Below are 71,471 nucleotides of genomic sequence, written 5' to 3' on the forward strand. Positions count from 1 at the left end.
GCCAGATGTACTGAGACCTGAGTGGAGGGCAGACACTCATATATTAGGACCTGGAGTGCTAGGGAGCGTCTGCCTCCTCTGAGGCTACAGAGAAGGAAAGAATCCCCTAAATTAGGCCCGGAATCAAGCCTGGTCACTGCACCCATAGAGTGAGGGGTGAAGGGGGGCTGCCATCTGGGAGCCCAGCACAGGGGTGAGCTAGACAGCCATATCCTAGGGCTGTCCCAACTGCCCCAGAAAATACGGGGCCCAGCCTGACTTGGCTACTCCCAAACAAGGCTGCCTGTTTATCCCTGAGATTTGTCCTCCAAAAAACAAAGGATAGGATTAGAGGCACCATTGCTCTAGTAAGCAAGATTATCAGCAAAAGCTGGGGAAATGGACATTCATGTGCTCATGAAATAGTGAAAATTTGGAGAACAATTTGTCAATACCTAGTAAAGCTGATGATCCAGATGGAAAAAAAAAATGCAGAAAAAAATGCCCAAGATAACATTTATGTAAACCTGAAATCACAAAATGTTCTCAGATACAAGAATGTGCTTTTAACATTCATTTATGTGAAAGTATAAAAACCTAAAAGGCTCAGTTGAATAGAGTGTCCTCCCCATACACCAAGTTTGCAGGTTTGATTCCCAGTCAGGGCACATATAAGAACTTATGGCCCTAACAACCCTAACCCTAACCCCCTAACCCCCTAAAACCCTAACCCTGACACTGACCCTAACCGGTTCGGCTCAGTGGATAGAGCGTCGGCCTACGGACTGAAGGGTCCCGGGTTCGATTCCAGTCAAGGACATGTACCTTGGTTGCGGGCACATCCCCAGTGGGGGGTGTGCAGGAGGCAGCTGATCGATGTTTCTCTCTCATCGATGTTTCTAACTTTCTATCCCTCTCCCTTCCTCTCTGTAAAAACTCAATAAAATATAAACAAATCAATAAAATATATATATTAAAAATTAATAATTTTAAAAAAACTAAATGAAAGGAACATGCTCCTGAGGACACATTATTCTTTCATATTAAAATGAAAAACCTACCTTGGCAAGTAGCTCAGTTGAATAGAGTGTCCTCCCCATACACCAAGTTTGCAGGTTTGATTCCCAGTCAGGGCACATATAAGAACTAATGAATGCAACAAATTGATCTCTCTTGCTCTCTTAAAAAAAAAAATAAAAAGAAAAAATAAAGGAAAAAGCCCTACCAAACTGATTTACAACCCTGACAGTGGGGAGATAGTAATGAAAAATAAGGGGAATTTCATTTTTTAAAAAAATATATTTTATTGAATTTTTTTACAGAAAGGAAGGGAGAGGAATAGAGTTAGAAACATCGATCAGCTGCCTCTTGCACACTCCCTATTGGGTATGTGTCCGCAACCAAGGTACATGCCCTTGACCAGAATCGAACCTGGGACCCTTGAGTCCGCAGGCCAATGCTCTGTCCACTGAGCCAAACCAGTTAGGTCAGGGGTATTTCATTTTTGTTGCTTACTAAACCCGAGGCAAAAGAGATAACAGCCAACCTTCTGGTAAGTTAGGCTTGTTTTTGTTTTGTTTTTTAAGATTTTTAATTGATTTTGAGAGAGAGGGAGAGAGAGAGAGAGAAGCATCAATGTGAGAACAAAACATCTATCTGCTGCCTCTTGCATGCCCCCTACTGGGGATCCAACCTGCAACACAGGCATGTGCCCTGGCCAGGAATCAAACCAGCAAGCTTTTAGTGTATGAGACAATGCCCAACCAACTGAGCTACACTGGCCAAGGTTAGTTATGTGTATTTTTCTTAAGTCTCAATAAAACCACCAAAATTCCATGCAAAGCAACTCCAAACTGGAGGCCACAGTAAAGCACTCCTGGCCTCGGGGAAGGGTTCTGAGTACTCACCGCCCCTGGCCATTCGTGCCTTCTCAACTGGAATGGCGCTCTAAAGATAAACTTAGAGACAAGGGAGAGCCGGTGGGAGTCACCGCAAGGGTTGGAGTCATAGACCACTCTCCCATCACCCCTGCCAGGAGGTGCCAAAGCTGCCCTCTAACCGGTAAAGCTCTCAGTGCCTGATTTGCAAGGGGCCTGGGCCAGCGCCCCACCGGCGGTCCCGTAGTTGTGGTGGTGGTGGTGGTAGGGCAGCTCACCCTCCAGTCTGCTCAGGGCCCGCTTCCTTTCATACAGCTGCTGGGACAGCATTTTGTGGGTCCTTGTCTCCTGGATGCCCCAAAGAGCCTTGGTGCGTCTGGAGAGTCATTGGTTCTTCCTCAGGATCTCTGGGAAGGGCCTCTCCTGGCACACCAGAGCCATAAGGGGGGGGGGGGGGCGGGGGGGCACATGCACGCACAACCCAAGTGCTTAATTGCCAGGTGTGGCATCTGGTTAATGCTTGTGGCTCCTTGCCTAGCACAGGACAGGGCATGTAGTAAGTGCTCACATTCACCCAACAAATATTTGCACTCCTACCGTTCGTTAACTTTGGGAAAATAAAAGAGTGAAAAAGAGGTCCCTGCTTTCATGGAATTAATAATTTGGCTAGAGGGACAACAGGTAACTACCCCAAATTGATATCTAACTATAAAGCAGTTCAGTGCCAAGGAGGAGCCTGCAGAGCAAATCATCACAGGGGATCTGACCAGGCCGGGGCAGGGAGGTGGTCAGCTCCCAACCTTCACCCCAAGCCCAAGTCATCCCTCTGTGCTCTGCTCTACCCAGAGGCTGGGGATCTGCATAGGGCTTGGAGGGCTGTGAGTGACTAGGATGTGTCCTCACCCAGACTCTATGCTCCCTGTGTAAGGCAGGGTCTTGTCTCCTGTACCTCATTCTCCCCCCAGTCCCTTGTGTTTGGCAGGCAGTCAGGTTGATTTTAAGCTAAAGGATTCAGACAACTAGTACTTTCAATAATAAAGATTTTTAAAAAGATTCAGACAACTTCCAACAACTTTATTGAGAGACTCAATAAAGAACCCTGCCACCAAGCCTTTTTTTGTTTCCAAAAAAGCAGTTTTGTCCACAGAAAGCCCAAAATAGTAAGTCCCAGAACTACCCCCACCAATAGCATTTTTTGAAATGCAGACAGTTTATAAAATTTAATTTATTCAGAAAAAAATAATGTGTTAAGAACTTAATTCCAAAGGACTGAAAGAGCCCAAAGGCTAAGCAGCACCAGGTCAGGTGCTGAGAACTGCCAGCAGGATCAGGCTATAAGGAAGGCTCCATCAGTCCTACCAAGATAGGGCTGCAGGCATAGTGAACCCCTATGAGGTGATGGAGGTGGGCGCTCCCCTTCCAGGCTCCCATATCCCCTCTGTGTGTTCTTGGTCCCAGCCAGGTTAGCCACTCCCCTATGAACCCACAGCTGTTAACTAACACTGCTACCTCCTCCCCAAGCAAATCCATATACACACAATGAAAGAATCTGTTATCAGCAACAGTCTTTAGTACAGCAAACCATGACCTTGGTCTCTCAAAGTCCTTCATTACTGGTTGTGAGGTCGCTTGGCCACTGGCTCTTCCTCCTTCTCCTGTTTCAGCCATCGCTCCAGACATCCTGCACCTCCTCTCTTGTTAGGGAATGGGCTCTTCCGCAGGAACTGGCTGGACCACTGGGGCACATCTGGCTCTGCCTTTTGGGGTGTTTTGGGGTCTTCCTTTTTGGGTGACTTTGTGGCCAGCCACTGCAACATCTTCTGGCTGCTGCCACTTGCCTTGGGCTCCTAGGAAAAAGATGAAAAAACATTTAGCTCAAGCTTTTGGGAAAAGGACAACTCCAGGGGAAGAGGCATGAGGTGCTGACTCAGATTTACAAATTGTTACTAAGGGCCAGATAGGACCCACTAGTCAGGAGTGGGAAGAAAGGAGCAACTGAGTGTACTCCAAGGGTGTAGGGGGTAGGGAGTAACTCTTAGAGAAGGCCTGATGGAGGTATGTGGGGCCATTCACAGAAGAGCACTGACAGGCATTCAAACATGCAGAGAATGAAGCATTCTCAGGGAAAACAATGTAATTTACTGGGACCTGGCAGAGTTGGGAGATGAAGTTGGGGAGACAGGGCTTAAATAGCCTCTAAGATTAGGGATTCGGCCTAAGCCTGAACAGGCTGTTTCCCTCCATGTAACTTCTCTGCACAGCCTCTGCTTGCCCAGCACTGCTCTTCTGCTTCCCTTAACTGCACCCCAACCCACACTGAAGGTTCTGAATTCAACAATGCTACCTCACCAAAATGTGAATTCTTTTGGTGTGAAGACCACGGCAGAAATGGGGCAGTGCCTAGTGCAAAATGAATCGTTTTTAGAGACATCTAATTGGGGTTGCATGAGTTTGCAGATAAACGAGACAAAAGAAAAAAAGATGACACTGACTATGGATATGGAAAACTTTTTAAAAAAAGGAAAAATGGGGGTGCTCTTGCAATCGTCATCCTTAAGACCTCTCGGCATTCTCAGATGCCTGTTCTTAGAAGACTCAGAGCCATTCCTGCTTCAGATCTCTCTATGCACCTAAAAACAGTAGGGCCAGCTTTTTGCTCTGAGCTCCTTTTTCCACTGCAGGCCATTTGTTTGTTCAATTTCCCTTCAAAATACATCTACAGGATCATTACCAACTCTAAGAAGTTAATGTTTATAGCAGGAGTGTTCTCAAATAGTCCTGAAGGGGAACAAAGATTGGAACTCCTCCAACATGTGGTTGGGAAAGCAGAGATAAAGTGAAAAGATACAAAAAAAAAATCACAGTTAATTATGGACAGAGATTATGGTCAAGGGCTCTTTTTTCTTTTTCACAATCACCCTCTAGAGTAAAAGCCCTCAAACTTATTACCAAAGAGCTTCTTAATGATAGAGAAATCCAAGCTCAGTCCTGAATAGTGACTGAGTCAGTAGGTCTACATAGGGTCTAGCATTTACGTTTGAAAGAGCTCTCCTGAGGACTCTGAATTACAGCCAGCTTTGAATCACTGCTCTGCTCACCCTGGCCATGGATAAGGAATGTGAGTTTTGGGTGGTGGCCCTGATTGTAAAAGGCCATATCCTAAAAGAAAATGCTAAACTGACAGAAGACAGAAAGCTCAAAAAAGACTGTCAGAGTCACACACCCCTACCTTTTTGACCTCTAAGCCAACAGGAGCCAGACACTCAGGAGTGTTGTTTCGGGAGTTGTTCACCACGGTAGAGACTGGATGGAAGGTGATGTTTTCTGAGGTCTGGATTAACTTCAGAGCTTCCCGAGTTGAGACCTCACCAAAATCAAGCCATTTAGAGACTGCCTCCTCTCCATCTAATATGGCAGGCATCCTAGCCAGTGAGGTCAAAACATCGGTTAGAAGAGACAAAGTGAAAGTAGGGAGTGAGACTTGAGTTAGTTGAGAGCACAAATCATCCCAAGGAGAAGCTCGCCCTCCCTCTGTGCCTTACATGCTGATTGTTGCCACGTGCTCCTTGACCACAACTTGACAGAGCATGAAATTCAACACTAGGAGAGCCAGCTTATAAAGTTTTATGGCAATGACAGGGAACAGTAATGATGACTGGACCCAGTGCACTGCAGTGTACACATTAGCAAATTGGTGACTTTTCTATGATGCCCCAGGCTACAATTAAAGGAGAAACAGATCCTGAAAACCTTGTCTATCAACAATAATCTCCAGTCTTACAACCTAGGACAGATTTACAGTAAGAAAGACCCATCCAGTGGTCGGCAAACTGCGGCTCGCGAGCCACATGCAGCTCTTTGGCCCCTTGAGTGTGGCTCTAACACAAAATACCGACTTCTGTGCATGGGCCACGAAGTTTCAATCGCACTGTATGTGCTCGTCCGCACGTGGTATTTTGTGGAAGAGTCACACTCAAGGGGCCAAAGAGCCACAGTTTGCCGAGCACTGCTGTAAAAGCTAACTGTTGTTTATATCATGTACAGTGCGATTGAAATTTCATGGCCCATGTGCAGAAGTTGGTTTTCGGCCTGGCGAGTCTATTTTGAAGAAGTGGCATTAGAAGAAGTGGGGGGTGTTGGTCGGGCGGCGCAGGCAGGCTGAGGGATACGCAGCTCGGGGAGGTACATTATTTTGAGGTACGTTCGCTGAGGTCGACCCCTTCCAACTCTCCCATCCACACTCCTCTATCTGAAACAAGTATACAAGATGAGTGTGGATGGGAGAGTTGGAAGGGGTCGACCTCAGTGAACGTACCTCAATCAGATTGAGGACGTTTTTAGCAAAGGCCAGCTTAGGAGTACCCTAATTATGTTAATAACAATGTACGTACCTATATAGTTTAAGTTTTAAAAATTTGGCTCTCAAAAGAGATTTCAATTGTTGTACTGTTGATATTTGGCTCTGCTGACTAATGAGTTTGCCGACCACTGGTCTAGGCCAACGCAAAGCATGGCACACACTTCATTGGTGGGTGGTATAGTTGATTTTAGGAGATAAATGCATAAATATCCACTTCACAATATCTCGTAAGTTGCAACTCTTCCAACACACTCTCCCACAAGCAAACTATGGGTCTTTTTAAGGTAAAGTACTATATTTATTGTAGTACCTTGTATTTTGTAATCACCTAATACATAAAACTGTGGTAATTTTTAATAGACTTCTATTTTTTTAATGTGTCAGTGACAAAGTTTTTAAGTGTAGTCCTCTTAACCCCTTTCCCATAAAGTGTCATTTTCATTATACAATTTTGCATACTATGGCGATTTTTAGGAATGCATGTCATGTTATAGCCAAACTGACTGTAACTGTACTCTGTAAGTAGCTGTCCTAGTTTCCTACTGTCTCAATGTGTGCACACAGCCAGGCCGGCACCGCTCAGTGGTCGAGCATCGATCAGGCAATCACAGTTCGATTCCCAGTCAGGGCACACACCTCAGTTGTGGGCTTGATCCCCAGGGCAGGGTGTGCAGAAAGCAGCTGATCAATGATTGTCTCATCATTGATATTTCTATGTCTCTCTCCCTTCCTCTCTGAAATCAATAAAAATATATTAAAAAAAGAAAAAAATAAGGACCTGGGGGACCACAACATGTAAAAAGTAATTAAGTAAATAAATAAATGTGTGCATACAGAAACTTTAAATTTGAAAAGCTACCTACCTAAAAACAAAGAGAACACACCCTCCCTGGTATCCTTCTGGGCCCAGGGATAAGAAGTATGACTTGCCTATGGTGGATGTCATTCAAGCCTTTGCAGGAATCCACTGTGATGATGGTGTAGGAATACAGGCAATCTCCTCCCTGTGGTGGCTCCCAGCAGTCAAAGATCCCGGCCATTGTTAGTAGCCTCCAGTTGTCCCAAACTTTCTCCCAGTCCTCAGGACTACTTGCAGCACCAATGCTGCTTGACTGGAAACAAAATACATGGGCAGATTAGATACTCATCAGCCTTCTTCCACATGCAAGTTGGGTACTACTACAGATTTAAGAGCATCACAATCATTTTGGAAGTCATTTAGCACATACCTTATGAACTCAAAGGAAAGAGGATTGGTGGCAAATACTCACCAAAGCTATAAATTTATGGTTATTTCAGTGCTTTCATAATACAATTTAATACTTTCATTAGGCATCCAGGCCATCTAGTCCATCATTCCAGCTTTCACTTACAATGTTAATCTGAACCAAACCAAGCTGTTTGTAAATGAAGCTATCATATAGTTTTGTTCCCACTGTCTTGCTGAAACAACCTTCCCCTCCCCCAAATGTCCCTCTCACCCTTTCTTATCATGCCAACACCTACTTGCCATTTAAGATTCAGGTCAAGGCCTAAAATACAGAAAACTAGAAAGAGTGTCATCTTCATTCACCTTAAATAATAAGAAAAAAGGCTAGATAATAGGCCAAATCATAACTTCAATTCATTAGAAAACTGAGGTCACAGGGCAACCAATTAGCCTAAACTTCATAGAAAGACAGGAATCTCTGTGGGGAGATGAGACATAAGCACTGGCTTAACAGTGGCAACAGGAGGAAGGCAAGTCCTTCATACAGCAGATATGAATTGAGATAAAATTATTATCAAATTGCTATAAGCAGAGTGTGGGCTAGCCTGAGAGTACAGGATCCCTGAGAGCTACAGACATCAGGAAGTTTCCACAGACCTCCCTGGGTGCTCACAGGAAAGACAGGGAACAGGGCAGGAGAATGGAGAAAGCCTTTCCTGCTGGTGCATGCCTGCAGGAGGGGCGCTCTCCTGCTTCAGGAAAGGCATAAAGCTTCACCTGATCACTTTTCCTCTAAGGCAGTGGTTCTCAACCTGTGGGTCACGACCCCTTTGGGGGTCGCCTAAGACCATCGGGAAACATATATTTTTACATATTGTTTTTGTGATTAATCACTATGCTTTAATTATGTTCAATTTGTAACAATGAAATTGCGGGTCACCACAACATGAGGAATTGTATTAAAGGGTAGCGGCATTAGGAAGGTTGAAAACCACTGCTCTAAGGAATAAAACCCTTAAGGGGTCAGGGGGAAGGGTAATAAACCCGGTCACTCTTAAGATACAGACAGGTAAAGACTCATGGGGTCTGGAGAAGGGTAAAAGAAAATAAAAAAAACAACCCCAAAACCCTCTACTCCCCTGGGGAAGGACCATGATCACTGAGAAAGGCTGAGCCTGAGAGCTAGTGGTACAGTTCTGCCTAAGAGTGAGACTGAATGAAGACAACAGAGAATACTCTCCCTCCCCTTCAGAGTAGCAGCACCAAGTGACAAGCAACAGCAGTCTAATTCTGGATAAGGCACAAGAGCATGGGGAGATCCTCTCTAGGCACAGGCTCAAAGGGAAATATTACAGCTGAAGGGAGCAGAGCTACTGAGAAAAATCCTCTGGAAAATCAACTCTTACTCTAAACACAAGGTGACACCAAAGAAATTTAAAACCAGCGGTGAAGAAAGGTAATCATAACAACAAAATTCAAACCCAGTTCAGCTGACAAGATCCCCTCAATCTCACATGGTAATGGCCTAATAGAAGGATAAGTGTATCCATTTCCAGGCATAAATATTATTTATCTCAGTTTCTATGTTACATACTATGGCAATCAATCAAAAATTACAAGACACAATCCTGGCCAGGTACTCGGTTGGTTGGAGCATCGCTGTGATACACCAAGGTTGTCGGTTTGATCCCTTCATCAACCAATGAAGGCATAAGTAAGTAGAAAGCAAATTGATTTTCTCTTCCCCACCCCAATCAATCAATAAATAAAAATTAGCCCTGTGGTGTGATTTAGTTGGTCAGAGTGTTGTCCTGTGCACCCAAGGGTCACAGGTTAGATTCCCAGTCAGGGACATGCCCAGGTTTTGGGTTCAATCCCTTTTGGGGGTGCATGTGGGAGGGAACCAATTAATGTTTCTCTCTGCCCTCTCTCCTTCTCCCTTCCTCTCTCTCTAAAATCAATGAAATGCATGTCCTCAGGTGAGGATTAAAAAAAAAAAAACCACAACAAGATACATAAAAAAGCTAAAACAAAGAAACCAAACAACAACCAATCAACTGCCAAGAGATATAGAAATTAACAGAACCAGATTCAAGAGATCACATTTCCCAAATGCTGTAAATATCAGGGATTTTAAAATAAATATATTAAAGGCTCTTGTAGAAGCCCTGGCCGGCTTGGCTCACTGGATAGAGCGTTGGCCTGTGGACTGAAGGGTCCCGGGGTCGATTCCGGCCAAGGGCACATGCCTGGGTTGTGGGCTCGATCCCCAGTAGGGGTTATGCAGGAGGTGGCCGATCAATGATTCTCTCTCATCATTGATGTTTCTGTCTCTCTCGCCTTCTCCCTTTCTCTCTGAAATCAATAAAGAAATATATTTAAAAAAAAAAATAAAGGCTCTTGTAGAAAAGGTGGACTACATGCACGGACAGTTTGGTGAAATTAGAATCAGAGAAACCAAGATGGGGACATAGGTAAACACCGGAAATTGCTGCCTCCCACAACAACTTCAAAAATACAACTAAAAGACAAAATGGACATCATCCAGAACTATAGGAAGGCTGGCCGAGTGGAAATTCTACAACTAGAAGGAAAGAGAAAAGCACACTGAGGCTCAGAGGAGGTGCGGAAGTCAAGAGCAGAGGTACGGAAGCGCACGCAGCAAGGGCTGGCAACTGAGGACGCGGCTGTCTTTTTGAATCCGGAGGGAGTCACAAGCCCCTGACTGCTCTGAACTCCAGTTCCGGGAAGTCTCTGGGAACCCAGACTCATATGGGGAGAAATAGACTGTCTGGCAGCGGGCAGAACTCGGAACTCGAGGGAGGCTTTCTCTCAAAGGTGCTTGCAGCGATTACCCGGACACTGAGACGCAGGGACGCTTAGGGCAGGGCTGAGGATCAGCCATAGCTGCTTGCTCCGCCCTGTTGATTCCCTGAGACCCCGCACCACCCAAGCTGCGGCAGAGGCTTTTGCATATGAGTGGGCTGGCACTTTGCAACCTGAAAATTACCTAACAAACTGCAGCTGGGCCAGACAGACCCAGAACTTCCAAGAGAAGGCCCAAGGCCCCACAGCAGCTTGCATTGCTTCACAGCTGGGCCTCATCTGGGCACCTCCAAACCCCAAACAAGGAAGGGGAATCTGCAGATGTCTTCGTAGCTCCTGCTGGGTAGCCTCAGGCAGAGGCTAAATTAGCACCTCCTTAGATCCAAGAGCCAGTGTACCCAATGGTCAGAGTGGGACCATCCAGATTACAACTCCTCAGATCCATAAGGGACACACTCAGGGGGAAGACTCAGTGAGCACCAAAGCCCCACTGAAGCAAGTCTTGCCCCATAAGAGTGTCTTCAGCACAGAAGTTCTCCCACTGTAGACACAGCTGATTCTCACAGCCAATTGGCCTGGAGGTCAATTCCTCCCAGTGATACCTACAACAATCAAGGCATAACTACAACAAGACTGTGCACAAAGCCCACAAAGGGGTGCACCAAGAGTGTCCACCTCAGGTCATTGGGGAGGCTGAGCCACTGGGCCCTATAGGACGACACCTAGCACACAAAGCCACTCTATCAACACAAGGAAGCATAAAAAATGCGGAGACAAAGAAACAGGTCACAAATGACAGAAACGGAGGAAAGCAAACTACTGGATATAGAGTTCAAAACCACGGTTATAAGGTTTTTCAAGAAATTTCTAGAAACCACCGATAAATTTAGTGAGACCCTGGAGGATATTGAAAGAGACCAACTAGAAATTAAGCATATACTGACTTTAATAAAGAATATTATACAGACTCCCAACAGCAGACAAGAGGATCCCAAGAATCAAGTTAAAGATTTGAAATACAAAGAAGCAAAAAACACCCAACCAGAATAGCAAAAAGAGAAAAGAATCCAAAAATATGAAGATAGTGTAAGGAGCCTCTGGGACAACTTCAAGCATACCAATATCCGAATTATAGGGGTGCCAGAAGAAGAAAGAGGGCAAGATATTGAAAACCTATTTGAAGAAATAATGACAGAAAACTTCCCCTACCTGGTGAAAGAAATAGACTTACAAGTCCAGGATGCACAGAGAACCCCAAACAAAAGGAATCCAAAGAGGACCACACCAAGACACATCATAATTAAAATGTCAAGGGCAAAAGACAAAGAGAGAATCTTAAAAGCAGCAAGAGAAAAACAGTCAGTTACCTACAAGGGAGTACCCATACAACTGTCAGCTGATTTCTCAACAGAAACTATGCAGGCCAGAAGGGAGTGGCAAGAAATATTCAAAGTGATGAATAGCAAGAACCTACAACCAAGATTACTTTATCCAGCAAATCTATCATTCAGAATTGAAGGTCAGATAGAGAGCTTCACAGATAAGAAAAAACTAAAGGAGTTCATCACCACCAAACCAGTATTATATGAAATGCTGAAAGGTATTCTTTAAGAAGAGGAAGAAGAAAAAGGTAAAGATAAAAATTATGAACAGCAAATACATATCTATCAACAAGTGAATCTAAAAATCAAGTGAATAAAAAATCTGATGAACAGAGTAAACTGGTGAGTATAATAGAACCAGGGGCATAGAAAGGGAGTGGACTGACAACTCTTGGGGGGAAAGAGGTGTGGGGGTGCAGGAAGAGGCTGGACAAAAATCGTATACCTATGGATGAGGACAGTGGGAGGGGTAAGGGCAGAGGGTGGGGAGGGAACTGGGTGGAGGAGAGCTATGGGGGGAAAAAAGAGGAACAACTGTAATAATCTGAACAATAAAGATTTAATTAAAAAAAAAGAATCATAGTAGCACAGACAATAGGGTGGTGAGGGGATGGGGGTGGGGCTTGGGGTAAATGGGGGGGAAAAGGAGGAACTATGTAATACTTTTAGCAATAAAGATTAAAATAAATAAAAATAAAAAAAGAGGCACCCGCTAAGTTCCTGATGGATGAGATACCATTGCTTTCAAATGGTTCAGAAAAAAAATACAAATAAAATGAAAATATATTTTATCAATTCGTAAAAATAAATGAAGGTTCTGAAGCTGTTAAAAAGAAACATAGGTCATTAAAAATTCCAAATTCAAACACAAAGAAAAACTAACGAAGCATACAGAAAAGAACATCCAAAAACTATGGACAATATCAAATTATCTAACACATGTGTAATTAGAATCCCAGAGAGAGAAAAGAGCCCAGCCCATGTGGCTCCATGGCTGAGCATCGACCTATGAGCCAGGAGCTCACAGTGCGATTCTCGGTCAGGGCACATGCCCGGGTTGCGGGTAGAGGCTGTGCAGTAGGCAGCTGATCAATGATTCTAGCTCATCATTGATGTTTCTCTCTCTCCCTCCCCTTTCCTCTCTCTGAAATCAATAAAAACTTATTTTTAAAAATTTTCTAAAAATAGTGGTGATGGTTGCACAACTTTAAATATACAAAAAAATCAGACTTGCATAATTTTAAAAAGTGAATATCACTTTTATAATCAATAAAGCTACTAATTTTAAAAAAACTCTATGAAGGCCCTGTCCAGGTAGCTCAGTTGGTTAGGGCATCATCCTGGCACACCAAGGTTGTAGGTTCAATCCTCTGTCAGGGCATATACAGGAGTCAACTAATGAATGCATAAATAAATGAAACAACAAATTTATGTTTCTCTCTCAAAATCAATAAAACACTACGAGAGAAGAAAAAAAATGCCCTTCTTTAGATTAGTCCTCTGTATCTTTCTAAATATTTACTGTGAGTGCTGCTGCTGATACCTTTTCTGTTTTGATTTGGGGAAAGTAGATGAAGTATGGCTGCCTGTGGCTTGTGTTCTGACATCGCTGCCACTCATAGAATCCATCTGCTAGAACAACACAGCGTCTTCCCTTTCCCAGAGGCACCTGAGGGAAAATGTGAGCAAGATACGGTTTTAGTGATAGAATCACGTTTCATGGACTTGAGTTAAAATCTTATGTCTGCCCGGCGGTGTGGCTCAGTAGTTGATCATCAACCCAGGAAACAAAGAGGTCACTGGTTCCAATTCCCAGTCAGGGCACATACCCAGGTGGTAGGCTATATCCCCAGTAGGGGGTGTGCAGGAGGCAGCTGATTAATGATGTATCTCTCTCATCTCATTTATGTTTCTATCTATCCCTCTCCCTTTTCTCTCTAAAAATAAAAAATTATACATTAAAAAAAATCTTGGGTCTGATTTTTAGCCAGTTTGGCTCAGTGGATAGAACGTTGGCCTGTGAACTGAAGGGTCTGAGGTTCAATTTTGATCAAGGGCATATGCCCGGGTTGCAGGCTCGATCTGCAGTAGGGGGGATGCAGGAGGCAGCCAAGCAATGATTCTCTCTCATCATTGATGTTTCTATCTCTCTCTCCCTTTCCCTTCCTCTCTGAAATCAATAAAAATATATTTAAAAATAATAATCGCCCTAGCTGGTTTTACTCAGTAGATAGAGCATCTGCCTGTGGACTGAGGGGTCCCAGGTTCAATTCCGGCCAAGGGCACATGACTGGGTTGTGGGCTCGACCCCCAGTGGGGGACATGCAGGAGGCAGCCGATCAATGATTCTCTCTCATCATTGATGTTTCTGTCTTTCTCTCCCTCTCCCTTCCTCTCTAAAATCAATAAAAATATATTTAATAAAAAAAAAATAATCTTGGGTCTGCCAGTGTGTGATCTTAGAGTAGTTATTTCTCTGTGCCTCAGTTTTCACATGTATAAAGTCACCGTCACACAGATGTTGAAAAGATTAAATGTACACAACAGCAATAGCTCTCTAACAAATAGGCACTTGTGGTAGCTGGTCTCCAAAGTTGGTTCCCCAATGAACCATGCATTCCAGTATTCATCTCCCATGTAGTTCCCTCCCACACTGATTTTGGGCTGAGCCAATAGCGTGCCATAGAAGTGATGCTATATGACTTCCATGGCTAGGTCACAAAATCCTGCAGGTCCTGCCCTACTGTCTTGGTAAGCCAGAAGCCATGTAAAAAGCCTGACTACCCTGACAACCCCAGCGGTGCACGTGGAAAGGCTTTCACTTATTCTACCCACGCCATCTGGGATGTCAGACATATGGGTAAAGAAGCTATCTTAGCCCTAACCGGTTTGGCTCAGTGGATAGAGCGTCAGCCTGCAGACTGAAGGGTCCCAGATTCGATTCTGGTCAAGGGCATGTACCTTGGTTGAGGGCACATCCCCAGTGGGGAGTGTGCAGGAGGCAGCTGATCGATGTTTCTCTCTCATCGATGTTTCTAACTCTATTCCTCTACCTCTCCCTTCCTCTCTGTAAAAAATCAATTAAAAAAAAATATATATGAAACCATCTTAGCCCTAGCTGGTTTGGCTCAGTGGATAGAGCATTGGCCTGTGGACTGAAGGGTCCCAGGTTCGATTCCCAGTTGGGAGCACATGGCTGGGTTGCAGGCTCAATCCCAAGTGGGGGACATGCAGGAGGCAGCCCATCCATGATTCTCTCTCATCACTGATGTTTCTCTCTCTCTCTCTCTCCCTCTCCCTTCCTTTCTGAAAAAATAAAAAAAGAAACTATCTTAGACATCCAGCCCCAGCTGTCATCTGATTATAGCTACACAAGTGAAAACTGTCCACTTGAGCACAGTCAACCCACAAAATATAAGAAATAATATAGTTGATTTGTTAAACCACCAAGCTTTGGCATGGTTTATTACACAGTAATAAATAAAACAGCATTCAACACTTTAGAACCTTAAGAGCGGTTCCAAAGAGAACCTTATTTTACTTTTCAGGTACCTAAGGCTCTAATAGCTCTGTTCATAAACAATACCTTTCCCTAGATGAGCTACCTACCTTGAAGGACCGTTTCTCCATTATGGTATCACTACGGCAGTTGCTCGTGTTGAACTGCAGTTTGGAAGGATCATCTTCTTTGAACCAAGATGGGACCAAGCCCCATCGCATAGGAGCAATGATACGCTCAGATGAGTCTGCACCCTGCCAAAGGTTAATATGATCCAGTGAGGAGATCATAATAAAATTTTAAAAACTAAGTTTAACATATGCATTACATTACTATTAGTATCAAAACACAAAGAATAGAGAAAAGATTATTAAAAAGGAAAGATTCTACTTGAAAACAATTTTAGTAATTTATCATGATGTAACTTGTGTTCTTTAGCAATTATATTTATGGGAATGTAAGACATTCTGCTTGGGTAGAATAGGGGATATAAAGAGATTCTGTTCCTACAAACATTTAATTAGTGTCTATGAAGGAATGTGCTTAGTTTTTCTCCTTACAAGAAGAGAACATAAGGAAGTATGTACACAAAATTTTCCAAATTTCTACTTGTGTTTTTTCCCCTTTACTGATTCTATTGTGTATCTTTTCACTGTTATAAAGCTTAGCCACTATATGCCTTATATGTTGAGTCCCTCTAAAATTTTCCAAATGTGGGGGCAGTTTTGGCCCCCAACACATGGTTGTTATACTTTTTTTGGCATTTGGCCCTTGAGAATTTGATAAAATTTACAGATTGAAGTGCACATACACACTATTCTGCATAGCATAGTACACATGGAAGAAACCAATGGTAGAGAGTACATTTTTGGTGCTACTACAATAGTCCAGGGATCTGATAATGATACAGTAGCTCTGGTGACAGTAGTGAAAATAGAAGACATTTAAAAGATAGAAAAATGAAACTGCGGTGCAACTGGAAAAATAAAACAGGGATGATTAAGTTTTCAGTCCCTGACAACTGAAATAATGATGCCACTATTGAACAAAAATTCTGAAGGGTTTGATTTGGGGAAAGGTCACATGTTGAGTTTCTGATAATAGTGGCAAGTCTAGACATGGCAATTTAAATAAATGGTTGAAAAATCTTTCCCATTTCCCCCCCTTGAGAGCTGGAGTCTATGTTCCCTTCCCTTGAATCTGAATGGGCTGTGACTCACAGGATGTGGCACAAGTAACACTATGATTTCTAAGGTTAAGTCAGGAAGTCAGCTTCCTGCTTATCTGCTGAGACATTGCTTTTGGAACTCTGAGCTGCCCTGTTGTGAAAAAGCCCAGGCTGTGTGGAGAGAGCACATGTAGGTACTCTGGCTACCAGCACAGGTTAACAGCCAACATCAACTGCCAGATAAGTGAAGATGCCCCTAGATCAGAAGTCTGCACATTTTTTTTAAAATAAAAGGCCAGATATTAAATACTTCTCAGGCTAGAGAGTCTCTGTTGCAACTATAACTGCTGTTATAGGGACAAAGCATTAATAGACAATCTAGAATAATAAAAGCATAACATGCTAATTAGACTGGACAGCTGAACATCTGCACGAAGCTGCGGCAGCAGGGGCCTAGGCAGAGGAGTTAGGGGCGATCAGGCAGGCACGCAGAGTGGTTAGGGATGATCAGGCAGGCAGGCAGGCAGAGTGGTTAGGGGTGATCAGGCAGGCAGGCAGAGTGGTTAGGGGCGATCAGGCAGGCAGGCAGGTGAGCGGATAGCAGCCAGCGGTCCTGGATTGAGAGAGGGTGCAGTCCGGGCTGAGGACCATCCCACCCCCACCCCCCCAACACACACACACACACACATTAATTTTGTGCACCGGGCCTCTAGTAGATAAGTAAATGGATATTGCTGTATTCCATATAATTTTATTACAAAAATGATCAGAGGGCTTTAGTTTTCTAACTCCTGCTCTAGATGATTCTAGCCCCAGATGACAAGTCTTTTTAACTGAGACCCCAGACTTCAAGGAAGTAACAAACAATATCTGCAATGTTTTGTCTTAATTTCTCACTAGTGAACATAATAAAGGTTATTTTGGCCCTGGCCAGGTAGCTTAGTTAGAGTGTTATCCTGATATGCCAAGGTTCAATCCCCAAGTCAGGGCACACACAAGAAGCAACCAATAAATGCATAAGTGGAACAACAAATAGATGTTTCTCTCTCTCTCAAATCAATTTTTAAAAATAGTTAAGGATTATTTTAATTCACTAGAATAAGATCCAAATAGAGCTGTTTACTATGTCCAAAAAGCATGTAGAATTAAACTTAGGAGAGAGGCAGCATGATAGAGAAAATGGGTCACCAAACTTTTTCTGTAATGGGCTAGATAGTAAATAATTTTGGCTTTGTGAGTTCATATAGTCTGTTGCAATGACTCAAGCAACTACACTCTGCCACCATTGGTAGTGAGAAAACAGCCAAAGAACAAATGAATGAGCTTGGATCCGTTCTAATAAAACGTTATTTGCAAAAACAGGTAGTGAGCCAGATATGGTCTGAGGACCATAGTTTGCCAACCTCTGGTACAGAGGAAAAAATAAGGCCTTTGTAAGACTTGGATAAAAAAATTCCTGCTATTTACGAAGTTGGACTAGTTTCAATTTCCTGGACCCTCAACTTTCCTTTTCTGTCAAAATAGAGTGAACAATACCTGCCTTGGAGAATCATTAAAATGTGTGGCATGGAATACACATACAAATTGCAATTGAGTATTTTTTTAGGTTAGAATTATAAAGGTGACTTAAAGCCATTAGGATGAAGTTTCTAAGGGAGTAAATCAAGCACGGATTTAACCTAGAGGTACAAAAAGAGAAATGAGGGGAAAGTAGAGTCCAAGAAAAAGTACCTAGAGAGAAAAAAGTTAGAATGAGAAAAGTCAAGAAAGGAATCATCATCAGTAGTGGTGTCTCAAGAAGAGCTTCCCTTTTAATTAAAGCTAATCCTTCCACTGTGCTCTTGGTAAGATCCTGTCCTGTTTCTTTCAAAATCCTGTCTGAATAGTCAATCCCGTCTATACACATACTCCAGTCTCATTATTCACGACAGGTTCTACAACATTGCTGCAAACGCTGAATTAGCAAATACTGATCTGCTGCTCTTAGGGGAAATGCAGGGCTTGTTTCCCATGAGCCAATGGTGACAACATTTTCATCAACTGATTATTATATCACCTTGTTTAATGTGTATTTCTGTTTAAAGACACTATTTCATATATTGCTGATCTATTAATGTTGAATTCATGACTAACAGCACAGTAAATTATGCTGGAATGAAGCTTATCTAACACATGTATTTTCTCTGAAAGGCATATTACAACCTTCCTACACTTGGGAATACTAGCCAGCAAGCACTCCAGGACTATGCTTGGGAACAGTTTTAAACAGTGAAATCACAAATGCATAAAACATAACACTAAATGGACTGCAAAAAGGACACTTGTTTACAGTATAAGAGCTGAAACAAGAAGGTAGAGCCACGCGCGCGCGCGCGCACACACACACACACACACACACACACACACACACACACACACACGAAGGTAGAGCTTCATTTTTTGTTTCTTTTTTAAGAGCTTTGTCTTATTCAATTAGGTGACTCAAATTTTCAACACCTGTATTGTCCATGAATGACAAATATACCCGTGTTTAAAGGTAACATAGTATATTTGGAGGTTTACAAATACATTTTAGGCCAAAACCGGTTTGGCTCAGTGGATAGAGCGTCGGCCTGCAGACTGAAAGGTCCCAGGTTCGATTCTGGTCAAGGGCATGTACCTGGGTTGCGGGCACATCCCCAGTAGGAGATGTGCAGGGGGCAGCTGATGGATGTTTCTCTCTCATCTATGTTTCTAACTCTCTATCTCTCTCCCTTCCTCTCTGTAAAAAAGTCAATAAAATATATTTTTAAAAAAATACATTTTAGCAAGTAGGCAAATTTGCAAACACAGAATTTATAAATGAGAATCAATTGTGTGTGTGTGTGTGTGTGTGTGTGTGTTCCTCCCTTAAAGACAGAGGCAGCCTAGGTAAACTGTGTGGATCCTGAGAAAGAAGATATCTACTAAGAAAGGCTCCCAGTGGCTGAGTTCAAATTTAAAAAACAGAGCCTAGTAGCCATTTCTATACAGGGGCCTTTCACACAAACTTCACTTGAGGGAGAAGCCCACACTAAGCTGCTTGCCTACGCTGTGTTTCGCCATCTGAGCCAATCCTCGTGAAGGAGTACCTGGAGCCTCGGCCTTCGGACTGAAGGGTCCCAGGTTCAATTCCAGTCAAGGGCACATGCCCAGATTGCAGGCTTGATCCCCAATAAGGGGCGTGCAAGAGAAAGCCAATTAACGATTCTCTCTCATCATTGATGTTTCTATCTCTCTCTCTCCCCCACTCCCTTCCTCTATGAATTCAATAAAAAATATATATATATATATTTTTAAATATATTTTATTGATTTTTTACAGAGAGGAAGGGAGAGAGATAGAGAGCCAGAAACATCGATGAGAGAGAAACATCGATCAGCTGCCTCCTGCACACCCCCCACTGGTGATGTGCCTGCAACCAAGGTACATGCCCTCAACCGGAATCGAACCTGGGACCCCTCAGTCCGCAGGCCAACGCTCTATCCACTGAGCCAAACCGGTTTCAGCAAAAAATATATTTTTTTTAAAAAAGGAGTACTGCCCTAGCCCGTTTGGCTCAATGGATAGAGCATCAGCCTGTGGACTGAAGGGTCCCAGGTTCGATTCCGGCCAAGGGCATGTACCTTGGTTGTGGGCACATCACCAGTAGGGGCTGTGCAGGAGGCAGCTGATCGATGTTTCTCTCTCATCGATGTTTCTAACTCTCTATCCCTCTCCCTTCCTCTCTGTAAAAAATCAATAAAATATATATTTTTTAAAAAGGAGTACCTGGAATCCTATTTTCAACCAATTAGACTGAGGATTTCCCCGTCCAATCAAGGCTGTGTAACTATATCCAGCTTCTTTATCTACCAATCAAAACAGTTCCATTCTAACCAATCAGGACTGTCTCTTTTGGACCAACTGAACTGTGAAGATTTGGCATCCTCATTTGCATGAGGGCAGATCAATCAGGGACCAGTAGTGGGACTTCTTGTCTACTTAACCCATTGTATGCCATAAGCGCCTGCAGACTCAAGCAGTGGCCCTTCCCCACAAGCCATGTGCATCTATTTAAAAAAAAATGTTGCCGAAACCGGTTTGGCTCAGTGGATAGAGCGTTGGCCTGCGGACTGAAAGGTCCCAGGTTCGATTCCGGCCAAGGGCATGTACCTGGGTTGCGGGCACATCCCCGGTGGGGGATGTGCAGGAGGCGGCTGGTCGATGTTTCTCTCTCATCGATGTTTCTAACTCTCTATCTCTCTCCCTTCCTCTCTGTAAAAAATCAATAAAATATATTAAAAAAAAATGTTTTCCCTAAGTGGTAGCCCTGACCAACTTTAAAATCATTTTTGTGATAATTTTCAGTTGAAAATATTCAAGAACACCTGAATTGTGAGTAATACATTTATTTTTATAATGTTCATTGCAAATTGATTTTTTAAGTTAAATTCAAAATATCCTGGCGTGTGGGGATGGTTTTTGTTTTGGGCGTATGGCAGTTAACTGGTTAAGTTAGCTCCTCTCTGGCTCTAAAAGCACACTTTCTCTTTCCACCAAAGACTGACAATTGCCTTTCCCTGCCTGGAGTTGAAACACCAAAGATGAAACAATGAAGATGTCTTGCTGGAGCAGACCAGCTAAGAACAGAGCAGAGCTGTCCACCTGGAGAGGAGCCTGGCCCCAGGACCACCACACAGCCATGCCTTTTCACAGACGTGCTGTGTCATAGTTGAGCTGTTTGCACTGAATAAGATTTCTTTTTTCACCACACCCCAAACTGGGGATTCTAGTTTGTGTTGAATTAACACCAGTGACCTCTGGTTGACAATTGTATGCCAAAAGAAAAACAAAACAATAAGTGTTCAGTATAATTAAAAAAAAAAGAAAACCCTGGAAGAAATGGTAGGATAGAGGATGTAAACCCAAGCATTACTCTCATCAGGGATAGGAAGAAGAAAAAATGTGTGAAAACAGAGCCTTTGTAAACCTAACCCTAACCTCTCTTCCAGAATCCAATGTGCCTTCCAAGCAGAAGGGACCCCTGCTCAAAGCAGAATGAGAATAAAATAAATAACATTATATATGGCCAAATAAATGATGTCTCATCAGAAATTTGCAAAACAACACTCTTAAATCTGAGGTTCTCAACATGGGGCAATTTTGACACCCACCCACCCACCCACCCCCACCATCACCACCAAAACCTGATACAGGTGGGGAGAGGGATGCGCAACATCTAGTGAGTATATTTGACATTATCAGGAGTTGTGTTTGGTTGCTATGATCTGGGTGATGCAACTGGCATCTAGTGGGTAGGGGCCAGTGATATTGCTAAACATGTTACAATGCACAGGACAGCTTCCCACAACAAAGAATTATCCCACATAAAACGTCAATAGTGCCAAGGTTGAAAAACCTTTACTCTTACAAATTCCAGTGATCACCTTTAACTTGAGTGTGTTCACTGGATAATTGTAAATGAAACCCAAACGTGAGGCCACCCTCTACTGGGAACAATGAATAAAAAGTGGCTGCAGCCAGGCCAGTACGACTCAGTTGATTGAGCACTGTCCCATGCACCAGGAGGTCGATGGTTTGATTCCTGGTCAGGGCGCATGCCTGGGTTGTGGGCTCCATTCCTGATAGGGGTCATGCTGGAGGCAGAAGATCAACAGATGTTTCTTTCTCATTGATGTTTCTATCTCTCTCTCCCCTCCCTTCCTTTCTCTGAAATCAATAAAAACATAAAAAAAAAGAAAAAAAGTAGCTGCAAAGCCAAAATACTGAAAATATTGCTCAGTATTACTCATCTTTCCTCTACATTTTTGGACTTGTGACCAGAACAGCTTGTAATCCTGAGGTGGATAAATGAAAGAGGAAGTAATTTGCAAACCACTGGTTTCAAATGTAAATGTTGCAATCTATACATATGTACTGGCCGTTGATGATATGGATTAAATGAACTGATGAAATGGTTCTAATTTTGCTTTACAATTTACAGGTTTGAGAAAAAGAAAACCAACTATTTATCAAAATTAGGAAAGCCTAGCAATCTTAATAAAATTTATTAGAGATATGGAGTCAAAACACTACATCAATAAGCAAATTCATACCACTGACAGAAAAGGAGGTCTAAACTTGCTAGGGCCTGCCTCCACCTTCCCCACTCCCAGTTCTGGGAAGCATTTACTCAAGTGGGGTCAGCGGTCTGAACCTTAGTCCCAGCTGTATCCATCACTAACTGGGTAACCTTAGACAAGTCACAATCTTTCTACACTTCTGCCTTTACATCTGTTTAACAAAATTATTCTTCTAGCTAACATTCATTCTATAATTCTAAAGAGGTAGTACAAAAAAAAAAAAAAAGCTGAAAAAGAGTAAGTCTCATACACTTAATTCTTCTCTCTTTTCATTTCAAATTACTGTATACCTTCTTTGAAAACATGTTTTATCTCCCAGTCAAGGTTCATTTTATTTTGATTATCCTCTCATTAAAAAAAGCTTCCTTAAATGGTTTCATAGAGGAAGGGAGAGGGGGAGAGAGCCAGAAACATCAATGATGAGAGAATCATTGATCGGCTGCCTCCTACACTCCCCACACCGGGGATTGAGCCTGTAACCCCAGCATATACCCTGACTGGGAATCAAACCATGACCTCCTGATTCATAGGTTGATGCTCAACCACTGAACCACACCAGCTGGGCAAGAATAAACTATTTCATGTAAATGGCTTCATTCAATCAAAAAGATAAATGCTATTAGGTTATTTTAAAATAATGTGATCCCTACAATGTAGAGATGAGTCTTTCTTTTTTTTTTTTAATATATTTTATTGATTTTTTACAGAGAGGAAGGGAGAGAGATAGAGAGTTAGAAACATCGATGAGAGAGAAACATCGATCAGCTGCCTCCTGCACATCTCCTACTGGGGATGTGCCTGCAACCCAGGTACATGCCCTTGGCCGGAATCGAACCTGGGACCTTTCAGTCCGCAGGCCGACGCTCTATCCACTGAGCCAAACCGGTTTCGGCAGATGAGTCTTTCTTGACTACCATATTATCACAAGAGTTCTGAAGAGTATGTAGCACTGGTATAATCAGCTTGATAAAGCCATTTAAGCATTATGGATCACACAGAAAAATCCAGCATGGAAATAATCATGTTTTTTAAAACATATCAAGGATATTTAATATTTAAATTAAACAACAAAAGACACAGAGAAACTATTAACTTCTGGAATGAAGCATTTTTATCACATGCATGCTTATAATAAAAATAAAGCAAAGAACAAAAACACGATTATAAATTATTGGTCACTCCAACACTACAATAGGTGAATACACAATGAATGCAATTCAGATAACCAAACCAAATACATCTAGCTTCAATAAAAGATAAGCATAAAAAGACTGAAAACAAGCAGAGAGAACAGAAACTTCTGTTCTGCAACCTTCAAGAAACATCAGAGGTGTTTTAAGTTAGCTAGTTTTAATCCTGCCTTAGGCCTAGAGATTCTGATTCAACATGACTGGTAAGGGGCATGGAAATATTATTTAAAAAGGAAAAACATTAAATATTTTTTTTTGAGAGGAAGGGAAAGGAAGAGAGATAGAAGCATCGATAAGAGAGAATTATTTTTTTTTAAATATATTTTATTGATTTTTTACAGAGAGGAAGGGAGAGAGATAGAGAGTTAGAAACATCAGTGAGAGAGAAACATTGATCAGCTGCCTCCTGCACATCTCCTACTGGGGATGTGCCCGCAACCCAGGTACATGCCCTTGACCGGAATCGAACCTGGGACCCTTCAGTCCGCAGGCCGACGCTCTATCCACTGAGCCAAACCGGTTTCGGCAAGAGAGAATTATTGATCAGCTGCCTCCTGAGCCACACCAGCCGAGCAAAGAAAAAAAAAATTTTTTAATTCTCATCTGAGGATATGTTTATTGATTTGAGAGAGAGAGAAAGGGAGAGAGAGAGAAAGAGAGAAACATCCATTGGTTGCCTCCCATACGTGCCCCTACTGAACCAGCAACCTAGGTATGTGCCCTGACTAGGAATCAAATCTGCAACCTTTTTGATATATGGGATGATGCTCCAACCAACTGAGCCACCCAGCCGAGGCCTTTTTTTTTTTTTTAAAGATACTCAAATGACCCTGATGATCAGTGTGGTTGGAAAGATGCTGCCTTTAAAAAATGTATTCAAATACAAGGCTCATGTAAATTGGACATGCACAAGATGCTGCCTTTAAAAAATGTATTCAAATACAAGGCTCATGTAAATTGGACATGCACTAAGAGTGGTATGCCTTGTATAAAGAAGGCACTTAAATTGAGCCTGAAGAATATGAATCATCTTGCAAGATTGAAAGATACCAATAAAACTCCTTCCAGCGAGGCCCAGAGTGGTTCTCAACGGGGGTCCAATAAAGGCTGGTTTTAAAGATCATCTCAGGGACGGAGCATACACCAAACCAAACGCAGTTAACCCAGAACAACACAGGTTTTACCTGCATGGGCCCATTTATATGCAGATTTGTTCCAATAAACATTGTAAATGTACTTTCCTTAATAACATTTTATTTTCTCTGGTTTACTGTATTTTAAGAATACGGTTTTAATAGACGTAACATGCAACAATATGTTAATCTACTGTTTCTGTTACCAGCGAGGCTCCCAGTCAAGTGTAGGCGATTAAAGTTTTTGGAGAGTCAGAAATTACACGCAGGTTTTCAGACTTTTGCAGGGGTGGAGGTGGGGTAATTGGCGGCCCTCCCGGCCCCCACCCCCGCCCCGCCCCGCCGGAAGCCAATACGACGCGGATAGAGCGGTTACCTTCTCGAAGTGCAGCCGCGACAGCAGCACGGGGCTGTCGGACTGCGGGCTCTTGTTGTAGGAGGGCCGATACCGGTCCGGGTCTCTCCACTCGGGGAGCCGGGGCTGGCCCTGCCGATCCCGGTAGGCGCACGCCCGGGTGAGCGCGTCCCTGGGCAGGTGGCAGGACGTGCGCCCGCACATTCTTCAGCGCAGCCCCAGCCTGCGGAGCAGAACACGGAGCAGCCTGAGCCCCAGCTCCTCCCGGAGGGACTCCCGCCCCACCCTGTCCTCCCTCCCGTCCGGGGCACTGGGCCGCCGGCAGCGAGCCGCTGCTGACCTCCACCGTGGCAGCAGGCCGCGGGGTCCGGCCCGCAGAGCCAAATTCAGCCTCTCCCCGGCGGCGGGGACCCCAGGCCACACCAGCCCCGGCGCCGCCTCCCCCCGCCTCCCCCCGCCCCTCAGCCCGCGTTGGCGCACTCACCGTCTCCCCCGCACCAGCCGCCCGCACCGCCTCAGCCCGCGCCGTCTCCCCTCGGCCGCCCCACCCGGCGCAGCGCCGCTCTCCGCGGGTCCCGCTAGCTCCGCGCCCGCCTCGCGGCCCCGCCCGCTGACGCACTAGCCCCGCCCCCAGCCGAGGAGGCCCCGGGGGGCCCCCCCAAGGCCCTGCCGTCCAGCTCCGTGCGCTCCCGCTCCGGGCGAGGCGGCCCCGGAAGGTGAACCTTCTGAAAGCGCCCCGGAGGCGAGTGCTGCCGCCGGGACTCCTGGAGACCTGCTTTCCTCCACGTTGGATCCTCAGGTCACGGCTCCCCCAGCACCGTCCCAGGGAGCCTGCAGGGCCCTTTGTGTAACTCTAGGGGGGAAATCAGGAAATAGTTTCTTTACTTCACAGTCCTAATAACGGCCTCGAAGTTTGGGGCGAAAGTGGACCATCAGGAAAACTTTCAGGAATCACACACGTCACTCACTTCAGTGGGCACCGGCATGCACCTTCCCAAGTCCCTCACCTTCACCCCGTCGGAGTCTCTAAGGGCGGGGGGGGGGGGCTGGATTCCTTTTAAAAAATATTCTGATTTCAGAAAGGGAGGGACAGGGAGGGAGAACATCGGAGTCACTGATTGGCCGCCTCCTGCACGCCCCACGCGGGGGTCCAGCCAGCAGCCCAGTCGGAATCTGGGGATATCCAACGGTGACCTCCTGGTTCATAGGTCAGCGCTCAATCACGGAGCCCGGTGGGCCGGGCCGGGCTGAAGATTTTTAAATAGATTATTTACAGAAGGGAGAGGGAGAAACCCTGATAAGGTGAGAGCAAAAAACATGGGTGGCTGCCTCCTGCACGCCCCCAACCAGGGATCCAGCAGCAACCTGGGCGTGTGCCCTGACCAGGAGTCAAAGCAACAATCTGGTGCAAGGGATGATGCCCAACCGGGGCCACACCAACCTGGGCTGTCCTGGATTTTCAAAAATGGGCTTTGCAAATGTATTTCAGTCACAAAGTTGCTAAACCACCTGGCAAATGCAACGAAGGTGGCCTCTGAGCCTGCTCCCTTGGGACATAGACCAGGGATTTCTGCCTCTGGAGCCAATAGAGTGCTCGCTACAGGCTGTTTTTCCTTTCTGTGCATGCCCTGAATTGGACTGAAGTGGGAGCAGGCAAACCCCAGCACACACTTCAGATGTTAGGATACCCAGGTCATCCATCCAAAACCCTCAGGGGCCTCCATCCATTATGTAGAAAGAGAAGGTGGTTGTGAAAATGCAAAAATAAGTGCTTGAACTCAAAGCCTGTCAGCTGCTGTCATCCCCTCAGCAAACCTGCACTGCTCCTGCTCCCGAGTGTGGGGCTTGGACAGAGATGAGTAGGAGAGGATCCCGCCTCATGGTAAGAACAGCAGCCAAAGGTCTGTGGATGCAAAGAGGGCAGAATAGGTGTTCTTGGTGGTGGGGAGGCCTAGAAGGGAAAGGTGGAGCCCCTAAGCATGGGTCGACAAGAAGTAGCAGTCATTCAATAAATACATACTGATTTATTTATAGGGATAAGCTGGTTTCTTTGGGGATAAATTCAAGAGATGCAAGCATTTTATTAATTTGTGATATCCTTCCCTGGCAGGCAGGGCAGCAAGTTCTAGGATAAACTACTAAAATGATCCTTAAAAAAAAAACTAAATAACACATTACCCCTAACAGTCCTGGGGCAAAAGTAAAATAAAAAAACCCACCCCAATGATTCCTAACTGTTTTTGAATACAGAAGCTTAGGATGGAGTTTCCACTGGATACATGAGGAAGGTGCAACTTCTGTGTAGTGTTGGGGGCAAAGCGGGAGTAGGACCTCAGCCAACAGATGCCAAGATGATGTCTACTGGCAGCTCCTCTGAACTTCTGGCTGTCACCTGCATTGTAACTGTGTCCAAAAGCAGCAGCCGGGAGCGCACAAGGATGTCATGACCACCCCGGAAGACACCTAGAAGGTGAGAGAGAAACACAGGTGTGTAAGGCAGAGGGGGCTGCAGAGGCTATGCTGAGGTGGCATTTGTAGCAACTGATCAAGGCCGCCCTCGGGTAGTGAAGTGGGAGTAGGCTTGGGACCAGGAAAACTGGACTGAAATGCCTGAGTGACACCTTGCACACATCACTTTAACCTCTCTGAGCTATAGTATCCTCAACCAGAAAGTGGAGGAAATAATAATAAGCATATTTTAAGTTTCTATCAAGACCAAATGAATTAGTGGACGTATAAGGGTGTACCTGGTATCACAGAGGCTCTCACATATGTTGGCTGAATCTAAGAGCACAGAGGAAGGGACAGCCCCGCCATGACAAAACCGCAGAGCAGGTGTCTGCAAGACCCAGGGGACTGGGTTGCTTCACTGTGGCCGGAAACATGGGCTTGGGGCTGTCAACTGTGACAGGGCACTGAAGCAGAGCTACTGTTTATAAACACTCAGAAAAAAAAAAAAATCTCCAATTTCCTTTTACTCATTGTTTTAGGTGTGATAATTGTATTATCCACCGCGCCCCCCCCCCCCTTATAAAAAGGATCATTAGAGGAACAGTGATACGGGAAGATTTACATACATGATATATTTGTAATCTGCTTTACAATACTCGGGGGGAAACAATGGTAGGGATATAGATGCTATAGTTGTTGAAGCTAGAAGATGAGCACATAGATATTCATTACACTATTCTATTTTTTTAAAAATATTTCCATGAAGAATGCTTAAAATCCCATTCCTATTAGAAAATTAGACAAATAATATGAAAATGATTCACAAAACAGGAAATAAATAAATAAATGGTACTTCACAGTTGAGAAGAAGCTTAATGTCATTCAATGTACAAGAAATGTAAAATTAAACTACACCAACATACCATTTCCATCCAGACTGGCAAAGGTCATAAGGTTTGATAACACACTGCATCAGAGTGTGGAATGAAAGGCATGCAATTTCTAGGAAAGGTAACTGGAAATATTTATCAAAATGAGAAATGCACTTTGATGTCAGTGCACACAAGCCAAATAAAGTATGTGGGTATACACATATGCATGTGTGTTATTCACTTTAGCAGTGTAATAGCAAAAGACTGGAACATTCTTGTTTTTTTTTCTTTTCTTTTTTTTAAATATATTTTATTGATTTCCTACAGAGAGGAAGGGAGTGAGATAGAGAGCTAGAAACATTGACGAGAGAGAAACATCGATTAGCTGCCTCCTGCACACTCCCCACTGGGGATGTGCCCACAACCAAGGCACATGCCCTTGACCGGAATTGAACCTGGGACCCTTCAGTCCGCAGGCTGACGTCCATCCACCGAGCCAAACCAGTTAGGGCGGAACATTCTAAATATTCATCAATATAGGCTGGTTCTATAAAATATGGTATGTCGCCGAAACCGGTTTGGCTCAGTGGATAGAGCGTGGGCCTGCGGACTGAAAGGTCCCAGGTTCGATTCTGGTCAAGGGCATGTACCTGGGTTGCGGGCACATCCCCAGTGGGAGATGTGCAGGAGGCAGCTGATCGATGTTTCTCTCTCATCGATGTTTCTAACTCTCTATCTCTCTCCCTTCCTCTCTGTAAAAAAATCAATAAAATATATTTAAAAAAATATATATATGGTATGTCCACACAATGGAATTCGAGGCAGCTACAAAAAAGAATGAGGATTCAGTTTGGAAAGATAAAAAAGTTCTGAAGATGGATGGTGATAACTGCACAATAATATGAATGCACTTAATGCCACTGGACTGTACACCTAAAAATGGATAAAATGGTAAATTTTATTTTGTGTATATTTTACCATAATCTGAAAAAGAAAATGAGAAAACGGTAATGATAGGGAAGATTTCCAAGATGCACCGTTAAGTAAAAAGTAAAACCATTTGGCCCTAGCTGGTTTGGCTCAGTGGATAGAATGTCAGCCTGCAGACTGAAGGGTCCTGGGTTTGATTCCAGTCAAGGGCACATGCCCGGGTTGCAGGCTTGATCCCCAGTAGGGGGCATACAGGAGGCAGCCAATCAATGACTATCTCTTATTATTGATGTTTCTCTCCTTTCCTCTCTGAAATCAATAATATATACATATATATATATATATATATATATATATATATATATATAAAGTAAAACCATTTGCACATAAACATTTGAATTAAAAAGAGAGATATGTACAAATTAGCTTTTATATCCATAAAATCACTGGAAGGATATACTGGTATTGTTTGTAATAGTAACAGTGGTTGCCTGTTGGAAGGGAACTGGAAGACTGGCAGCAAAGGTTGGGATGCAGACTTTTCACTGCAGGTCTTTTTATTACTTTGTGGATTTTCAACACCATGAATTTTTCGTCCCTGTGATTGCAGTGGGAGCCCACAGCCCAGGCTACATGCAGTGGCATCCAAGCTACAAGATACCCTGGCCCTTCCCGACTGGAAATGCTGCTTACCGGCCAGGAGTAATGTGTGGGTGTTCTTGTTATCCGGCACTTTGTCTGACCTCTCACAAGGGTGCATCCCCAGGAATTTCACAATATTTCCCACAGCCTCTGTAGGGAGAAATGCTAGTATCATTAAGCCACATATCTTTTTTATTTTTTAATTTCATTTTCAATTAGTTTCCATTCAATACTATTTTGTATTAGTTAAGCCACGTAACTGGCCTCCCCCTTGTGCCACCACAGCTTCCCCATCCCCTACCCCTACTCTGAAGGGCTTTTAATAAAGTGGCATCTGAAATATGTGCTGCAGAGATGGCTCTGACCCCTGGGGGCAGAGGAGCAGGGAGCGAATGTGAGGAGTACTTCAACAGTAGCAAGGACTTTACCTTCCAGTGTCTTGGTGGTAGACAAGGTGAAGGTTTCCTCCTTCTCAAACTCATCCCCCACCTCCTCCCAGGCTGCTTCGAAGTTCAGCTTCATGACCTTTTGGATGTGGTCAGCTACAGTGACTTCCAGGTCTTCCAGCTGGGGAGATGGGAGTTAAAAGTTAGGTCCACACCTCCCGTGGAGAGTCCTTGCTCCGCACTGGGCCTCTGCTCTGAACTCACTGATCACTCTTCCTGCAACACATTGAGCAGTTACTTCCTAGGTGCTGAACACTGTGCTAGGCTCAGGGGATACACAGCAACTTGACCAGGTACCTGTCCTCAAAGTACCTGTCACAGCCAAGTATTCCCTGACCCAAGTGCTCACCTGAGGGTGTTAGCTACAAGATCAAATCCCTTTTGAAGCTTGCCTAGAATCAGTGCCTCAAAGATCCAGGGACTGTATAGGAGAGCACACAGAGGTCTGAGTGTCGCTCTTAACACTCAAGAGGTACTCCCCTTTACTTCAGCTGTGTCCTCTGAGCCTGATCCATGCGTCCATCTTAGCTGTGTCCCTGAACAGGACACATAATTATCCCCCGCACCTTAGACTAAGTGTACAAAGAGACTTCCCATTCATCCATCCAACAGATCTTCACTAAGCCCTATTCTTGCAGATGTTTAAGGTGTGCTTAAGTAGGACTCAGCTCCTACAGCAAAAGCAATGTCAGACCCAGCTCTCCTAGGAAGCTCACTTGGTCTCGGGCAGTTCCTGCCCACTGGGTCATTGCTGGCTCAGGAAAGGCCCTTCCTCAACAATGACTCTAAGATGATACAACACAACAGTGATGTCAATTGTATTCCACAGTGACAGGCCCTCTAGTTATAAGGAATTTCAACAATCTCCATTCCCAAACTGAGCATCATGGTCTATAATCAGGTGGTACTGAGCCACTGCTCCATGGTCAAAGCCCAGAAAGATTCCATTCTAGCTCAGAAAGGTAGAATTGGAAGGGCCGTTTCAGTGGATAAAAGGACTAGCTAGCAGATACAAACTCATACAATTTCTCTAGAAAGCAATTTATAATATAAATGGAAAAGTCTTAAAATCATGCTTACCCTTTGACCCAATTATTCTACTGCCCAGAATCTATCCTACAGAAATAATCTGAAAATTTGTATCCAAAGGGATATTTAATGCAGCATTTATAAATAGTAAAAATGTGGAATCCCAAATTAAAGGAATCAAGTGAGTTATGACATAGCTATATAAGAATATGTTAAAGTCTATGGGTAATGTTTGTTTGGACTTTGTTTTTATATTTTCCAAGTTTTTTTTACACATGAGCATGCATTTTTTTCACGTTAAAAACAGTTTCTTTCAAAGAGAGCTGTAAAGCTCAAAACAGCAAGAAAATGCTTCAAGTCGGTTGTCAGCTTCTGGGGGGAGTCATTCCCAGCTCAGGCACAAACAGCCTCTTGACTCTAGCTTCTTACCACGTATTCATCTTCATAGCCTTCATCGTCAGTCTCCCCAGTGGTGGGATCACAATCCTTCACAGTGAACTTCATCATGCAGCTGAATGTGCAGGCCACTGTGAGAAAGAAAGGCTGTGGTAAGGATGTCCCTAGTCACTACAGGGATGAGCTTCTCCATAGGGGAGGTGGCCACAGCCAGCTCTCGAGGCCTTTGCCACGTTAGCAGTAGTGGCAACATGCTATCCAACCCCACAAATCTGGACAGAAGGCACCACCTTGTTGAAGGGCAGGAGAGTTAAGTCATGAGTTTGAGGAGTCCCTTTGTGGGGAAGGGAGAAGGGGAAAGCAGGCCTGGAAAAAGAAGCTGATGGCTTCCTTGGGAATGTTTCAGTGTTTGTGCCTGTCTCTACTCTTTCATGGTATAATGTAAGGATACTGGTTTGAGGACCAGAAAGACATGGTTTTGGCCTCTTATCAGCTATTTGAACTTAGATAAGCCACTTAACCCCAGTCTGTTTCCTTCATCTATGAATGGGCCTCTATGAGGAGGAAATTTAAAGCACCCAGACTTAGCCATTCTTCTTCTCAGGACTGAAATCAAGGAGTTGAAGCTGTAATAAGAAATAAATGGTCAGCACACTAGCTGCCCATCCCATTCTGACCCTGAGGCCAGGTTGGTATCTGGAGGGGGGCTCACCAGCTGTGGGGTCTTCCTTGGGTAGTGCCACCAGCGTGTAGCAGGTTCCAGGCTGATTGTAGGGTAGGGTCCAGGCAGGCACATAACAGAGCACCTCATAGCCCTCAGTGGGCTCCATCTGCACTGTGACATTCTCCAAGGTCTGGTCATTGAGTGTGTTTGTGCAGTCAAACTGGATTAGGAAGGAAGAAGGGGTTACTTAGACACTGCTCTAGGTCTAAGCCCTGAGGCAGTAGAAAAGCCAGGAGATTCTACCTCTCACTCAGGGGCCAAGCTGACTCCCATCCCAGTCACCCTGCTTAGGTTCCTTGTCTCTATGCTGACATTCAGGAGCCAGAAAGGTTCTGAGTCAAGGGTGCAAGAGACACACCAGTTGGTGACAGACCCAGTCATCAAGTTGGGCCCCACCCAACTCAGTATGGGGAAGCCATTACCCTACAGGACCCATCAAATCTGGCACTGCTGCATGGTCTCACGAGGCTTTAGCAGAACCTCAGCCCTCTCTGCTCACCTGGAACACCATGTGGTGGGTGAAGGTGTGTTTGGTGCAGTGGATGACATACTCTGTCTCTGACTCAGTGAGGGCCACAGGCTCAGGCGAGGACTTGAAGAGGGGCCCCAGCCCCTGGAATTCTGGCACTGCTGCCAACTGCTCTGAAAAACACAGGCCACACACACGTTTACTCAGCTTCTCAATTCCCAGAATAACTTACTTGTGATGGTTTCTAATAAATGCTCATGCCCAATTCTTAAGGTCTTTCATCCTACTGAGATGGGTGGAGACGTACACACAACTATTTCCTATTTCCTAAATATACTGACATATTTTCTCATCTTCCTAGCTTTGCTCAGTTGTACCACCCACCATGAATACTCCCCTCCCCTTGGTCCCACAAAAGATCTCAGAAGCAACGAACTGACTAGGAGACCTCAATGTTCTAGGCAAAATCCATTTGGAGACCCGCCCGCCCCCCCAACCCCTTTAACTTTAGAAGCTCACCAAAGATTCTTAAAAGAAGATGAAAGTAGGAGAGTACTAAGAGTATTAGATGAATGCTGTTATAGCTACGGAATCTGATCCTATACATTTGTCAGTTAAGACAAATGGCCAATAAAAAATGTTTCATTGTACACCTGAAACTAGTCTAATATTGTAGGTTAACTATAATTGAAAAATGCATTAAAAAAAAAAGATGTTTCAGATTCTGCCCTAGCTGGTTTGGCTCAGTGGATGGAGCCTCCGCCTGAGGACTAAAGGGTCCCAGGTTTGATTCCGACCAGGGCACATGCTTGGGTTGCAGGTGGATCCCTCCAGTAGGGGGCATGCAGAAGCCAGCCAGTCAATGATGCTCTCTCATCACTGATGTTTCTCTCTCTCTCTGAAATCAATCCTTCCTCTCTGAAATCAATTAAAAAAAAAAAAAAAAGATGTTTCAGATTCAGTGTTGCAGAAAACCCAATCAGGGTGGTCTATGGGCATATGGTAAACCCAGCCCATGGACCCCACCCTGGCCTGTCCAGGTGAATGCGGCATCTGCACAGGATGCCTGCCTATGATGGCTCAAGCTGCTGCTCTCTTCCCCATTCTACATCAGAGGCAGGACTCTTCAAACTATGGTCATGGATCACCCATGTCAGAATTACCCAGGAGCTTGTTAAAAACTCTGATTGCTGCCCTGGCTGGTTTGGCTCAGTGGATGGAGCATCGGCCTGCGGACTGAAGGGTCCCAGGTTCGATTCCGGTCAGGGGCATGTGCCTTGGTTGCGGGCACATCCCCAGTGGAGGGTGTGCAGGAGGCAGCTGATTGACGTTTCTCTCTCATCGATGTTTCTAGCTCTCTAGCTCTCTCCCTTCTTCTCTGTAAAAAAATCAATAAAATATATTTTAAAAAAACACACAACTCTGATTCCTGGCCCAAACGGCATGGCTCAAGGCTGAGCATTGACCTATGAACCAGAAGGTCATGGTTCGATTCCTGGTTGGGGTACATGCCTGGGTTGCGGACTCGATCCCCAATATGGGGGGTGCAGGAGGCAGCCGATCAATGATTCTCTCTCATCATTGATGTTTCTATCTCTCTCTTCCTCTCCCTTCCTCTCTGAAATCAATAAAAATATATTTTAAAAAAACAACAAAAAACAAAACTCCAATTCCTGGATCCATCCCAAAAATTCTTTATCAGAATCTCTGGGTTTGGGACCCAGGACCTGAATTTCTAGCAAGTTCCTCAGATTAATTATATCTAATTATATTTGAAGACCACCACTCTAAGACTTCAACTTGTCTTTCCAATTTAATTGAACTCCTTAAGGACAGGAATTGTACCCTGTGGCCAGGGATCTGATATTTTTTCCTGTACTTAGTAGGAACTCAATTCTATTTCAGGGATAGAGACAGAAAGTAGGCATTATTGTTATTATTTTGCTTCCTCCTCACCACAAAGAGTCTACGTGATTGCTTCAGTCCCCTGCAGCCTAAAAGACATTATCTAACAAATGTGCAGGCAATAGGATCCAGTCCACTGCTGGAACTTGGCAGTGGGGTTTAGGGATAGGCCTTACTAGATACCCAGAAACAGTCAGCTTACATATTAGGAGGAACTTTTAGGCTATCATGATCATCAGCCACCAGAATGTGTTTCTATGGGAATTCATTTCCCTGGGCCTCAAGGTTCTAGAACTGGTACTTACTACCTGGGGATTTTGCTTCTAGCTATCAGTCAATGTTTCTGAATTTCAGTGTCTTTATCAATAAAATAGATACAATAATCTTTCTCACAGGGTTATTGTGATGATAAATGAGACAATAAGTGTCAAGATATAGCAAAGTTTCTGTAACTTAACATGTGACTAATAAATGTTACATTTGGAAGATTATTCAAAATGGAATTGATAACTTCTAAGAGGCTTAGAAGGAATCTTCCTTAGAAGGTGTGACAGAATGATCGCCCCCAGCCCCAAGATACTCACATGCTAATTCCAGAACCTATGAATATGTTTTGTCACATGGTAAAAGGGACTTTGCAGATAAAATTAAGGTGGATCTTGAGATGGGGAGATTATCTTGGATTACCTGTGGGCTCAAATGTAATCACAAGGGTCCTTATGAGAGGGAGGCAATTGGTGGCCTGAGTCAGACCGCTTTGAAGAGGCTATGCTGCTGACTTTGAAGATGGAGGAAGGAGTGACTACGAAAGGAATACAGGAGGACTCCAGAAAGTAAAAACATCTAAGAAACCATTTTCCCCTGGGGCATCCAGAGGGAGCTCAGTACTGCCAACACAAACCTCATTTTGGACTTCTGACCCTAGAACTGTATGATAATATATTTGTGTTATATTAAACCACTAAGAGTGTGGTGATTTGTGACAGCAGCATGAGGGAACTAATACAGAAGGAAATGTTTTGAGTTAGGAGTGATCCCAGCCCTGGCAGGGTACTCAGTTGGTTGGAGTGTCGTTCCATACATCAAAAGGTGGCGAGTTCGATTCCTGATCAAGGCACTTAGGGGAGGCAACTGAGCAATGTTTCCCTTTCATATTGAGGTCTCTCTCTCTCTCTCTCTCTCTCTCTCTCTCAAGTCAATAAAAACATATCCTTGGGTGAGGATTAAAAAAAAAAAAGTGATCCCAGTTAGAGCAGGATCCTAGCTTTCCTGAATCTGAAAGGTAACATGTTGACAGGAGACAGGATTCTGAAATGGACTGGGAAAGAGGGGATTTAATGCAGTTCAACAACAACGATCTACTCTGAGGAAGGAAGGCACTGTGCTAAGTGCTGTGTATACAACCACACAGAACTATTTAAAACAGAAGAGGCAGAACAGAAGTGACCAGACAGAAGAGCTTAGGAGATCAGTGAGGGCTACACAAAGGAAGAGGGATATGTGCTAGTCCCTGAAGGTAGGAATTCAATGGATAAAATGGTCTGGCAATTAGATACATAGCCTTGTCACTTAATGCAAGACCAGAGAAATAGATAAATACTTAAAATGTTACAATACAACTTAGACTGAACACATCTGGAACCTAAGAAAAAGTACCCGTCTTAAAATCCCAACTGTTCTGAATCAAACATCCTGAACTGGCCTGGGTTCCAGCCGTTTGAGGCTTCAGAACCAAGGCTGAGAGGCAGCTCTAAGCCAGTTTTATTTGGACCTTAATGTCAGCTCCTTCACCTGCTTGCTGTGCAACCTTGGGGAATTACTCTCTCCGAACTTCCAATTCCTCAGATTCCAAGTGGACCTAATATCCTCCACATGAGGATCAAATGTACTGTCAAAATACTCTCAGGGCTCAGCATCAGGACAGACCCAATAAACGAGTTCTTACTCTGAATTCCCGGAGGAGGACAACTACTCCAAAGCCGAGGAGACTGAGCCCTGCTCCTAAGAGCCCCACCGAGTACTGTTACTCACCCTGGAAGATCTCCTGCCGGGTCGCTGCCACTTTCTCAGGCTGCTTAACTGCTGTGATGGGGGTGCTTTCTGCAGGAGCAAATACAATGGTGATCAACAACTGCACTAATGGGGCACTGTGGTGTTAGGCACAGTGCTGTTATTTAGGGATTACAATTTTCTGAGAGTGTAGTATTAAACATGTGAGAAAGAGAGCAAGTGTGTGTGTATGTGTGTGCGTGTGTGTCCATTTCCTGGAGCCAGACACAAAAAGGATTATTCCCTCCTCCCAGCACAACCCCATCCATCCTGGTTAGGTTTAGTGGCTTCATGGCCAATGCAGACCCTCCAATGAAGGCCTGAACCTGAGGACCTCTGAAAGGAGTATAGGTGTTACTCACCTGTTCTTTGCTCTGCCATGGGTGCGGTGGCCAGGGGCACAGACTTGAGGTCAAAAGGTTTTTCTGATGGTTCTAGAGTATACTGCTGTAGAGCCCTCTCCAAACCAGGGATGGACACGGTCAAACCTAGAGGCCAGTGAGAGAGAGGTCACTCTGCTTGGAAGGAATGAAAGAATGAGCACCAGGAATCCCCCATGGAAAACAGGCCCTGGGATCGGGGTTGTATGACCCACTTAACTCTTTGAGCCTCTACTTCATCCAAACCCTCCTTGATAGGATTGGTGTAGGGAATAAATATACATACAGCAGGGACTGGTAAACAATAAAGCACTATACAAACTGTTTTTTTAAATTAATGACTAGTGTTTCAATTCACTGGGTTGTTTCCATCCACATTGGGTAAACCACATGACCCAAGGTCTACTGGGCTCAGAGACATGCCATGAAGTTGCCGTGGAAGTTTAGGAAATTCGTGCCTCCGATTATCCCTGCCCAGCTCAGAGTAATGAAAGGGGTCACAGCTCTGGGAGGGGATCAAAGACAGAGCAGGAAAGGCTCACCATTTAGGATGTAGCTCGCATTGAGGGCCTTCTGCTTCTGTTCCAGGACATTGAGATAGAAGGTGGCTCGGTCCCTGACTTCATTGTCATCATCCATCACACACCTGCAGCCAGAACACAAGGCACTTCTGAATAAGGGGTGACAGGATGGGTACTGAAAGCTTCATCACAGAGTGGTGAGAGGAAGCCGGTCTCTTCAAGCTCTGAGAGCACAGTCCCAGATGTGGTATCTAGCCATCAAAGCCATGAAGGTTTCCCACAAAACTCTAACTAATTATCAGGGGGTGACTATATTCATAGTCCCTGGATTCTCCCAAAAGCCAACCCAGGAGGGAGGCAATGAATCTCCTGTATTCAAGAGCATATGTCAAAAAAAAAAAAATTAGTATGACCCTGTAATTTCACTCCTGGTTATATCCTCAATAGAACTGAAAACATATGTCCACACAAAAATTTGCATAGGAATGTTCATGGGAGCATTATTCACAGGAGACAAAAAGTAGAAACCACTCAGATGTCCACGAACTGATCAATGGATAAATAAAATGTGATATAGCCAAAACAATGAAATATTAGTCAATAAAAAGGAATGGAGTACTGGTCTACCCTGCAACATGGATGAACCTTGAAAACACTTTGAAGAGCCCAGACACATAAAAGACCATAAATTGTATGATAGCATTTATATGAAATATCCAGAATAGGCACATCCATAGATATAGACAGATTAGTGGTTGTCTAGGGCTGATGGTGGTGGGGGTGTTAGAGAAAGTGGAGAATGATAACTAATGGATACAGGATTTATTTGGGGGGGATAATCTTTTTAAACTTAAATTGTGGTGATGGTTATACAACTCTGAATAAAAACCAACATATTACACATTTTTAATGGGTAAATTATAAGGTTCACAAACTGTATCTCAGTAAAGTTCTTCTTTTTTTAATAACTCAAATGAACAATGCTCACATCTGGGTGAAGGCATTTTTGTAAATTGTTTTTCATGCTCTTCTATGCCATCTATTTTCCCCTACAATCCATAGTTGTATAATTTATCACCCCTCCCCTTTACAGTTAAAGAGACAAAGGAAAGTTGCCTGAGCCTGAGGGAACTCTGTCATCCATCAGGGCCCTCAGGCACAGACTCACCTCTTCAGCAACACCAAGATACTGGGTAACATCTCTTCATTCTGAGCTCCAAACTTGGCCAGAGCACTCACAGCACCTGTGTTTATGAAGCACATAAAGTATACCTGATACACCAGAGCCAACACAACAAGTGGCTCTGGGGGAATCTTGGCACCACCCAGCCTCAATTTCCTCATCTATTTCATTGAGAAGCCAGTCCCAATCTAGGGTTCCAGGAGCCATTTTCAGCATTAACTATGATGAGGCCCCAGGAGCTGGCCAATGTCAGGCTTCTCAGCTTATGTATCCAAATGGCCTAATTCAGTTAAGCACTAGATCAACATCAATGAGAAAATGAACAATTACTTCATGATTACCAATTGCTAAAACAGAAAAATCTATCCAGTGGGCATGAGGAGAAAAAAGCAGTAAATTAAAATGAATAATATACAGTGGGGCCTTGACTTACGAGTGTCCCGACTAACGAGTTTTTTGAGATATCAGCTGTCTCTCGGCTGAGTTTTTGCATTGAGTTGATAGAGTAATTTGAGTTAACGAGCTCGGTCTCGGAACAAATTAAACTCAAAGTCAAGGCCTCACTGTAATGATTGCACAATAAATTACATTTATTTAAAAGAGGAATTTTATGGTATGTGAATTATATCTCAAAGCTATTGTTAGAAAAAAGAAATAAAGTTAAACACGAAGTGAAAAAAAATCAATAAAACAAATAGATTAAGAACCATTCAACTAGATGACCTCTAAACATCTAAGGTTCTTCTACAATATTATAAAAAACTGAGTTTGTGAGCCCAAACAGCAAGTGCCCTGTCCCCACTGGGGGCTCAGGTCCCTTTGTAAGAGCAGTCTACTTAAGACAAGCTAAGAGTCAAAGTTCACCCTATCTCAGACCTACCTGCCCGGACCTCCTCATGCTCCAAGACCACTCGGTTATAGATAAAGCGAATGTACTTGGAGGGGTTGTTGGTCTTGGGCCCCTCCTGGCCCAGGAGATGTAGGATGCGGGTGGCCAACACAGTGAATTCGCAGTCCTCGATGAATTCACACAGGTGTGACAGTCCTGTCTCCTTGCTCTCTGAGTTCTCCTCAATGATGCTGATGATGCAGTCCACAATGGCCCGCTTGTACTCAAAGCCACCCTGCAGTGGGAAGGGTCAAGATGATCAAGGAGGCTGCTGGCTCCAGAATGAGCTGTGAGGCTCGGAGCCTAACCAGGATCAAAAACAATCTTTTTGTGTAAAACAAAAGACCTGGACTGAATGTTTGCTGGGGCCTTTCCAGTTCTAACCGTATTTGGTTTCATTGAAACATGTTGAGTCTTACTTTCTTCCTAACTTTGACATAAAAGGAAAAATGGGTGGTACAGATGCTATGGCAAACAGTGTGGTGGTTCCTCAAAAAAATTAAAGAAAACAGACTTGCCATATTATCTCAGTTCCACTTCTGGGCATATACCCAAAATAACTGAAAGCAGGGTCTTGAAGAAATGTTTGTATACCCATGTTCATAGCAGCATTAATTACAATAGCCAAGAGGCAGAAGCAATCCAGGCGTCCATTGACAGATGAATGAATAAAAAAATGTGGTCTATATATACAATGGAATATTATTCAGCCTTAAAAAGTAAGAAAATTCTAGCTCTGGCCAGGGAGCTCAGTTGGTTAGAGCATCATCCCAATATGCCAAGGTTGAGGGTTGGATCCCCAGTCAGGACACATACAAGATCAACCAATGAATGCATAAATGAGTGGAACAACAAATTGATGTTTCTCTCTCTCCCTCTCTCTAATCAATAAATTTTTAAAAAAAAAAACATATGTCAAAAAAAAAAAACATATGTCTTTAAAAAAAAAAAAACAATTCTGACACATTATGCTCAATGAAATAAGCCAGTCACAAAATGACAAATATTACTTGATTCCACTTATATGAAGTCAAATTCATAGAGAAAGTGGAATGGTGGTTGCCAGACGCTGAGGGGCAGAAAATGAGGCGTTGCTATTTAATGGGTATAGAGTTTCAGTTTTACAAGATGAAAAAGAGATGTTGCACAACAATTTGAATATATTAAATACTGATCTGTACACTTAAAAACAGTTAAGATAGTAAATTTTGTCATGCATAGTTTAACCACAATTTTTTAAAAAAAGGCAAAATGGGGCAGTAGAGAATCAGAATATCCTTGATCAAATCTATGTTCTGCTACTTACAGACTTTAATGACAAAGATGGCAAATAAGATGCCTACAGATGCCAGGAATGCAACCTGGCAACATGAAGCAGACTAAATGGGAACGGAGGGGCAAAAGACAGTGCCTGTCCCATCTAAAAAAGGAAATCACCACTCAGCCTCGCATTACTGCCAGATCTGACAAGTTTTTTGGGCAAAACTGGAAATCTGTTATGGTGGTGGTGGCAGTGTTTTCCTGATTTTTTAATAACGGCTACTAATCTGAAATGTTTAAAGCTTTTATAATCTAAGTAAAACTTATCTGTGATCAAATCAGGCCCCTGTTCTCAGATTAGTTTGTTTTATGGCTGTGAGCCGCTTACCTTTCCTGAGCCTCACACTCCTTCATAATAAGGACCATTAGTGTGTTCACCTCACAGTTATTTTGAAGAATAAATAAATGCATTTGTACAGTTCAATAAGGTTGTCATATGAGTAGGTACTCTGTAATCCTTCAAGCACCATTTTCGTTATCACCTCTATAGGCTAGTCCGTCAGCCTGGTGGGCAGCAAGCTAAGAGTAGGTGCATCCAGGCTGTGCTGGCAGCTGCTCTAACTAGAGAATGACAAGCCTCTCTGCAGAAAGCTGGAAACAGACTCATTTCTAGAAGACAAGGTCTCCCTGTCTAAGTGCGGCAACCTGGTAAGTGAAGGTCTTACACTCAACTTTATATGGACCCATGAATTTTTCTAGGAAAAAGGAGATCCGGGAGAAAATCATGGGCTTTTTAGTTAGACAGATAGGGGCTTAGACATGTATTGGTCAAGTGACCACAGGCAGGTTACTTCACTTCTCTGAGTCAAATCTCTGATTTTTATTTTTTAAAAATATATTTTATTGATTTTTTACAGAGAGAAAGGGAGAGGGATAGAGAGTTAGAAACATTGATGAGAGAGAAACATCAATTTAGCTGCCTCCTGCACACTCCCTACTGGGGATGTGCCCACAACCAAGGTATATGCCCTTGACTGGAATCAAACCTGGGACTCTTCAGTCCGCAGTCCGACGCTCTATCCACTGAGCCAAACCAGTTAGGGCAAATCCCTGATTTTTAAAGGGAGAAAATAATGTCCATGGACAAGGCCTGTTATGAGGATCACAAGATTGTGCACACTGTGTAGTGTCTCCAAAGTGCTGGGTCCATTAGCTAACGGCTCCCTAAGCATTAGTGTTCTCCTCCCTTCCAATACCTTTGAGAACCCCAAAGACACCCAAGGCAACGGCTCCTCTACTCCTCGGTCCAAGGGCCACTCTGGGGCTGGGGCCAAGGAGCACCAAATATCTGGGGATCAAATCTACTCCACAAACACTTTGCTTCTGCTCCTCTGAATTAACTGCTTTGTTCAGACATCCAAGAAAGGTGGGGTAAGTATATCACTAATTCATGTCAGAACGAAGAGAACAAATGTCACAATATTAGCATCAGTTTCACAAGAAACCACCCCATGGAGTTCCTGGAATGGTCCAGAATGCTTCTACACTAGCTACCAGTAGAAAACACATTTTCCCATTATCTGCACAAGCACTGCCTCAGGGCATCTACTGTTTAAAGTCAGGGTACTGAGTCTTTATAGTTATTACTGTAATTACTAGTAATTGCTACACGTTTATCTGTTGGTTCACGAGGAGTTTAAAGGGCCACAGGAACCAGGAAATCTACCCAGTTAACAGTTTGATCTGGGTTCACCCAAATGACATGGAGGCAGCAGCCAAGTTGCTCCCAACACCAGGAGCCCTAGCATGCCCTGCATGCGTCCTACTCTTACCTCTTCCCGCAGCATGGAAAACAGGAAGTTCATGAGGACAGCATGTTTGCGAGGATACTTCTGACACAGGGCACTGATGGCCTGGACGACTACCACCTGAGTCAAACAGACATGCATAAGCAGAAGCCTCCTGCCACCAGGGTGGAGTTACTTAGTTCACTAATTGCTAATGAAGTCCTTCCTTAAGCAAGGCCAGACCTGGGATGTGACACAGGGCAGGGAAACAAGGAACTCCATCCCCCACCCACCCTCAGGGAACATGCAATCCCTGAACCCATCCAGGACAGGATAGCAGGCAGAACAGTCCCAACAGTCCCAGACCCATACACAGGACCCCAAACTCTGCTTTGCTACTCAGACCTCATGGTAAGTCTATGAGACCCCTCTCCATCTCACTTGTCCTGCTTCTCTTCCTATTGCCTCCTCACCCCCATTCCTTTGATATTCCCCCAATCAGCTTTTCTGATTCCTCTTTGGGTATTCTGTCTCCTCTCCTCTTCTCTCTCTCATAATCCCTTCAGCAATCTTATCTCCTCCCATAGTTTTAACTACATCTTCTATGCCACTGACGCTCAGATCTTTGTCTCTTGTCCGAGCTCAGTGTTTCTAAATGTCTACCAGATAACTCCACCTGGTGCCCACAAACACAAGTCTGCAGTAACCATCACTACCTTCTCCTTCCTTCACCCAAGACATAACTTTCTCCCTCCTTCCCCAAACCAATCAATGGCCCCAGCATCAACCCAAACTGGAAAAGAGCATCATCCTTGACAGCATTTACTCCCTCGGTCCTCACACAATGTCCTGTCAACTGGCTACACAAAGAAACAGTGTAGACAAACATCAGAGGCAGGACTGTGCGCATCTCCCAAGGCCAAACCCCGTGAAGGGTTATGTACCAGCCTTCTCCACTGAATCCTCAAGCCTGAACATTCCCTCAGGTCAATCCTGGCCCAGTGGCTAGGGAACATGGAGTGGGAACACAGAGCATCTTCCTGATTCTGGGGACTGTGGGTGTTCCCTAGGTGCCCTGGGTACCTTGAATTCATCTGAGATCTCTGACATGAAAGAGGAGATCTGCTTCATGAGGCGGTCGATGCTGCTCTCGCTGCCAGTCTTGAGCAGAGTGGTGATGGCTAGCGTGGCAATGCTGCGATTCGAATCTGTGACAAGGTTCTCTAGGTCTAGATTACAGGCTGTCACTGCTGACGGATGCTTCATGGCAACCTATTTTGGGAGGAAAGATAAAGAGGTCAAGGACAAGGGATAAAAAAAAATAGGAATTGTCATCCCACTGGATGGGTTTGGTCTGGTCAGAGCTCATTTGGATGAACTCATGTCACCATCTGGTAGGAAGTGACTGTGACCAGGGCTACATACATCCAGGTAAGGTCAGGGACATGGAAATACCTCCAGCTGGATCAGGTTACCTCCCGTGACCCTCTCAGAAAGTCAGGTCCCCCCTTCTGCCTGTCTTGGACCCTTACCTTATTGAGGGTACGGACAGCGGCATAGCGGAGAGCGGCCTTGGGTGAGCTGCAGAAAAGCTGGAGCACTGTGGGGAGACAGATGCCATGTGTCAGGCTGCTCTCACTGCTGGGCAGCTGGAAAAATCCAGGTAGGCCTCCAGGAGAGGGCAGGAATAGGGCATCGAGGGCATGCAAGGGCTCTGAGGCTGTTCAAACCCAAACCCTCTGCTTCAGCTCATTTCCCTGCTGGCACCCCCACCTCAACCAAGGAAGCGAGTTCTCTCCCTGGGTACTTGAGCCATGAGCACAGAGGCCTTACTATGAACTTGAGAGCCCAATGGATCCCGTGAATGATGAGAGTGGCTGTTTACTGAGCACCTGCTGTGTGCCAGGCACTGTGCTGGGGAGCTGCCATGCCTTGTCTTATTGATTCCCCACAACCTTATAAAGCAGCTATGGTTATCCCCATTTAACAGTAAGGAGGCTGAGGCACAAAGGGATAAAGCAACTAAAGTAACTCTAGGTTAGCAGTAAGTAAATGGCAGAACAAGGACTGAAATCGAGGACTGCCTGCACCTGAATGAAGTCTGAGCTGTGGACCCCTGTGAAATAGAACTCCATTCCTTTCTCCTGAAGCACATACAGAACTTCCTCACTCCTGGCTTAAATAATGGCCTTGGTTCCTTGACTAGCAGGTGCATGTCAGGCAGCATATCCCTTCCTGTGCCTTAGGTGTCAGGAAGTTCAGGGCTCAATTCTGCACTCGAGGTAGTAGTAAATATGACTGCTGTTTTCTGAGGTACCATGTTCTTTTCTATTACTTGGCTTTATTTTGAAGGCTCTATCCTATTTATGTGTTTCATTATTCTGGAAATATGGGGAATACAATAAGAATGAATGAATGAATACTTAAATCAGTGAATAACTTCCTTTGGTTCTTCTATTTTCATCTCCAAGAAGAAAGAGACTTCTCTCTCCAAACATGAACCCCATCTCTCTGCCTGGCCAGGTTATAACATTATTATGGTGATCAGAAAAACAGGTCCATTCATTCCAAAAAGGCTGCACTCAAACTCTCCTGCCATAACATCTTGATTTTCATTGGGTTCGTCCTTCTAGAACACTCTCCCCCTCTCTGAATCTGTGTTTAGCAATCCTAGCAACATCTCCTTTTCTAAACTCTTAATATACCAAGTTTCCAGAACCAACTACTTAGCACATCACATGTGCATTCTTATATACAGTGAGATCGCAACACCTAACACCGGGACCTGTAAAAATAAAGCAATGAACAATTCAAGGCAGGTGGATTCTCCTTAATAACAGCAAAGAACACTTTCCCTGTGGTCACCATGGTGCGAAGCACTTTTCCAAGCCATTTGGATAGATCACACAAATTTACTGCCTACTGTAATCTTATGTAACAGGCACAATTACTATCCACATTCCAGAGAAGATGAAGCATGGAGAAGACGGATGACTTGCCCAGGCTCACTCAGTTGCTAAGGGGCAGAGCCACTTAGTAGCTATCAGGCCCTGCCCTCTGAATTGCTTTCTCCTTTACCTGAGACAGCTCAGCACTTAGGAAGTATGCACTGGTTTCATAATTCCTGGTTTCCTCCACCAGGCCCTCTTGCATGGCTGGCCAGCCCGACAGGTGCAGAGCAGATTTGAACCTCACCTATGGCACTTACCAGAGCCCCAGTCTCTTTAGTGGTTACGATGGAACTAAATGCACACCATCCCCCAAAGATAACACATGTGAGAGGCCCCAGTAGAGTACCCAGCACCGAGCAGGTGCTTACTGGGTACTAATTCCTTTTCTTAACATTAGACTGTGGCCTATTCAAGGGCATTTTCTTTCTTCCCCTGACCCCCCGCCCAGGGCCTAGTTCCCAGCAGGTACAAATGTGTGAAGCGGAGTGAAGGAATGCCTGGTAACCTGACACCGCTGGGGCCAGCTCTTTGGCACTGCAGCCTGGCAGATTGACAATGGCCGAGGCAGCCTCGTAGACCACCATCTCATGCTTGTTGCGTAAGCAGCTCTCGATGAAGTCAAACAGTGGGCTGTCACGGCTACAAAAGAACACAGGCAGTACGGAGTTGGAAATGGCCCAGCACGGTAGGTTTAATGAGGCATCATCTAGTGAGGGGAGACAAGAGCCATTACCTGCTGTCCTCCTCCTCCAGCTGCTTGCTGGCCACCCGGATCATCATGCAGTAGGCAAAGGGAGACTTGAGGCCGTGCCGTGTGAACTTGCTAATCATTTTACTGACAGCCAGGCGGTCATTCTTACGTACATGGTATAGGAGCCCCAGTGCGTGGTACTAGAGGACAGAAGATAGCAGCTGAGTACAAACGTGTGAAGCCTAGGTCTACGAGTGTGTGGCCTGGGGCAGGCCACTGCATCTCTCTGGGCTTCAGCCTTCTCATTTTTAAAATGGGCATCATAATGGCTGTGACAAGTCCTCCACATGGTCTGTATAGACACTCCTGACACAGTGTATATGAGTATATCTGTAGTTACTGTTCCTGGCCCCGGTTCTGGCCAGGGCTCTGACAGGCATCGAGTACAGATGTGAAGGGGACAACAGACGCCACAGAGGTGAAAGAATGGGAAGAAACCCAGTGTCTTTAGACAGAGGAGGGAGCTGGGCCCTGAGCATGCACATAGGTAGATAAGTAGGAAGATATTCTTAGACCAATGACTTGCCCAAGGACTAATGGTTGGTACTGGCAAAGATCTAGAGACCTGAAATCCAGGGATTCCATCTTAGAGATGTATGGTGTACAAAGTTATTTCCTATCCCTTCTGCTCTTTTCTGTTTCCTTATCAGAGTGGCGTTCAAGCGCTAAGAAGCTTCTCTGACCCTGGGAAGTGTTTATAGATGACCCTGGGAGATGAGAATCAGTGCAAAGGGTGAAGAGAAAGAGAAGAGAAAAATACACAGAGACTGTACAGGTATGCACCAGGTGCGTCAGGTATTTATAGATGTTGTCTCATTTTATCCTAACAGCTTAGTGAGGCAGAAACTTTCATTTCCATTTTATAGACAAGCAAACTGAGACCCACAGAGATAAAAGGACTCCCTGGCCTACATCACTAAAGAAGAGTTACGTAGACAACAGTCCCACGAAGATATTTCTATGCACCACTGACAAACCCAGGTCGCGAAGGCCCTCTGCCTGCCTGGGCCAGGTTGGCTACAGTTCATACCCCAAAACTTTATCAAAATACTTTAATATTTTGGCACCAGGTGGTAAGTAATCTCTAACCCAAGCCCCCCTCTACAAAACCCCTCAAATCTCCCCATAATCCAGTGACAAAAGGATTAACTCCTGCTCTGGCTAGGGGCCACCAGGATGTCTGTGGTGAGAGTCCATTCTGACTCGCCAGTGCCATGCCATCGGCCTAAATAATTTAAAGCCACTGCTCCGCTCACACCTCACCTGGACCATGATGTTATCACTTGATGCCGCCTCCTGGGCCTCATTCACCCAGCGCTTGACCACGTCAAAGCTGCACTTCAACAGGTGCTGTGGGCAAAGGGGCACATTAAGGGGCAGGAAGTCAAGAGGCTCTCCCGTCACATCTGCTGGGCCTGGCTTACAGTTCAGCTGGGCCCTGGTTCTTCCCTCAGACAAAGCCCAAGACGTCTCCATTGTCTTGGTCTTCTGAGATGGTGCACAGCATAGGACAGCTCCCACCCTCACTCTCCTAGGCTTTAACTCCTATAATAGGTCACCCCAAAGGATGGACCAGGCTCTTCAACTGGCCCCTCCTCAATCAACCCAGAATTCCCTGGCACTTTTCACTAAGAAGGTAAGTGGGACTCTCAGATGGGGGGATACAGAAGCACTTTTTATTATCTACTGGAAAGCAATTCTAATATTTTCTTTAGAATATATCCTGCCCTCCCCCAACCCTAACCCAACCCCTGGCCCTGCAGGGTCCCGGATGCAGTTACACACCAGAGAAGACACCAGGGCAGAGCTGGAGACACTGGGCACCTTGTCCACGATAGCCTGTTTCATGTAGCGCTCGATAGCCTGCAGCATGGTGCTCTATGGGGACAAGGAGTGGGGCAGGAGGGGACCCAATCAATCCTTAGTCACCTTCAGGAGTGCAGGTGACAGGGGGTGGAGAAATGAGGCGAGGAGGAAGCAAACATGTTTCCTATGCACTCCAACCCTCATCATCTGGCTCAGTGCTTTGCCCAAGAGGCAGGGACAACCTAAAGCATGCAAAGGATGAAACTGAACCTTGACTGAAAAGCAGGGAAAGGACAGGTGGCTGGATAGTGGCAGCAGACTCACATCCGTGATCTGGCAGAGGGCTCGCACGGCTGGGCCTCGGTAGTTGTCTTCTTTCCCAGTCATGTCCTTTGTCAGGCTGCAGGGGGAGAAGGCAGAAAACTCAAAACTGACCAGATCACTCCCCTGCTTTTACTAAAACATTTCTGAGGCTTCTGACTGCCATTACCATCAAGCATAAACTCTAAACAAAAAAGTCCCCAAATAGGCCATGTGATCTCTCCGCTCCAGGCATTTGTGTATGCTGTTTCCTTAGCCTGGAAAACTCCTCACCCCATCACCTCCACCTCTGCTATCTCTTATTCCTCCTTCAGGACTCTGTTCAGTTCTTCTAGGAGGCCTTTCCTGACCCAAATTCAAAGCGGGTGCCGTTTTGGTCTGCTCTCACAGCCTATCATTGTCCCATATTATATCCTATCTGAACAACCTGAGTGCCTGGATATTTCTCTGTGAATTCTCTGAGTGCAGAGGCCATGTCTGTCTTGTTTGCTGCTCCAGTCCCAGAGCTAATCACAGGGACTGATGAACCCTCAAATAAATATATGACATCCCCTTCTATACCCTCCCAAAAAAACTGTGACAAGAATAAATAAGAGAACTGAGCCCTAGATCTTAAGGGCAGGGATATACCTTAGTCACAACTATCCCCTGTATCACTCAGCCTAATGTAGAAAACCAGTACTTAAAAAGGAAGCCTATTTGTATACCTCTTGTATTCTCTATGTCCATTTTTCTTGTGTTCTCTCTTGGTACTCACTACAGTCATTGTGAGAGTTCCAGGCTGGCTAGGTGACTAAGAGAAATCTAAGGGAAGGAAGAGTTTGTGCCTGAGCTAAGGCCAGAGAATTAAAAGGGAAACAGCATACTCTGGAGGCTGCCATGGGGTGGGCAGCAGTAAATGAAGGATAAAGGAATCAGAAGATGAAAGGGCGCCTACAAGTATGTCAATCAAAAATTTCATCGTCGTGCCAAAACCGGTTTGGCTCAGTGGATAGAGCGTCGGACTGAGGGGTCCAGGGTTCGATTCCGGTCAAGGGCGTGTGCCTGGGTTGCGGGCACATCCCCAGTGGGAGATGTGCAGGAGGCGGCTGATCGATGTTTCTCTCCCATCGATGTTTCTAGCTCTCTATCTCTCTCCCTTCCTCTCTGTAAAAAATCAATAAAATATATTTAAAAAAAAATTTTTCATCGTCTAGCCCTAGCTGGTTTGTCTCAGTGGTTAGAGCGTCTGCCTATGGACTGAAAGGTCCTGGGTTCGATTTCAGTCAAGGGCACATGCCTGAGGTTTCGGGCTCAAACCCCAGTAGGGGCTGTGCAGGTGGCAGCCAATCAATGATTCTCTCTCATCATTGATGTCTCTCACTCTCTATCTCTCTCCTTTCCTCTCTGAAATCAATAAAAAAAATAAATTTTTTTTTAAAGTTTCATTGTCTAGTATATATGAGAAAAAATGGTCTCTGTATCAATAGAACCCATCAGAAGAACCATCCACAGACCCAAGACTTACCTACTGGTGACAATGATGACATCCTCTGCAATGCTAGACATCTCCTTGATGGTCAAGTAGCACATTCGACGAAGAGTGGGCTGGGAAAGAGATGGAAAGAGCCCTATGACTCCTAGCCCAGCATGAGGGCCAGCGTTAGAAAAAGAAAAGTCCAGACTACACGAAATGTATCACTCCTCGGCCTTTTGGCTAAGATCAAGTGCAGACTACACGAAACTCCAGGCTTTCCCCCCCTCAAGGAAAGCTGGGGGTGTGGCACTTACATCGTTGGACTGAAAGAGCTTGGTCATGGCGAAAAAGGCCTCAGTTGCTTCAGTGGTCCCCAGGTGCTCCCCCTGTTTTAATCAAAAAAGAAGTATCAGCTTGGGATGGAGGAGCCAGAAGGCTCTTGCAGCTGGATCAGCCCAAGCCAAGTCCTCAGAGCCCTCAGAGGCTCCATCAAAGGCAACACATCAGAATTGGATGCTGAGGGGATCCAGAGCTGGGCCACTGGCTACAACCACTCATGGGTTGTTGAAGAGCCTAAGGACTACTGGACTTAAGTACCCCAACATCTCCCAACACTGTTTTCTCCACCTCTAAGCCTCCCCGTTACCTGATTTATGAGGTAAAGGATCTTGGTGAGAATGTGGGCACATTTCCGAGGGTTGATGGGAGTTTCATTAAATACACGGGCCTAAAAAGAAGTGACCAAGGATATTACTTTCTAGTCCAGTATATTTCCTTCCATTTCCCATCAAGCACATTCAAAGGCTGAGAAGTCCCAGAGTCAATAAACACAGTTGCTTAGATAAGCTCATTTTCAATAGGAAAGAGTTTTGGCTTTTATTTCTTTAATTCATCTAGTAACAACTCCTGAAATCTTCCTTAATTTCAACATTAGTTAGGAATATACTCACTTATTGACTAACAGGTAATAGTAAATGCTTGTTAAATAGAAAGAGAAATGCAGAACAACAAAAATGTAAGCATACTGAACTCTCTCCAGGAAGAAGTTTTCCTGTCTTTCCAGGAACAAGTTTCTTTCTCCCCTATTGGTTCTTTAAACCAGCACTTTGAATGTGCTCGCATATCAATCAAATCCATCTGAACACGATGCTCAAAGAGTGGAACAAATGACACTTGCCTCCTGGAGCACCGCACTCTTCTCAAGGTGCTGGAATGGGTTGGAACCTCCACCTAGATCAGAGAACAGAGAAGACTGAGCACAAGCTGTGACCCTGAATTTCAAAACTCTCCCATAGAGAAGGGAAATAGGACCCTACTGTCTACCTAGTCAGGTCCAAACTCCTACGAATGGCAATCAAAGCTCTACAACCTGCACGTAAATCATACCACCCTCCTGCAAGGGTTGCCCTGTACCACTTAGTCACTCAGCTGCCCTGGCACAGTTGTCCTGTGTCTCTCAGTGTCTCGTCTCGCATTCATTAATGCAAAAGGTACTTAACTGACCCCTACTGTGTGTGAGGACCACCACCTCCCAGTGACTAGGGTGTCTGCACAGGAGATGTCACGTTTGTAATTAACTACATGTTTTATTATTGTTTGGTTTATGTCTCTCGCCTCCGTGATGCCTATGACCGTTCTAACATCCCCAGCAGAGGCAGCAAGTGTCTCGCTTCCACTGCAGTGTCAGGACACAGTTAAGTGCCTGGCCTGCAGTTAGTGCTCAAGATGTTCGCTGAACAAATGAATGAGTCCGGGTTCTTCGCCGCAGGACACCGACCCCACAGATAACGCCCCCGTTTGCCAGCACCAACTCTGTGCTGGCGAATCCCAAGAGATCGGACGGGAAAAGGGACAAAAGAGCATCTGCTACTCCCCTGACAGATGCGGAAACTGAGGCCCAGAGAGGCGCGTGACCCGCCCAAGGTCACCCAGCGAACAGCGGTCCGATCTAACGAATGCGGGGCAATGGAGCATGCGCTGGCTCTCCGAGGCTCGCCATTGACCAGTTGTGGACCTCTGCACGAACCCCTGCCCCTCATGGGGCCTCGGCCTCGGGTCAGACAGAAGCCCCGAAGGAGGGCTCCCAGGGAGGATGCTGAGAGCCTACGCGATGGTCCAGCTTTCCTCAGGCCTAGCTTTAAGCCTGGGCCCCCTCACCCGATTCCTCGTCTTTCTTGTCGAATTTCTTCAGCATGGTGGCGCCGGAGGGGGCGCAAAGCAGTAACCTGGTGCTGGACCGGCGCGGCGACCAGCGGTGCTCCGATGGCGTTTTCACACAGCACTTCCGCCGGCCACGTAGCCCTGCGCGCAGCCCTGCGTTCTGCGCAGGCGCACTCCGCGCTCTACGCATGCGCAGGTGCCGACCGCCCCGCCTAGTCGGGCTTTAACCCTGGTCCTGTCCGGAAGGGGCTTGCGCTGCGGGGCAGGCGTCGGGGGTTTGGGGCGAGGGGTGACGCGGCCGAGGCCTTAGACTCGGAGCTGACGGGCACCCCAGGTCTGCACTTTACTCCCACCTTATCTGTACAATAGGAGGAGGAGGGGTCCCTGCGCCATTGCGTCGTGGCGTGAGTTTAAACGGGCTTTGGGAAGTGAGGCGCCTAGCACACTGGCCCGCCGTGGACCCCCAATTAATGTTACGTGTTATCCCCTTAGGGAGGTCTCTCTAGCCACTGCTCACTTTCAGCCCTCTGCCCTGGCCTGGTTTCTCTCCCTACCTAGAATAACCATCTCACACACTATTTTTAATTTCTTGCTTTTGTTGTCTTTTATTCACTGCTGCGGCATATAGCAGGTGCTCAGTAAACTTTTGTTAAATGAATTAATGCATGAACTTGCTTTTATAATTTACCTCTGCCCACCTCCTATCACGTCTGTTTCTGGTGCAAATTGTTTTGTAAATTCAGGGATCTAACTAAAGTAAAAGATCAGCATAGAAACTTAAATGTGCTTTTTAAATACTTGGGGTATTTATCCAGAGCCTGTTAGATACGCCCCCTAGCGCTGGGGACGAGAAGAAATGGGAAATGGGGAGAATGAAACATAACCCAGGGTTTATCTCCCTTGTTATTATATATCTCCCAATATATAATAACAATATTATTATATATTGTTATATAAAAATATAACAGTATATTAGTTTCAGGTGTACCTCGATGCCAAGGTAAGGACCGAAAGTGCCCTCGTGCCAAATTGCATGGACTACCACAAAGCCGAGTCAGGATGACTGAGCGCTGCCACGCCTGGCACCGGCCTGACTGGGGAGGAGAAAGAGCCCGGGTGAGCGGAGAGGAGTGGCCAGATGTTGGGGCACAGGCCTGCAGGTGAAGGTGGTGATGGTAGGAGAGCAGGGGGAGGGGTGTTGGGAGAGGGGCCAGCCTTCAGGGTTGCAGAGTAGGGCTGCAGGCTATTGGGAAGTAGGGGATGGGGACAGCGGTCTTGCGCCAAGGTGCAACTGTCAAGAGCCAGAAAGATTTTCAAAATCTTTAACCAGTAACCCCACCCCTTATCCGGAGGAAATCATCTAAAAAAAGAAAATAAAATTGCTCACTTCAGCAGTGTGCAGCCAGAAAATTTGAAACACCCTAAATGTCCAGCAATAAAGGGATGCCTGTGGGAATTGTGGAACAGCTCTAGGATGAAATATTCCGCACGCACCATTTATAAAGGAATATTTCTTTTCTGTTTGTTTGGTTGTTTTTAATTTATTTTTAAAATTATAGTTGACATACAATATTATATTAGTTTCAGGTGTACAACACAATGATTAGACAAAGGGATATTTCTGATGACTTGGGAGGCAATATGCAAACTTGAGACATTAAAAAAAGAAAAGCAGGGTATAAAAGTGTTCATAATTAAGGTGAAATAAATTTGCCTCATGGTTAAAAACCAAGAAAGAACCCCAGAGATTTGGATTGTGGTGTTAAGACAGTGAAATATGAATGAACTGTATTGAATTAAAGTAGTTTTTTATATTATGATATTCTAGGAAACTATGTATCAAGAGCAATTTTTTGAACCTTATCTTTACAGTGAGGATTGTGAGTTGTGACCCCAGCTTTAAGTATGGGTTTATAAATGTACAGTTTTTATTTTTATTTTTTAAAATACATTTTTATTGATTTCAGAGAGGAAGGGAGAGGGAGAGAGAGATAGACACATCAGTGATGAGAGAGGATCATTGATTGACTACCTCCTGCACACTGAGGATGGAGAATCAAACCATGACCTCCTGGTTCATAGGTCGACGCTCAAACCCTGAGCCACACCCCCTGGTCCTCTGTATCATAGGTGTTGATATCAGTATCTAGTAGGGCAGCTCCTTCCATCTTATTCTCCTGGCGGCATGTCTTGCCCCTTGTTGGCCTTTACTCCTTCACATCAGTCTTCCAAATAAAGCTCGTTCCATAAACACACTTACTGGGTTTTAATTGGAATTGATAATATCTATAGATCAATTTAAGCAATCTTTAGTATTAGTGTATTCAGTCAAACCTCGTTTCTCAAATGTCTCCCATCTCGAACAATTTGGTTCTCTACCAAGTTGTTCACCGAAAAAAATGTCTTGAACCAAACTTTGGTTTTCAGACTGACAACCCTTTCAAGCTGATACCTCAGCGTTACAAAAGGTGTCTTAGAGGCAACATGGAAGAGAATGCTATTGTTGCTGAGGAAATCAACAGTTAGCACAATTTTAGAACATAAAGAGGCCATCAAGAGTGCTAATGTTGCCAAGAGTGTGAAAGAAACAATGACCACAGGGAATTAAAGACTTAGAAAAGCAGTTAGGTTGCATTCCTAGTTAGGGCACATGGGGGGGGGGGGGGGAGGCGGGGGAGGGGGCGGGAGTTTAGGCTCAATCCCCACCAGGAGATGTGCAGGAGGGAGCCAATCAATGGTTCTCTCTCATCATTGATGTTTCTATCTCTCTTCCCTTCCTCTCTCTGAAATCAATTGAAAAAATAAAAAGAGGCACTTCTATTTAAAAAGAAAAAAAAAAAAAGAAAAGCAGCCAGTGATAGCATTTGGGAGGCAATGATATGTGAACAAGCAAAGATGCTACATACTGACCTGAAAGACATCCCTGGAGTGCTGAAAGTGATGCCTTTAAGGCTAGCAGGGAGTGGTTCGATAAACTTAAGAAGTGTTTCTAGATTAAACCATGATTAGACATGTCCTGTGTATAAGAAAGGTTAGAATGGAATCATTTGGGGATATGGAACGAATTAATTCAATTTACATTATTTCTAATGGGAAAAAATGATTCAGTTTTCAAACAAATCACTTCAACAGCCTTCCAGAATAAATTAAGTTAGAGAAACGAGGTTTCACTCTATTTAATTTGTTTTTTTAATTTTCTTTTATTGATTAAGATATTACAAATGTGTGATTATCCCCCCATATAATTTGTTTTTTAAAAGTTAATCTCACTTTACTTGCATTTTCCTTTGATGGCTCCCAAGCACTGTGTTATATGTTGCACAAGCCCTCTCATTTAACCCCAAGAGTGGTCGGGATACTGTTGTTATCTCCGTTTTCCAAATTATCTGAGGCTTACAGGATGGCATGGCTTGCCCAAAGTCACCCAGGGGATGCAGTTGAAGAGCCAAAGGTTAAGCCCAAGTCTATTTAATATTTAACTTCAAAACTCTCACTTTTAGTAAAGGTTTGCTTAAATCATCCCCTATCAGAAATGTAATTGTTTTCAGTTTTTCCATGTGTAAATAACATTATGATGAACATCTTGGTTATACATTTTGTTTCTGTTTTCCATTGTTTCCCTCGGCTACAATTCTAGTAGGACATTCCTTTGTCAAAGAGTGTGCTGTATACTGCCTTCTAGAAATTCATGTCAGTGCTACTTCCCCCTCTTGTTTTAGTGTCAGCATTTACCAATCATTGCCCCTAGTGAACAACCGGGAAGAGAAACTGACATTTTTACAGCTGTTGTAGACAGCCGGAATGGCACCAGCTGTCTGACCAGTGGGGTCAGACTAAACGTGGGTTCAGCAACCTTGGAACAAAGGTTCTGGCTAGGAAAGAATTCAGAGCAAGACCCAAACTGTAAGAGAACATTTGGTAAATTACAGAGGTCGAAAAGGTAATTCCCAGAAGAAATGGGCTTATCAAACAAGCTCTAGGGAGAGTAAAGGAAGGGCCCTTGTAGCGTGGTAGTGAGGAAGCTAACGGTAGTGTGCCTGGGGAGGGGGAAGGGAAAGGCACACTGGGCCCTCCACCCTAAGGGTTTTAAGGGCAGAGATTTTAGAGGAGGTCCCAAGAGAAGATCTCAGTAGAATATTCAGTAGCTTTCCAGGTGTGTCCGTTCAGGGTTGTGGTCTCCACTGATTGATTGGCCAGCACCAGGTCATTATTCAATGGAGCTGTAGTTGTGGTTGGTTTTATTGCTTATCTGGGCCTGGGGCTGAAATACAACTGAGGCCTAGATTTATCTCTAGGGAGGAAAGGTCAGGAGGTCCAAACCTCAGGACCAGCAGATATGCTAGGGGAGGGAAAGTCACCTTGGGGGTGAGGTCCCACCCTACAATTGATTGTCTGTTGCTAGGCACCTGGGGCTTTCCACCCTGATGACCTTCTGTATCTGGCCCATCGTCCTTGCTCTGCTCATGTCTAACTGCTTTCAGCACAGCCACTGCTTTTGACCAAACACAATACTAACTCATCCTCTTATATTGTCTCATTTGATTCTCAAAACAAATACCAGGAAACTAAAATTCAGGGAAGCATATATGCATTTACCCAAGTTCACATAGCAAACTAGGGACAAAAAGCAGCCAGAGTATGTTACATGGCTGTTGCTCTCCCAATCTGGCTCAGCTGAGTGGCCACCTTCTCAGAGAGGCATTCCTGACCTCTGTAGTTAAAGTACCACCCCCTCTGTTTACCATGATCTTGTTTTATTTTTTCATGGAAATTTATCACTGTCTGAATGATCATTAGTTTGCTTGTTATATTAGTCAGGGTTCTGCAGAGAAATAGAAACAATAAAATGTGTGTGTGTGTGTGTGTGTGTGTGTGTGTGTGTGTGTGAAAGAGAGAGAGAGAGAGAGAGAGAGAGAGAGAGAGAGAGAGAGAGAGATTATAAGGAATTGGCTCATGCAGTTATGGGAGCTGGCAAATCACAAGGTCAGCAGTCAGCAATCTGGAGCCTTAAGAGAGCCAGTGATTTAGTTCCAGTCAAAGTCCAATGGTCTGAGAACCAAGAGAGCTCATGTCTGAAGACAAGCAAGCTCAAGACTCGGGAAGAGCTGATGTTTCAAATCAAGTCCAAAGTCAGGGAAAAAGCCGATGTCTCAGAAGGCAGACAAGCAGGTGTAGGTCCTTCTTATTCAGCCTTTTTGTTTCATTCGGGCCTTCAACTGATTGGATGAGACCCACCCACATTGGGGAGGATTCTCTGCTTTATTCAGCCTACTAATTTAAAAGTTAATTTCATGCAGAAACACCCAGAATAAAATGTTTGACCAGATATCTGGGTGCACCATGACCCAGTTAAGCTGACACAACATTAACCATCACACTTGTCTATTGTTCTCTCTCTCCCTTTAGCTGCTAAGGCAGTTCCTTGACACCTGGCACATAGTAGGTGCTCAGTAAATAGCAGTTGAATAAACAAATGTCAGCGCTCAGATTCCAGCCCTGGTCTTAGTAACTCCATGTTTATTCTTTTTATGCAATAAGAAATCCCTTCATGTTGATCCCTGATTTACTAAAAAAAACCCCACACATTACATCTAAAGTCAAACCTGTGTTTATGTGCAGTTGTGTGATATTCTTTTTGTGTTATGTTAGCACCCTGAACTGGGAGTCTGAGGGTAAATCAGCTTCTTGTGGATCCTCAGTTCCCAAGAAACAAACATACATCTTGCCCTTCTCTGTGTGTGTGACTGTAAGTCTAACGGGCCTGCCCCAGGGCTGCAAAGTTACTGAGAGTTTTCCTGCCACCACAAAGAAGGAGGAGAAGCAATCATCTGCAGGCTCTCTCCACCCTCCAGGAAAGGTGGCGTGGCTGAAACGTTATTAAATGACTCACCTGAAACTTGTGACAGTGAATGGAAAGGGTTTAGAACATCTCCACCCACCAGCAGACTAAAGAATAATGATGGTCTAATAAACCAAAAGGGAGTGTCTGTAATGAGCTCTGAGGCCTGCTCTCATCCCTTGGTAAGCTTCTTTATATAATCCGTAACACCTGGACACAGTAAACATTAGGTTAAGCCTGGACCTGGGGATTTTGTAGTCAGGAGGCCCCCAGAACAATTTTGTCTTTACGTAAACAACTAAAACACACACACACGATCTATGGTGGAGTGAGCACAAATCATACTTGTATAAATATAGAAGGAATATATTTCATATAATAAACCTCAGTACCTGAGTTCTGGCTAGGAAAGGATTCAGAGCCAAGACTCAAACCAAAAGAGAACATTTATTTGGAAAATCACAGAGGTAGAAGAAATAATTTGTAGAAGAAATGGGCTTAGGAAACAAGTTACAGAGGCAAAGGAAGGGCGGCCCCGGGAGTTTGGGAGTGAGGAAGGTAAAGGTAAGGAGCCTGGAGGGAGGGAGAAGAGAAAGTGGGCCTGCTCCAGGAGGGAGAACATGCTGGGTTCTCTGTGCTAAGGGGTTTAAGGGCAGAGACTTTGGGGGAGGTCTGAATAGAATATCCAGCAGCTTTCCAGGTGTGTCCTTTCAGGATCTAGCTCTTCACTGATTGGTTGGTCTGCACCAGGACCGGGGGTCATTATCCAATGCAGCTGGTCCTGAGGTCAACCATAGGGTCACTCTGGTTTTGTTGCTTTTATGGGCCTGGAGTAAGGCCTAAATGTTATCTCTAGGGAGGAAAGATCAGGGGGTCCGAACTGCACGACTAGTGATATGGTAGTGGAGGAAAGGTCACCCTGGGGAGAGGTCCCACCTTACAGTTATCCTTTGCTAGGCATCCATGACTTTCCACCTGGTGACCTTCTGTACCTGGCCCATCGTCCTTGCTCTGCTCATGTCTGTCTAACTGCCTACCACAGATCCATTTCAGATATATTTTGGAAGTGGAATTGACACAATTTGCTGTGGGTGGGTGTAGCAAGGGAAAGGAAAGAATCAAAGAGGATGCCAATGTTTTTAGCTTTAATTAGCCAATTTTATTTATTGAACCGGGAAACCTAGAACACTACCTAGTATAGGGAGGGATAGAAACAAGATTCCCAGTGGATATGCCCAGAAGCCCATTTTCTGCATTGTTGCTTGTCCCTCCCCACTGCACCCCCCAGTCCAGGCTGTTAGCCTGTCTCCCTGGCTTCTGCAATAGCCTCCATCCTGTTTCATTCCTCTCCAATCCTCCATCATGCTACAGCTGGAGTGGCCTTACCCACACAAACCTTCAGTCACTCCCTGACAAGCAAATAATTGCTTAGTCTAAGACTTCAACAGGTGCTATTGACTTACAGATTTATAAGCTGTTGGAGCCAGAAGGGTCCTTAACAGCCATTTACTTCAAATTCTCAGTCAAGTGGTCTTTATGCTTCCACATTCCTCAACCCCCTGGTCAGTCATTACAAGAGGCGGTGCAACATGGTGACAGGAGCCAGGTTTTTAGAGTCAAATAGAACCTGCATTCAGTTAAGGTAAGTTACTTATGTTCTGGGGGCCCTAGTCATTTTGTCTGTGAGGGAAAAAACTTTCCTTTTTAATTGGTGTGTTGGAGGTCAACAGGACACATTCAGGTTCAGTGACTAGCCAGAGGATTCATACAACTCAGAAAAGCAATTATACTCATGGTTACAGTTTATTACAACAAAAGAATAAAGATTAAGATCAGCAAAGGAAAAGTGCATAGGGCAGAGTCTAAGAGAGATAAGTGTGAGCTTCCAGGTGTCCTTAAGAGTGCTACAGACAGTGCTTAATTCTCCCAGCACTGAATGTGTGACAACATGCACAAAATGCTGCCAACCAGGGAAACTCACCTGAGCCTTCGTGCTTAGGGTTTTTGTTGAGGGTCAGTCACAATGGCATGGAGCACCGACATGACTGACCACAGGTATTCAGTCTCCATTACCTCCACCCCCAAGTCAAACTGAAACAGCATGGTCCTTGGCCTCGGGAAATAAAAACAGGTGTTCACCATAAATCACATGGTTAGCATAAGCTCTCTGGCATAGCCCAAGGCCCTGGGTGGAACAGTCTAAGGCAGCGGTTCTCAGCCTGTGGGTCGCGACCCCCTTGGCGGTCAAACGACCCTTTCACAGGGGTGGCCGAAGACCATCCTGCATATCAGATATTTACATTACGATTCATAACAGTAGCAACATTACAGTTATGAGGTAGCAATGAAAATAATTTTATGGTTGGGTCACAACATGAGGAACTGTATTTAAAGGGCCAGAAGGTTAGAACCACTGTTCTAAGGGTTTCTGTTGTGTCCCAGAAGCCAGTCAAGTCCTTCTTGGAATGTGCAGAGTTTAGCACCTCAAGCCTGCTGAGTTATCCTTTCACTGCATACCTGTTTTGAACAATTGCCATGGGTATCAGCCAGAGTCCAGTCAGGAAAATTGAACCCACTATAGTATTTTAAATAGGGGGAATTTAATAGGGGTTGGTCATATGGGTGATAGAATAGCTGGGAAGCTAAGCAGGAGACACTGAGGAAACCCAGGAGTTGGGCGCAGAAATAGGAAATTCCTACTGCTCCTAAGACTAGAGGTGGTATTACTAGAGCCCAGAAGCTGAGTCATTGTGGGAACTGGTATGTGGGGGCTACCTGGTGGGTAATGGGCCCACAGAGGGAGGGGATGTCCAGTAGGGAGTGAGAACTACAGAGGAACATCAGGTCCCATTTCACCCCCAAGGAGAGGGAGAACGGGCTAAATACCCTGGCCTCTCACTTCCTCCTATCGGTCAGTCTCCCACTTGAATGTTCTATTAGCTGAACCCAGCTATGAACCAACTGGTAAGGGAGCCTGGGAAGTGTAGTTTCCATAAGCCGGTGAGGGGTGGGAGGGGGACTTCCTAGGAAATGAGTCAGACACCATTACTTAGGGCCTGGTCTTTAAAAAAAATTTTTTTAGTTAATTTATTGGAGTGACATTAGTTAATAAAATTACATAGGTTTTAAGTGTACAGTTCTATACTGCATCATCTGCATATTGTATTGTGTGTTCATCATTCAAAGCCAAGTCTCCTTTCACCACCATTTATCCACCTTTATTCTCTTCTACCTGCCCCCATCCCCCTTTCCCTCTGGTAATCACCATGCTGCTGTCTGTGTCTCTGAGTTTTGTTTTGTTTTCTTAATCGCTTCACCTTTTTCACCCAGTTCCCAACCTCCCTTCTGACAGCTGTAGACTGTTCTCTGCATCTATGACTCTGTTTCTATGTTGTTTATTTTGTTCATCAGAGTCCACAGATAAGTGAAATCATATGGCATTTGTCCTCCTCTGACTGTTTTTTTCACTTAGCATAATGCTCTTCAGCTCCACCCATGCTGTCCCAAAAGGAAAGAGTTCCCTCTTTTGTATGGCCCAGTAGTATTCCATAGTGTACATAGTGTAAATGTACCACAGCTTTTTGTTGTTATTGTTAATCCTCACCCAAGGATATTTTTTTCCTTGATTTTTTTTAGAGAGAGTGGAAGGGAGGGGGGGGAGAGAAAGAGAGAGAGAGAGAGAGAGAGAGAGAGAGAGAGAGAGAAAGAAACTTCGATGTGAAAGAAACATTGATTGGGTGTCTTCCACATGGGGCCCTGACAGGGGGCTGAGGAATGACTCTGCAACCCAGGTACATGCCCTTGACCAGGAATAAACCAGAGACCCTTCAGTCGCAGGCCAACAGTGTAACCAATGAGCCACACCAGCCAGGGCAGCCACAGCTTTTTTATTTACTCATCTACTGATGGGCACTTGTGCTTTTTCCAGATCTTAGCTATTGTAAATAGCACTGCAAAAAACAGAGGAGTGCGTATATTCTTTCATTTAGTGTTTCAGGTTTCTTCGGATATATGCCCATATAAGGTCATAAGGCAGATCCGTTTTTAATTTTTTGAGGAAACTCAATACTGTTTTCTTTTCTTTTTAAAATATATTTTTATTGATTTCAGAGAGGAAGGGAGAGAGAGATAGAAACATCAATGATGAGAGAGAATCATTGCCTCCTGCATGCCCCTTACTGGGGATTGAGCCCACAATCGAGGGGGGCATGTGTCATGACTGGAAATCAAACCATGACCTCCTGGTTCATAGGTTGACACTTAACCACTAAGCCATGCTGGCCAGGCGATAACTATTTCTTAAGGTTGTTTTCAGATTTAAAAAGGTTGTGTAGCATTTAAACAAGTGTACTATAGCTCTTGATAAATATTGTTTTTGAATAGCTCTTCCTTTCCACCTATAGACATAAACTATAGACTCCAGAGTCTAGACTGAATCTTTTTATATTTTTATCCTTAGTGTTTAGCACAGTACTGGCACTTAGAAGATGCTCAAGGACTTACTGAAGGAATTGGAGGTGAGAGATAACGTAGAGAGAAGGGCCACGGATGACTCCACAGCTTCTAATCTGGACAAACAGAGGGGTTGTAACTGACAGTGACTTCAAGGTGGGAAGCAGATTTCATTTTGCTTATTTATATGAGTAAAGTATATTCTAGTTTATACAAATTGCATTTGAGCCATCTGTGGAATACCCAGGTTAATTTATCCAAATTTTAATGGAAAAAAATACAGGTCTCAAGCTCAAGAAAGAAGTGTGGGGCAGGGCTAGAAAATGTGTCACAGGTTGCTAAACAGTGGTCTGTGGGCTAAGTCCATACTATTAATGGGTTTCATTTGGCCAGAGCAATTTTTTAAAATAGAGATTATTTTTTACAGAACTTTTAGGTTCCCAGCAAAATTGAGCAGAAGGTACAGAGAATTCCTTCATACCTCTTTACCCCCAACACACACACCGCTTCCTCAACCATCAATACCCCGGTCAGAGGGGCACATTTGTTACAGTCAGTGAATCTACATTGACATCATACTCAACCAAAGTCCATAGTTTACCTTAGGGTTCACTCTTAGTGTTGTATATCCTACAGATTTAGGAAAATTTATAATTATATGTATCTGCCATTATAGTATCATATGGAGTGTTTTTCAATCTTCCCTAACAATGTTCTGTGCAATTTTTAAAAATATATTTTTATTGATTTCAGAGAAGAAGGGAGAGGGAGAGAGAGATAGAAACATCAATGATGAGAGAGAATCATTGATTGGCTGCCTCCTGCACACCCCCTACTGGGGATCGAGCCCACAACCCAGGCATGTGCCCTTGACCGGAATCGAACCCAGGACCCTTCAGTCCGCAGGCTGAAGCTCTATCCACTGAGCCAAACCAGTTAGGGCATCTGTGCAGTTTTTAAGATAAATTGCCAACAGTTTAAAGTTGGGAGATTAGTTATAAAAACCAAGAACTTTAACTTCTGTTGAAAAATAAGACATCTGGAGACCCTAATCCCCTGTTCTCCAAAGGCAACAACTCGCTGGAGCTTTTAGGCAGGCAGGTTCCCATGCTTAGGTTTGTTTCAATCATTTTCATTCTACCCGCATGTTACCTTAGTTGGCTCCTTTGTCTTAGATGGTAGTTGAAACAGGGAGATGAGGGAATGAGGACAGAAAGCAGCCAAGAGTGGGTCCTACTAAAAATTAAGAGGTAAAAGAAAGCAGGCACAGTGGTAGGTCCTGTGTTCATTGGTCCTTCTACCTCTGGGCCTTTTTCTGGGTTTCCCTAATACTTTACTTGGCTTCTTGTTGCTTCCTCAAGAATCTAATCATTGTTGATCTTGGAGAAGTTGGGAGTTGATCAAGAATCTAATCACTGCCCTGACCGGTTTGGCTCAGTGGATAGAGCGTCGGCCTGTGGACTCAAGGGTCCCAAGTTCGACTCTGGTTAAGGGCATGTACCTTGGATGCGGGCACATCCCCAGTAGGGAGTGTGCAGGAGGCAGCTGATCGATGTTTCTAACTCTCTATCCCTCTCCCTTCCTCTCTGTAAAACATCAATTAAAAATATATATATATTTTTAATATATTTTATTGATTTTTTACAGAGAGGTAGGGAGAGAGACAGAGAGCTAGAAACATCGATGAGAGAGAAACATCGATCAGCTGCCTCCTGCACATCCCCCACCGGGGATGCGCCCGCAACCCAGGTACATGCCCCTGACCGGAATCAAACCTGGGACCCCTCAGTCCGCAGGCCGACGCTCCATCCACTGAGCCAAACCGGCTTCGGCAAAAAATATATTTTAAAAAAGACTATTTATATATAAAAAAAGAATCTAATCACTGTTGATCTTGTACTTGGAATTCCTTTCCATACTTCTTTTTTTCTCTTTTCTCTTTCCTAGCAAAAGGTTAGTGAAAGCTAGAAATTAAAAATAGCTCTGTTCTTCCCATTCATTTTAATAAAACTCTTGGATTACATACTAAGAGTGAATGAGATAGCAATTCTTGAGGTATTTTGTCAAAATGATTAACTGACCAAAAATATTGGAGAATACTGCTTTGTCACATAGAATAAAAATGACCTGGAATAATTACTCTTTGCAAGGGCCTATGGGTTGTTTTCTGATATTCTAATCATGACTAACATGTGGATAGCAATTTACAGTGTAAAAAGTACTTCTTACATACATTATTCTAAACTCACAACTCTCTAGTGAGATAAGTATCACCCTCCCCTTTGTGTGGTATTTCTATTTGTACTAACATTGATTCTGCTTTACTATATCATTGCAAAGGCCAGCATAAAACACATGCCAACTGATGTCACTAGCAGATCAAGGTTGGAAGGTATTTAAAGAAAACAGGAAAAGCCTATGGAAAATGCCTTGTCTTAGCAACTTTAGAGAGAGGTATAATAAATGCTGGCTCTATTTGGGCAATCTCAGGCATGATGCCAAGAGGAAAAATGAAGTCCTCATTTACTCAATAAAAATTAGTCAGACCTTGCCAACCTTTGACCTTGGAGGGTCTATAGTTTAAAATCATATAATTAAATTAAAACCTGTTTTCAAAGACTTCCTATGATTTTACTTTTCAGTGTTATCTGTTTTCTCTGTTGTGAATCTTAAACTACAGTTTCATCATTTATTTCCCTAAACAATAACCCAATATTACTGGGTTTTATATTATCCTTTATATAGGAATATATGAAGATATTAAAAGTGGGTAGGGGAAAAAAAAGGTAAGGGTCTGTGGCTATGATGTGAAGACCTTTGCGGAGACTGTACTGTTTTAGCCTATCTGTGAAATCTACCACAAAGAATGGAATGAGGTCTTCAAGAAGCACCTGGAAACCATGAAAAGCTAAAGTCCTTAGTTAATGTCTCCTAACCTCCCAAAAGGAAGTTATTTATTGGCTCTTATTCAGCTGGGACCATTACCTAAGAAGAGTAGAAAGATAATAGTAAGGGGAAAGGGAATTTTGAAAAAGAAGAGGGGCAGAAATCAAAGACAAGTTTCACCCTCCAATTGTGTCTTAGGTCTTCTTGAGGCTCCGTTACCACCCTTGGTATGATTCATCGCCATGAGGCTTTACCTCCTATTATTCTTCCAATCTTCCAATAATCAGGGGCGTGCAAAGTGCTGCATGCAGGTGTGCGCACACACAGAGACAGACGTTGCTCTGAACTTGGGATTATGCCTGTGGTTAAAGAGACTTTTCACCTACCACCTACACTGAATTTTGAAGACATACACATCATTTGGAAATTGAAACTCTCCCATATCGCTTCTATTAGCCCTTTACTCCCCTCCTCACCCCAATAAACAGCCTCATAGACAGTTTCCTCAGAATAGCAAACAAACACGAAAAACTGGTTGAACAGACGGTCTGCAAAACCCTGTACTCCAGATTCTTCTGCTCGAAGACTGCACAGAAAAGGAATCAGAAATAGACACTTGGTTCAGTTCTCCCCAAATTTAAAAACATTGTTCCTCCTCAAGAATAGCGGCCAAAATGTTATTATTACTCAACAGCTTCATCTTCAAGGGAGAAGACAACCTTGTGTTTTACTTTTAGTGGTGATAGCCTATTTTTTGAAGGTCTTTTCTTTTACCATAATTATCACATACATTACACAGGTGATCCCTAAGGCTTGTCAGAGTCTGAAGGCAGATGCCCAAATTGTATTAGGTTGAGAGGCTGTGAAAATGCTACTCACATACGTACTTCGTTTCTTCTCTTCCACCATTAAATATTTCGTTAGATGTCACTGGGTTTTCCACACTTGTTCCACTTGCATACCATCCACTCCATTTTTGCCAAATTTACCCATCATTGTGTACTATCTTTGTGATTGTTTCCATTTTGTTGTACTTCTGCTCTTAATTCACATTTATTTTTAAATTAACTCACACTTTTCTTATTTTAAGAGAAAAGTTGGGAAGCAATCTGTGTCTATTGATAGATGAATGGATAGAGAAAAAGTGTGCAAATATACAATGGACTAGAATTCAGCCATAAAAAAGGATGAAATCTTGCTATTTAAAACAACATGGACAGACGCTGAGGGCGTTATGCTAAGTGAAATAAGTCAGACAGAGAAAGACAAATACCCTACAATCTCCTTTATATGTGGAACCTGAAAAAAACAAAAACAAAAAAAATGAACTAATAGGCCATTTTACTGTAAGTGTGCTCTCAGTGCAAATGGGAAAGACCGCTCACTGAGCTCAGGACACTACTGCCCGGGCCAGTGTGTATAATCCACAGCTTTGGGGCCAGGATTGCAGAAGTGTGGCTTCTACTTCTATTAAGGGAGAAAGAATAAGCAGATGAGAGAGAAAAGAAAAAAACTCACTATTACCTGAAATCATATTGACTTTAGCTTGTTCAAAAACGACTTCCCCTTTCAAAGTCACTTTGTGAGCACTGACCATACCAGAATAATGAGCATTCTCTGCGGCCGGCTAAAGGGTGAGTCAGGATTCTAAATTCTGGCTGCAGTGCCGGGGAAATGGAAACACCAGTGAAGGAGTACATCATGATGTCAGCAGTTTCTGAGGGCTGGTCAAAATGCTAAAAAAAAAAACACCCCATGGTTTTGTGATGCAGTGAATACATCTAAATGCCTCCCCATCACCCCCCTGCAAAATGAAGCAAAGGGTTTGCTAAAAGCAAATCTAAAGGCTCACAAAAAAGATTTAAAAAATAATCTAAAGGCTCATGGCATCTGTCCTGAAGCAGGAAGAGGTTTTGCTATGTTTTGCCTAGCATTCAACATGGCACCATTTAAGCATATTGTGGCATTTAGTAGATGCAAAGTGATGGTACAAAGTGTGGGAGTGCAGCAGTCTTCTCAGACTCAATGTGGACAGCTCTGAATGGTATTCCCTGAATAAAATTCCTCTGTCCCTTCATTAACAATCCAAATCCAAGTTTCAGAAATTCTTTATCCCTAAACTTCACATCACTTTGAAAAACAACTATCACCAAAATGTCAACACATACAATCTCGTATAACTGACAAAGGATTGGTATCCAGAACATATAAAGAACTCTTTCAATTCAGTAAGAAAAAGGCAATAATCCAATGGAAGAAAAAATGAGCAAAATTGGCCCATCTCAAAAGAAGAAACTTGAATGGCCTAAAATATATTACTTCACTGGTAATCTGGGAAATGCTAATGGAAAAAATGAGATAATGAATGAAAATTCATGTTCACACCCCAAAACTGTACATGAATGTTCATAGTTGTATTTGTAATAGCCCCAAACTGGAAACAATATGAATCTTTCCATGGATTATAGTTAAACAAACTGGCCCCTCCATACCATGGAACACTATTCAATAATAATGGACTGTTTTTTGTTTTTAAATAAATCTTTATTGTTTTACATATGTCCTCTTCCCCCCCCCCCCATTCACTCCCTCTAGCCCACCCCTGCCCCAGGTCTTCAGCACCCTATTGTCTGTGTCAGGAATGGATTGTTGATACACACAACGCAATGACTCCAGGAAAGCATGCTGAGTGACCAAACTCAATCAAAAAAGGTCACATACTGCATGATTCCATTATGTAACATTTTTGAAAGGACAACATTTTGGAAATGGAGAACAGGGATTAGGAACGAAGGAGAGGGTGGGAGGAAAGTAGGGTGGCTGTAAAAGGGCAATTAGGAGTGAATCATGTGGTGGTATAACTGTTCTGCACCTTGAGTAGAGACCTACATGCACATGAGATATAATTGTATAGAACTGAATAAAATACACACAAGTAAAATTGGGAAAATCTGAACAAAATTGGTGGGCTGTATCGATTTTAATATCCTGGTTGTGATATTATACTATACTTTTGCAAGATGTTAGCATTGGGGGAAATTGGGTAAAGGATATGTGGATCTCTTGGTATTACTTCTTTCAACTATGTGTGAATCTACTATTATCTCAATAAAAACAAACAAAAAAGAGACAGCTTATTTCATCCATTAGATTGGCAAAAAATTAATCTCACAATATAAAGTGTTGGCAAAAATTTCAAAAACATGATGCCCGTAATCCACTGCTGAGAGTATAATTTGGTATGGTCACTTTTGAGAGTAATATGGCAGACAACCAGAGATATTTAAAATACACAACTTTCATTGCCCCAGCCATTTTCCTTCTGGGTTTGTATACTCTGGGGGGGTTTGTATACTCTGGGAGACTCTTCCACATGTCCTGAGCAGGCCTGTAATCAAGGGTGCTTATTACAACATCATCCATATAGCAAAACATGAATGTCCTCCAACAGGTGAATGGCTAAATACAATATAATATATTTATAATACACAGCAGAAAAAATGATGAACTACATAAGATATATATATATACTAGAAGCCCATTGCACGAAGATTTGCGCAATAGGTCTTCGTTCCCCTGGCTGCTGGCACTGGTTTTCCTCTGGCACCCGGGACTCAGGCCTTTGGTCTGGCCGCAGCAGAGAAGCCAAGCCTCAAGGTTAGGCTTCTCCACTGCAGCTGCAGCGAGGCTTGGCTTCTCCGCTGCCACAGCAGAGAAGTCAAGCCTCTTCAGTCTTCAGTCTTCACTCCTCTGCGCCTGCGTATGTAAATTAACCGCCATCTTTGTTGGGTTAATTTGCATAGTTGCTCTGATTGGCTGGTGGGTGTAGCAGAGTGACACCAATTTGAATTTTTCTCTTTTATTAGTGTAGAGATAGATATAACAATATCAGCCCTGGCTGGTGTGGCTCAGTTGGTTGGAGTGTCATCCAGTACACTGAAATATTGTGGGTTTGATTCCCAGTCAGGGCACATACCTAGGATTAGGGTTTGAACCTGGTCAAGGCATCTCTCTCTCGCTCTCTCTCTTTCTCTCTCATCAATAAGCATATCCTTGGGTGAGGATTTTTAAAAAAGAAGCACAATATCAAACTTGAGAAGCAAAGTACAGATTGATACTTATTTATTCAGAAAATATTTAAATGCCTCTCCTGTATATGTACCTGTTCTAGAACCTGGAAATACAGCAGAAAATAGACAAAGCCAGACAAAGTCTTTGCTTTGTGGATATTATGTTCTTGTAAATGTAAGGGAACACAAGTTAGTAAACAGATATACTATTTATGTAAAATTTTAATTGTTCATGTAGGGTTTGATATGTATTTATATATAAATAATTTTTAATATACATATAAAATAGACCAGGAGGATATACACAATTTTTATATCAGGAGGAAAGAAAAAATGTGGGACTTGGGGTGAAGAAGGTTAAAGGGAACATTAGCTGTATCTCGAATATTTGAATTGCTTAAAAGCCATTCTATTGCCAGGTATATAAATTCAAATGTTCTCTTTTGTAGTTACAATGCATAATTGAAAGATATTTTCCTAGCAAAATAATTTACAGTCTAAAGTTAATGTTCCTTAAATTGAAGTCTGAGTACAGCTCTCAAGATTGAGAAATTGATTACTGATTCATCCTTTCCAAACACATGATTAATTTATAAACAAAATGTCCATTTGTTTAAATTTCCAAAGAAAAGGGCTGGAGATATAGGAAACAAATGTATAGATTAGATTTTGACTCTCCTTTTCTTACCACCACTGCAATTGATTGGATTAATCAGGTTATGAATATAGCTAACAGTCCCTTATGATATGTGGGTTAAAAACACGGGTCCAAAAAATGCAACAACAAAAAATCAGTCCTTTTTGGGATTTGTAGGACTGCAACTCTATAGGTCTCCTATTCTCATTTAAAATGAGGGGATTAGCCGAAACTGGTTTTGCTCAGTGGATAGATCATCGGCCTGCGGACTGAAAGGGACTTGTATACATGTATATAAGCCAAACCAATGGACATGGACAACAGGGGGATGGGAGCAGGAGTTTGTGTGGGGGGGGGAGGTTGGGGGTTAATGGAGGGGGATGAGGACACATTTGTAATACCTTAACTAATAATAAAAAAAAAAGAAAGAAAGAAAAGAAAGGTCCAAGGTTCGATTCTGGTCAAGGGCATGTGCCTGGGTTGCAGGCACATCCCCAGTGGGAGATGTGCAGGAGGCGGCTGATCGATGTTTCTCTCTCATCGATGTTTCTAACTCTCTATCTCTCTCCCTTCCTCTCTGTAAAAAATCAATAAAATATATTTAAAATAAATAAATAAAGAAAATGAGGGGATTAGACTAAATACTCTGAGATTAGACTAAATATTCTTGATCTTAGATTCTAATTCACCCAATAATATGAACTGTTAATTTAATCTTTGAAAATCAATTAAATTATTTTGTAAATTATGAGAGCTACATGATAAAATTGTACATTTTATAATACTGTCTCAAAGAATAATTTAAGACATCCTGTCAAAATAGTATTTGGAAATGATTTAAACACATTATTTTTCTATTCCTACCTATTTCAAAGTTTCAATAATGTAAGTGCTTAATAAGAAATTACTTTTTAAAAATGAATGCATCTTCCTAGCTGGAGTTTCTCAGTGATTAGAGCATTGGCCCGCTTCAATTCCTATTAAGGGCATGTACCTGGGTTGCAAGTTTGATCCCCACCCAGGTCAGGGCGCCTGTGAAAGCTAATCAATGGATGTCTCTCTCTCTCTCCCCACTCGCTCCTTCCCT

At 43.9% G+C, this 71,471-nt stretch overlaps 2 protein-coding genes and 1 long non-coding RNA gene across 4 annotated transcripts; 1 reads left to right on the plus strand and 2 right to left on the minus strand.

Annotated features, from left to right (window-relative positions):
* Window positions 1–2,909: 2,909 nt before the first annotated feature.
* Window positions 2,910–25,736, minus strand: HMCES (5-hydroxymethylcytosine binding, ES cell specific). 2 transcript variants are annotated; one of them, XM_059706808.1, is made up of 7 exons: window positions 25,607–25,736; window positions 25,144–25,345; window positions 15,244–15,387; window positions 13,157–13,303; window positions 7,147–7,328; window positions 5,086–5,278; window positions 2,910–3,703 (listed from the first exon to the last, which is right to left on the minus strand). In XM_059706808.1, exons 2-7 carry the CDS (start codon window positions 25,324–25,326, stop codon window positions 3,467–3,469), a joined length of 1,086 nt encoding a protein of 361 aa, XP_059562791.1. In that variant the 5' UTR covers window positions 25,327–25,345; window positions 25,607–25,736; the 3' UTR covers window positions 2,910–3,466. The 2 variants fall into 2 exon arrangements, with proteins under 2 accessions (XP_059562791.1, XP_059562792.1); XM_059706809.1 differs by having other exon boundaries at window positions 13,178–13,303; window positions 25,607–25,735.
* A 1,390-nt stretch (window positions 25,737–27,126) lies between these two features.
* Window positions 27,127–52,654, minus strand: COPG1 (COPI coat complex subunit gamma 1). Its single transcript, XM_059706803.1, has 24 exons — window positions 52,498–52,654; window positions 51,518–51,570; window positions 50,987–51,067; window positions 50,655–50,726; window positions 50,392–50,471; window positions 48,888–48,963; window positions 48,543–48,635; window positions 48,021–48,107; window positions 46,740–46,897; window positions 46,512–46,645; window positions 44,588–44,655; window positions 44,139–44,327; window positions 43,101–43,196; window positions 40,000–40,243; window positions 39,105–39,180; window positions 37,958–38,061; window positions 37,398–37,523; window positions 37,018–37,086; window positions 33,112–33,254; window positions 32,601–32,772; window positions 31,922–32,019; window positions 30,446–30,584; window positions 30,069–30,167; window positions 27,127–27,585 (listed from the first exon to the last, which is right to left on the minus strand). The coding sequence occupies exons 1-24, from the start codon at window positions 52,532–52,534 to the stop codon at window positions 27,455–27,457; spliced, it is 2,625 nt and encodes an 874-aa protein (XP_059562786.1). The 5' UTR covers window positions 52,535–52,654; the 3' UTR covers window positions 27,127–27,454.
* A 75-nt stretch (window positions 52,655–52,729) lies between these two features.
* LOC132239847 (uncharacterized) lies at window positions 52,730–54,755 on the plus strand. The gene is made up of 3 exons (XR_009454168.1): window positions 52,730–52,834; window positions 53,477–53,660; window positions 54,468–54,755. It is a non-coding gene; the product is annotated as an uncharacterized LOC132239847 (long non-coding RNA).
* The last annotated feature ends 16,716 nt before the right edge of the window (window positions 54,756–71,471 follow it).

Source organism: Myotis daubentonii, chromosome 8 (genome assembly GCF_963259705.1).
Source record: "Myotis daubentonii chromosome 8, mMyoDau2.1, whole genome shotgun sequence".
Classification (NCBI taxonomy): domain Eukaryota; kingdom Metazoa; phylum Chordata; class Mammalia; order Chiroptera; family Vespertilionidae; genus Myotis; species Myotis daubentonii.

Excerpts from the sequence above, each read along its gene's own strand:
- HMCES (XM_059706808.1), bottom strand. The coding sequence starts at position 25,326 with ATGTGCGGGCGCACGTCCTGCCACCTGCCCAGGGACGCGCTCACCCGG. Across the intron at positions 15,388-25,143 it reads CGCGGCTGCACTTCGAGAAG|GGTGCAGACTCATCTGAGCG; the intron begins GTAACCGCTCTA and ends AACCTTTGGCAG. Across the intron at positions 3,704-5,085 it reads TTGGCTTAGAGGTCAAAAAG|GAGCCCAAGGCAAGTGGCAG; the intron begins GTAGGGGTGTGT and ends TCTTTTTCCTAG.
- COPG1 (XM_059706803.1), bottom strand. The coding sequence starts at position 52,534 with ATGCTGAAGAAATTCGACAAGAAAGACGAGGAATCGG. Across the intron at positions 37,524-37,957 it reads TGCGAGCTACATCCTAAATG|GTTTGACCGTGTCCATCCCT; the intron begins GTGAGCCTTTCC and ends ACTGGCCTCTAG. Across the intron at positions 30,585-31,921 it reads GCTATGAAGATGAATACGTG|CTGGAAGACCTGGAAGTCAC; the intron begins GTAAGAAGCTAG and ends CCATCTCCCCAG.